Source organism: Ruditapes philippinarum, unplaced genomic scaffold (genome assembly GCF_026571515.1).
Source record: "Ruditapes philippinarum isolate M1 unplaced genomic scaffold, ASM2657151v2 ctg3572_1_1_1_1, whole genome shotgun sequence".
NCBI lineage: Eukaryota > Metazoa > Mollusca > Bivalvia > Venerida > Veneridae > Ruditapes > Ruditapes philippinarum.
In genome coordinates, this window is record NW_026852508.1 from 29,169 (window position 1) to 91,009 (window position 61,841).

The window sequence follows — 61,841 nt, forward strand, 5'->3', positions numbered from 1 at the left end:
CATTTCTGTAAGGACAACGTCTGATAATATAAGTAAGTCTGACCTGAAATTGAAAAATTAATAGCATTAACAATAAAGCAACAACAATGTTCGATACTCCAAATAGTTCCAAATAGTTCATACGAATATCCGAATATGGTTATCCGAAATTATGTGATTGTCAAACTTTGAGAAATATATATAAAAGAATCATAATACGATGAAACAAATACTAATGTAAAATATAAATTCACTTATAAAACGTATAAAAGCTAAAATATATTACTTACATTCTTCAGAAATCATTTTTTAACTGTTACTTTCCTAATTAGCTGGCTGATTTAGATACGATTGTTGTTGTTATCACTGGAGTTAGAACAATTATATTGTCAGGCCCCTTTAGGTCACATGACATAAATTTTTCAACTTGATTGGCTGGCACGAAAGATTAGCCTTAAAGTGTTACATGTGTTGGAGATACGACGAAAATATGCTAACAGCAAAGCTTTTTTTTCCATTGGACATTAGAACAAAATACAGACGCTATATCTACAAAAAGTATGACGCAAATCTTTACATGTTTTGTTTTGGAGATAGAACAAACTAATACTAAAGTAAATGTGCAGTTATCTCATTTTTGGTAAAAATGGAGTTAGGACATTTTTAGAATAAGGCGACGAAATGATAAAATAATGGTTTTAGAGAATTTTAGAAGATGTAACCTGAAGAAAGTAGTGATAAACATAAAATAATTTGTTATAAAGTAGAAAAATATAAACAAAGTAGTATTTTGACTTCCATACAAAGTCATTGTAAACTGCATGTACCCTATAATTGTCCAAAATCAACAGATGAAAAAGATAGTTGGGGCCAATGAGTAATGTTTGGATCCTATAAAAAGTACATTCAAAAATTAAAAAGCTTTTGAAAAAAAAATAAAAGCATTTCTGAGGCAAAATGGGCCTTTTAATGTTGATTACATAAAATAAGCCAACAATTGTTCTAATATAGAAATTTCAAAATCATTTTATCATTGGGCAGTTTCTATATTTCTTCTTCTGAAACGCCAACAAAAAATGATTTATTATTGTACAGCATACATAACAAATGTGTAAGATGAACATTATGAAGTTGACTAGGGCTGATTTCCTTTTACAATTAGCTGATGTTTTAAAAGCAAATCTGCAGTAATTCATAATATGTGCTGATAAAAATGTAAGGATGTGCCTAAGAAGGCTTAGGATGCTATAGTACGAGGGACGGTCAGAAAATTATCGGGACTTTTCATGCTCCTCTCTTTCCATGTGCAGCTTTATACATGTACACACATTTATATTGGTAAAAAATACATTCATTCGCCAATAACGTGGTCAGTCTATTTTCAATGATAGTTGTGTATGCACAGTATTTGCCCTCTGATATATGATAGGTGTTTTGTCTATCATGGACTCTTTGTTAGAGGAACAACCATGTTTCACGGTCACAACCATATGACACCAGTACTGGTTGGTTCCAGGAAGTGGACTCGAAAAGTGATAAATATAAGTTGCAAGAACTTGTTTCGCAATCGAGCTTAAATAAATATGTTTAAAGACGAACAACGCTCTGTAATAAAGTTTCTGGTTTTGCAGAAGGTGAAAAGCCCTGCCACATCTTTCAGAGGCTTAAAAAAAGATTTTCTGATAAATGTGTATTAAGTTCAACCTTTTTCAACCGGGTTTCTCAGTTTCGTGAAGGCAGAATAAGTGTTTGTGACAGGCCTAGGACTGGGCGGCCAGCTGAGGCGGTGACCCCAACAATGGTAGCAAATGTTAAAGCTTTTGTCAACAAAAATCATCGAGTAACTTTGGAGGATGTAGGCAAAAAGTTTAGCATCGGTAAGGCATCGGTACACAAGATTTTACACAAACACCTAAGCATGAGCAAGATAAGTGCCAGATGGGTGTCTAGACAGCTGTCCGCAGATCAAAAGGCAACCAAAGTAACCAATTCAATGAACATTTAAGTTGTTTTAATCCGTGAAGGAGATAAGTTTTTGAACCCCATTATCACTGGAGATGAGATGTGGGTTCATTATTCCGAACCTGAGACTTTGTTTTTTGTTTTTTTATTTTACGCCTTTTTCCAACAGTATTTCAGTCATATAGGCGGGTAGTTTCCTAACCATCGTTCCTGGAGAGTTACACCAGTACTAGACTACCTTCCTCCGCGCTAAACTACCAAAGCATCTCCCGGGATCGAACCCACGCCAGAGAGGTAACTGATTAAAGTTATCGACTCTAACCCCTCGACCACGGAGGCGGCTTGAACCTGAGACAAAAGCTCAGTCAAAGCAGTGGAAATGAGCTGGTTCCCAACCTCCTAAAAGTTTAAGCTGTCTCCTTCGGCTTGGCAAAGTCATGCTTGTTGCCTTTTAGGATTCACGAGGAATGATACTTACTCACTTCATGCCAAAAGGTCAAAACTGTCACCGCCAAGTACTATTCTGAAGTAATTCTGAAAAAATCTCAGAGAAAAAGCTGAAGCAAATGCGTCCCAGGTTAGCACAGAAAATGTCCCCCTTCTTCACGATAATGCCCCCTCCCATATCGCAGCAGCTACAGTGCAGGTTATCAACTCTTACAAATGCAATTGTTGTCTCACCCTCCTTATAGCCCAGACCTCGCCCCCTGTGACTTTTATTTGTTTCCAGAACTGAAAAAATTGCTTGATGACCAAGGCGGCTTTGATATCTGCTGTTACACAGTACCTAAAGCATAGGTCTACGTTCATGGTTCACAGCGGGAATACAAAAGCTCCCACGAAGATGGCAAAAGTGCGTAGACATAGCTGGAGAGTATTTTGAAAAAAGAGCAGAAAAGATTTTTTTTTTAAAATGTTGAATGGTTTTCGAGAAAGAGTCAAAAGTCCGGAATATTTTCTGACTTCCCCTTGTATATGCATGCCTTACATTACTTCTGTGTTATTCTGGACTAATTGTGCCATGAGATAAATTACAGAATGCTTCTTTTTGTTTATAAATGTTTATTTTGGGTACCAATCTAAGTTCAGGATCATGAACTATTATAGTCATGCATGCACTGTTAGTTATAAAAGTAAAATAATGATAATCATAATCATTGTCACTGATACTACTTTGCATTTTAAATACGATGTATTTTTTTAATTAACAATTTTTCTAGTATGATCGTTTATTAGTCTCTCAATTTGTATTTTTGTCAAAAACTCAAAATGTTCTATTAAAATGTGTATATAAACAAACATCCTTCTGCTAACCTAAAATCTGATCTTCATTGCTGCTGTTTACTATGTTACTTGTATTAATTTATACCAATCTGCCCCTTATTAACGTTACACTAAGGATCTGACGCCCGCCCCAGCACTAACAGGAGGTCACCTTGACGGGCACTATCAGGAGGTCACCTTCTCGCAACCCTTTAAACTGCCAATCATAATGGTATGACAGTGAAGCAGTTTCTTATTTTAATCACTTGAAAAACCAATATAGAGTAGGTAATTTTGATTATTTCTAGAACAGACAAGGCGTTGTCTATATAGCCGGCAGGTAAACAGGCAAAACAATTTTGCATAGTTATTTCCATTTATTTTGTTTCAAATTACTTCATTTTTATTTTTGAACAAAAATGAACAATTTGTTTTTTCGCACAAAAATAAACAATTTGTTTTACTTCCATTTAAAGCAAATAGACTGTATAAACAGAGATACTTTGTCTATTATGCCTATCTGTAAAGGACGTTTTGATTGCATGGCTTAAAATAAGCTTTTTCGGGAAATACGAATCAAAATGAAGGTAAAACAAATACAGTGGCAATGAGATCTACATGCAAAAGTTCATCTGATCTTTAACTATAGGTATATGCAGTTACAGTGAATTTGTTTGGATGTCAAAATACTACTTTGTTTACATTTTTCTACTTTTATTAGCTCGACTATGCAATATGGTTGAAATAATATATCAAATTATTTGAGAGGACCACCTTATACATTTTAAAATACTGCTTAAACTGACTTTAGAATAACTTAAAATGTCAAATTATGAAGGGTTATTCACTTCCAAAAGTAATGATCATTGACTTTATAACATGAAATAACAATTATATCATTCATGTTTTTAATATTTTGTCAATAGGCAAACATGTTTTCACTTAGACTTTTTTCGCATTCAGTTTACTATAGTATACACAGTTTCAGCACTGAATACGAAAAAAGTCTAAGTGAAAAAAATACATGAAAATACGCAAAAATGATATCATCTTATTATCAGTACTACTTTTATCAACAGTAATCATTATTAAACATACTTTAAAACTGAAAATGAAATACTGCTTATAATTTTTGTCACTTAGACCATCACATTTTTTATAAAATAATTGCGAAAAAAGTCTAAGTGACTATGTTCACTTAGACCTTTTTCGCATTGACTGTTTTTTCATATTTCACTTAGTCTTTTTTCGTATTTCTTAATATATATAAAAATTAATGTGTTGTGTTTAAGATTTTTTCACAGAAGATGTATATACAGATTTCAAACACATTTATGTAAAAAAAGTGATTTTCTGAAAAAATGTCACTTAGACCTCTTTCGCTTTCACCCCTCGAAATGTAAATGATATTAAATATTTTATGAATATATCGATCGAACGTGTGACTCATCTAGGTCGCGTGATACGTTTTGCCAATGATAAATTGATAATGAATATTCATGATTAAAATATAACAAATCAGTAAAACGTGATCTTTCACCAGAATGTTGAATTATTATCGAATGTTGACAAAATAGCGGCATCCGTCCACCATTTTGAATTGATCGATAAAGAAGATCAGCATAAATTTAAAAAAAACATTTTAATGTCTGTACACTTGTTCCGACTTAAAATGTCTTACCAATGATATTATGAAACCTATGTTAGTAACAAGAAAATAACAAAATTATGTATGTGTATATTTCTATATGTTTTCACATAAAAAAACTTCATTCAATTAATTATCTTATGCATCATCGATTTTATTTTCATGTATATTTTTTAACTTAACGACATGTATTCAAATATTTTTATATATTAAATGGATCACCTTTTTGACCAGTTTGGCCATACCACGTGACCAGTGGCATCAGAAATGATAAGGAGTTGAATTGCGTCACAAACGAACAAAGCAATACGAATTTATATTCCAAGCTAGTTCCTTTATTTCTTTTCAAAATCAATTAAAAACTAATGATACAGTTAAAAGCGAAAATTTGTTTCATTTGTGGTTCAATTTCATAAACACGTTTTTTGTTCCAACATTCGAACCGCAGTTTTGAAGACATACAGGAGTTATATTGCAAATGGTGATTATGATGTAAAATAATTATGATTTTATGTCATTTTATCTCTTAAATCGACCCCTTTAGACATGTTCGTCTTATTCGAAGGTGAAGATAAACTTATAAAAGAGTGATCCCTCGGAAGAGTATAAATCACAATAAATTACATGAAAATTACAGACTCGGTTTCTGTACAAGACTTGTAACGATTAGAACTGAAATTACGCTCACCAGTCTCTGTTCGGAACAAAATTGTTCTATTTGGAGAAAAGCTCGAAATGTTCTGATTTGGTGTGAAGCAGTTTGGAGTATTTTATATTTAACGGGCCCTTGTTTGTAAAAATGCTACATTTCACAATTTCATAAATCCTAATGTATATTCCTTTACCATGCATTATAAAATCATTCTACACGAGGTGAACAAAATAGACAAAGCCCGCCATAGGTTTGCTTTATAAAACAATTATAGCATTTAATATATGGCAATGTTAGTGAGATTTATTTCATCATATGACTTAACGCTTCATACTAGATTTTTAAATAAACCAACAATCCTTAACCTTCTTTAACTATTTAAATTAGTTCTCTGAATAAATACATATTATACATTTTAATGAAAAAGTATATTTTTGCACCTAAATAAGTCTGCAAATAAAGGGAGGCAATTTTCCTAATGTATTTCACAGTGATGCTGTTCTTTTTATATCATCCTTTGTGTGTGTTATCTCCCTTTACAATTTTAGGTGCCCGGAAAGCAAACCGTCGGGTGGTCGCAGTTCAGGGCGGTAAGTTCTGACCTTCCCGTAGGTTTTGACTACCGTTATAAACATTATTTTCTTATTATTTTTTCTTTTTTATACATTAATTTTATTTTAGATATAAATTTTATAGAAAGGAAAAAGAAGTTCCATGAATTATGACAAAAAAAAAATAATGTTTAAAATTAATTTTAATGCTTCTAATAAAAAATTGTAGAAAGAAGCTTGCTTGTTTGAACAAATATCTTTCTCAAATCTTTAACTTAATTGCTCTAAAGTTACTTCGGCATATTTTTGCTTCAGCTTTTAAATGATCATTTTAGAATATGAAACTTCTTTGTAATGTTTGAATAGACATGTTCTATTTCAACATACAGTTTTTTTTTTGTTTGTACTTTTTTCTCCCTAGAACAAATATCCAACTCTTTTTTATATTTGATTATTTTCATGAATTATATTAGGCACACATTTTGTATGTTAGAGATTTTTGTCACAAAGTAGATAGTCAATAACAGTTCTATGTTTGACATACTTAGATAATTATATTCCATTTCTTGAGAGTGTTAAAAAAGAAACTGACGTTATCATTTTCTTTTTCCACACAAGATTTCAAATTTACCCAATAATGCAGAGAGGACCGTGAGATCGTCCTTCAGTAATAATTTTTGTTTTTTAGCCGGATTTAAGTCCCCGTTTGACCTTTAAAATCCTACCACATAAAAAGGTGGAAAATAAATGATACAATTTTTAAATGCATTTTCACTAAGTAGCTCATTTAACATAGTTGAGAATGTGCACTATGAGGGCTATCAGTGTTAGTAGTATGGTCCCTGTATATGTTACCAGTGTAGCATAACAGGCCAAAGTCTGCTCATCTGTGTAGTCTCCAATCATTTTTGTCATGTTTTGTCACATTTCATTTTAACATTGGATATCAAAATCAGTGTCTAACATCATAAATATGCACAACATTAAATATGGCACAACATTTTAATGAACAAATTAAATAAAAAAAAAACAAGTATAGGTTAGAGTGCATATTGGGTGTTCTTCGTAAATAAGAAAGCTAAAAAAGGAGCGGAGCTTGCGAAGCGACTGGTAGCTTTCTTATTTTTTGAAGAACATCCAATATGCACTCTGACAGGCTTTGAGTGCTCTTTTCGTAACTTAGCTCCGCCCACTTGGTGTTTATAATATAAAACGTCCCAGTTTATAAAATCTGTTCTATTAAGATTTGAAACCTGAAAATTTGAAAATCCTCGTTGGTGATTGGTTTAAAAAAATTTGGCGAGCACTAAAAAACTTTTTACTCTGCTATGATAAATGTCTAAATGAGAGTGCAGCATCATAAAAGGGCTAAAATATGATTTATTATCTGATTTTAGAAAAAAATGTAACAAGTATAAAAACAAAAAAAAACCTTAGCACTCTATAGTATGACTTGCTTGCTTTTTGATAGGAACAAATTCTTATTATTGCTCTTGAATTATAGATTTTCACACTTATCAGCATATATAAGTGCACAATTTTGCTTATCTTATATATCAAAAATTATATTATCCCAGCGTTCTTACTTTTTTTGCTTTTGAGACCTTTATACTCAAAGAAAGGGGATCATTTTATTATGATAATAATATCTACCAGTCATGGGTAATTTTCTAACAGTCAAAAGTATTATATTTGCTATTTTTGCCAAGCTTTTGAACATAATAAATTTATATTATATTAGAATTTAGAAATTTGAATGAGAACTTAAGAATGTCTTGTAAGGTTACAAATGTTTTTTTGAAAAAGGTTATTCATCCAACCAATCAGTCAATTCATTTTAATAATTTTTAAACAATTTTCAATTTAGAAACTGAGGTTGCAGTAGTATTTTTTCCTTTAAAAAAATTGTACCCGTCTTATAAGAGGGTGTTAGCAATAAGTGCCATTTTGAGTCAAAATCAGGACCCCCGTCTTATAAGTGGTCCATCTTGTAGACGAGTTAATAAGGTATGTTCTAGGGAAGGTATAGAATAGTTCCTGATAGTTCCTGACTTTTTTACAATATTTACCTCCCTTTATAAATGAAAAGCATCTGATCTGATTGGTCAGAAATAAGCATAGGAATGCACACACTGATCAATGAAAAATCTTGAGGTCGGAGGCACTTCGCAGACAAAGTTTTATAACTTTGAGGCCTGTAATGTTGTCATACAAAGAAGCATGGTTGTGTTCCTTTGTTGGAAGACACCATGACCAACAGGCCAATTCTGCGTTAACCTTTTGTCATTCATTGAACAGCCTAGTTATAATGTTAAATAGGAAACTTAAAATAGTTTTTTTCTTCTTTAAAATAACAAAACAAAATTAATTTTCAAGATGACTGTATATATAAAATGTTATTCATAACATCAATGTTGTTATTATGTACATTTAATTATATTTTGTACCTCATCAAGCAGATATGCAAAATGGCAGTTCTAGTAGAAGGGGTATGACAGATAATTATACTATACAAACATTTTATTATCCCTATCTCTCTACTATATTACCTTCTTCAAACCTCAACAAATGAACATTAAAAGAAAATGACAAATTTCTCTCTTAATTTACATATTTTCTTATTGTTTTCGATTGTTTCTTCTGAATTTTCTTTTCCTTCTGCTGTTTTTACAATCATTTTATTTCATTATTTTTTATTTTATATCTTTTTGTTCAATTAGGTCAAAGAATTTTATTATTTTTAGCTCACCTGTCACAAAGTGACAGGGTGAGCTTTTGTGATCGCTTTTCGTCCGGCGTCCGTCCGTCGTCCGGCCGTAAACTTTTACTTTTAAATGACATCTCCTCATAAACCACTAAAGCCAATTTCATCCAAACTTCACAGGAATGTTCCTTTGGTGGTCACCTTTAAAAATTGTTCAAAGAATTTAATTCCATCTAGAACTCTGGTTGCCATGGCAACTGAAAAAAAAAAACTTTAAATGTCTTCTTTTTAAAAAACCATAGTAGCTAGAGGTTAGATATTTGGCATGAAACATCTTCTAGTGAGAGTCTACCAAGTTTGTTCAAATAAAAGCCCTGGGGTCAAAATTGGCCCCGCCCCCGGGGTCATTGATTTTCCCTATATGCATATAGTAAAAATTTAAAAAAATCTTCTTTTTAAAAACCCAAAGAGCTAGAGCTAAGATATTTAGCATTGAAACATGTTCTAATGAGTGCTCTACCAAGTTTGTTCAAATAAAAGCCTGGGGTCAAAATTGGCCCCATCCCGAAGGGTCATTGATTTTCCCTATATGCATATAGTAAAAACTTAAAAAATCTTCTTTTTAAAGAACTCAAAGAGCTATGGCTAAGATATTGAGCATCAAACATGTTCTAATAAGGTGTCTACCCCAAGTTTGGTTCAAATAAAAGTCCTGGGGTCAAAATTGGCCCGCCCCAGGGGGTCATTGATTTTCCCTATATGCATATAGTAAAACTTAAAAAAATCTTCTTTTAAAGACCAAAAGAGTTAGAGCTAAGATATTAAGCATGGAACATGTTCTAATAAGTGTCTACCAAGTTTGTTTCAAATAAAAGCCCTGGGGTCAAAATTGGCCCCGCCCCGGGGGGTCATTGATTTTTTCCTTATATGCATATAGTAAAAACTTAAAAAATCTTCTTTTAAAAGAACTCAAAGAGCTATGGCTAAGATATTTAGCATCAAACATGTTCTAATAGGTGTCTACCAAGTTTGTTCAAATAAAAGCCCTGGGTCAAAATGGCACCCGCCCGGGGGTCATTGATTTTCCTTATACAGTGTATGTTGTATAGCAAAAAACTTGAAAATTTCTTTGAAAAAACCCCCAAATAGCTAGAGTTTAGATATTAGCATGAAAAAACTCTTCTAGTAAGTGTCTACAAAGTCTGTTCAAATAAAAGCCCCCGGGGGGTCAAAACTGGCCGGGCCCCAGGGGTGTCATTGTTTTTAACTATATGTGTATTAGTAAAACTTTAAAAAAAAATCTTCTTTTAAAAAGCCCAATGAGCTAGAGCTTAGATGTTTAGCATGAAACATCTTCTTATGGGTGTCTACCAAGTTTGTGCAAATAAAAAGCCCTTGGGTTAAATTGTCCCTGCAACTTTTGGGAGGGGGGAGGGTGGGGGTTGGGGGCCTATATACAGGTGAGCGACCTCAGGGCCATCATGGCCCTTGTTTTCTTATGCATTTTTTTTCTTTAAGAAGGGCAGCTTACTTTAAACCTCAGGCTTTTTTTTTTAAAAAAAATCTTACATGATTGTAATATTAATGTATTATAGTAAACCAAAATCAAAATATAAATAGTTTTTATATTTATTTTAAAGAAATTTGTAGTAAATAAATTTTGAAACTAGATTCCCAGGAACACATATTTGTCACTTTCTGTAAAGCTTTGATTTTACCTGCAATTTCATACCGCTTTCAAAAAACCCCAGCAAACTTTACTTGAAAAATGTTATCTTTATTTTCTCCCTTTCCTATATGTAACTGCTGTTTTAAATAGACCCTTAAAGTGTCTATTTATATACAACAGCATTGCCTTATGAATTTTGCCATTTTCCGACAGAACTTGTATTATTTTTGTAATATCTGTGTTGTACATTTGTGTTACATTTTCTGTGTTAACCTATTTTTTTTGTTGCTGAAGGGTTAAATTATAAATCTTGAGTAGCAATTATAGGGGTATTTATTATATATTTAGATGTTTGGTGTATTTTTTCTGTATTTTACTAAGCAGATTTCTATACTCTATAAACATTTCTGTGTTTAAAAAAACAAACTATTTTTTTTGCATAATGCACTGTGCTGGCTATTTTAATTTGATAAATTAACTTTACAATTTTGGATGTTTAGCATCAATCATATTTAACAATGTAAGTTAGGAGGGAATACATCGTTAGCTTATTTAAGTAAAGTAAGTAAGTAAGTAACGACTTTATTTAATGAGGCTAGCACATTCGTTTTCCCATCTTCCATGTGGGCCTAGCATATACATACATGTAACATAACAACATTATAATTACAATGTGACATAAATTATATACAGTCAAACATTTACAAAACATCATTTAAGAAATAAAACTGTTAAATTTTTTTTACCCACTTTGTGGCATTTTCAAAAACTTCAATATTGAAAAATACAAGCAACCTCAATATTGAAAATACAAGCAAAGTAAAAAAAAAAAAAAAAAAAAAAAATACAACTAATATTAAAAAACAACAACAGTTAGTCATCTTGGTATCATATTTAGAAAGCTATGTACACAATAAAAATGGAAAAATTGACATATATAATTTAAATGGAAAATTGCCAATGAATATAGTTGGCTTGAAATTTTTTTTCAAAGTTTCAGAATTTCTAACATGTATTGGAGACATGTCATTCCATATTGTAGGCCCAGATAATTAAGTGTTTTCCTAAAACACTCTGTTTTTGGTGTTAGGTACAATTAGTTTTTCATTTTGGACAGATCTCAAATTAAAGTTGTGTCTGTCATTTACTGTTTGAAATTTATTTTTCATATACTTAGAAAGGATGGTTCATTTATTGACTTATACATTAGAATTGCCCTTTTTGTATCTGATTCTTTGGTCAAAGACATCCAATTTAGTTCTTTAAATAGTTCATTTAATGGGCATCAAAAAATTTTTGTCCAAATTTATTCTAGCAGCTCTTTTTTGAAATTTGATTATTTGTGAGAGTATATACTGCTGCAGTTTCCCCAAATAATGCAGCAGTAGTCCAAATGTGGCAGTATATATGCATTGAAGAAAAGTTTTCTAGCATGAAGATCAAGATATTGTTTAATTCTAAGAAAGCAAATAGAGCTGTGAATTGCATTTTTTAATAATTTTTTGAATGTGTGTTTTCCATTTTAGATTTTTGTCAACATAGACTCCTAGTACTTTTTCAATGTCTGTAAATTCTATTTCTTGATTGTAAAGGTTAAGAGAATGTGTTGAAGAATGCTCAGATTTTGAATGCTTTATTGAGGAAATTCATAGCTTTAGTTTTTTGTGCATTTAGTATCATTGAATTTTGTACACACCATGTGCTTAATACTATCAGATCTGATTGAAGATTTTCTTCTACTTCCTTATAGTATTTCCAGTTGAAGTTAGAGAAGTGTCATCTGCAAACATATTCAGTATTTGACTTTTTTATATGAAGATGTATGTCATTTATGTAAATTAAGAATAGTAAGGGGCCCTAGGACTGAGCCCTTGGGTACTCCAGAGACAACTTCAGCAGATTTTCTGACAAAACACCAGACACATTTTACTTTTTGTGACCTGTCTGACAGATATGATGTATCCAAGAAATAGTGTGTGAGAAAGATGATAGAAGGTAGTTTTTTTCAATAAGAATTTTGTGATAAACTAAATCAAAGGCCTTAGATAAGTCCAGAAAAAACAGTTCCAACAATTTTGCCATCATTAAGCGCATTTATCCAATTATCAATTAAAATTTGTAAGTGCTGTTTTCACATGAATGGTATGCCCTGAAGCCTGATTGAGCTGTGTAGAGGAAATTGTTTTGTTTCTAAAAATAGCTTCAAGTTGTCAGAAACATGTTTTTCAAAATATTTTTGAGATAAGTGGGAGAACTGAAATTGGTCTATAGTTGTTTTTTGTCAGATTTGAGGCCTTTCTTGTAGATTGGTGTTACCTTTGATTGTTTTAACTGTGTAGGAAATTTTCCAGTTTTAATACTTAAGTTTATTATGGTACAAAGGGGTTTGTCTATGACACTTGCTGCCGTTTTTAGAAATTTTTGCATAATGCCATCTTAGCCTGTTGCTTTCGTAATATCGAGACTGTTCAGTTTTTGTTTCACATAACTTAGTTCAACATAGGGGATTTCAAATTTATTTGGTTGATTTGTGCTTTCAGATTTAAAAGATTCTTGAAGAGCAATTTTCATTTTATGTGATAACTCAGTTATATTTTCAGGCTTTTTTAAATACATTTGCAAAAAAGGTGTTAAATGTTTCTGCTGTTAACTTTTGATCAGTTATTGGCAAACCATTTTCATCATTTATATAGGATGTCTGTTGACCATCTGTGTTTTTCCTGATAGACTTTTTCAAGTTTTTCCAAATTTTTTAGGATTTTTCTTATTTGAATTTTATCTCATGGTTAAAAAAATCTGTTTTTGCTATATGGATGAGTTTTTTCACTTGTGTCTTCCAGTACTTGAAGTCATCAACATTATTTTTTCTTTTTTGCATAGTCCCCTACTATGTATTGCATTAGCTTATATCTTCATTGAACCAATCAGCTTTGATTTTTATGTTTAACTCTTTTTGTTTGTAAGGAGCATGAATGTTAAGAGTTTCTAAAACTAATGTTTAAAAGTGTCTAAAGCATCATCTGGATCATTAAACATATCAATAAGGGACCATGGTTGTTTTGACAGATCATTTAGGAATGTATCAGCATAAAGTTCTTTAAGTACCTGTATTTGATATATATCATGCGTTGGGACCCTTTTTAAAATTTTTATTTGTTCGTCTAGTAAAAATTATTGGAAAATGATCACTAATTGAAAGTACAGGTACTGCAGTGTATGAGATTATTTTGTGTTTTTTACTATAGATATGGTCAATAATAGTTGATGATGCTGGTGTAACTCTAGTAGGTTGTTTAATAAGTTGAGAAAGATTAAAGTATTGATTATATTGTTCCATGTTGAATTATTTGAGCCTGAAGCACCAAAATTGTAGTTAAGATCTCCAAAAAGAATTACTTCTTTGTCTTCAGTAAATATTTTATCAAGCACACCTCCTCAATTTTATGATTCCACGAAGTTAATGATGAAGGTGGCCTGTAAATGTATCCTTACAATAAAGGCTTTTGCTTGTCAAGTTTCATTTCAAGCCATATTGACTCAATTTATTGGATGTTGGTATTTCTACCTGTCCTGCTCATACCTGTAATAATACACAAATTGGGCACCTGAGATTTTTCTTGACACTACTAAGGCTGCTATGACAATTACAATGTCAGTATGGCTTAAAACTCAATAAAAAAATAACTGCACAATTCGAGGGCTGAACGGAAAACTGTCGTAAGTCATATTTACACAATTTTACAGGAGAAGCAAAAAATTATTGTATTACTACCTGATAAACGTTTTGTTAGTTTTAAAGTCACAAATAGGCATTTAATCTTCTTATTTTACTAAATTAATACCTGATATCTAGAAAAAATGTATATATATAATAATATTGATGAACTTTTGACTTACGACAGTTTTACGTCTGAAATAAATGAAAACCCATACTGATGTTAATGGAAAAGTGTCGTAACTCATGAGATAGGTACAGTTTTCCATTTTTTTTACTGCTCAACAATTGATGGTGACACCTTTTTATGATTTAATGTGACAAAAACTTAATGTATTCATTTTATTCAATACACATTTGAAAATTGGGCATTATTAAATTAAGAAAAAGAATAATGGGGACAAAGATTAGTGTGAGTTTAGCAAATATAATTTTATTTTCTTCATATATTTGATTCCCATCTTAGGTCTATAAAATGTTGTTGTTGTATTGTATGTATGGTTTTAATGAATTCTAACAATCTTATTACACTTAAACATATTCTTAGAATAATCATACCAACTGTACTTTGTCATAATAAACACATGTTAAAGAGGCAGATATTGCACAAATGTTTTAAATTTTGGTATTAATATGGAAAACAGATCTTAAGATTTGACGATACCATTTTGAAAGAAAAAGTTCTTTAAAACCTTTCTTTAACTGTCACTTGCACTGCTGCCTTGAATTTGTCACTGCTTGATAGCAAAACATTAAGGTCCCTGCAAAAATGTTCTCATCAAGAAAGGCTTATAATTCAGTAGAAATCCATGCTAGAGTTATGGGTCTTGCCAATTGAAAGAAGACATGAGAAGGTTCAAACAAAAACTTCAGTTATTGTGAATAGAGAACCTGCACTTAAAACCTCAACCTAAAAGGTCCTCATTTCACAGAGGGGAACAGTAATGTTCAGTTACCATCCATACTAGAGCCAAGGTTTTGGACCAGGGCTTCCACTAAGTTCCAAAATTTGGAAGTCAGACACTACAAAATCTCTTATATTGGAAGTCACATTATATAGGTAAAGAAGGAAGAGTATTAGATTTTGGAAGTCACAAGCCAAAATCAGGCAGTAAATAACTCCCAAACTTTCATTAATGGAAGCCCTGTTTTGGACTGTGAGTGACCTACAATAATAATCCTGAACAAATTTCCATGAAGATTGAAATGAATACATTTTGTGCTTGAACACACACAAACTTAAACAGAAACATTGTAAGTTCACAAAGGGGTATCATTCATTCAAAATCCATGCTTTAGTTATTTGTCCAGGGCATTGACCTACTACAATTATTCTGATGACACATTTTCAATATCTGGAAAAAAAGAAATCCCTTGGAAACATTAAAACCAGCAAAATACTTGAACACTGCAGACTCGGTTTGATTGAGTCTTTACATGGGAGATATTGAAAAAGTGCAACAGTCCTCATGCCCCCTAGCACCGGCTTGAACAGTACTCAATTTTAAGCAATTAAAAGTGCCTGAAGCAATGATCTTGAGGGACCAGAAAAATATTACTATAACAACACTTAAGTGAGCACAGGGCAAATTTTTATTTCTGCCAAACGGCACTTGACACCTGCTGTTGTGATATATAAATATCTGGAGAAAAGGTAATCCCTCAGAAGCATTAAAAACCAGGAAAATTACTTTAAAATTGCAGACTTTTGATTGAGTCTTAACATGAGGGATTGTGAAAACATGCAACATCCCTCAAGCCCCCTATTACCGGCTTGAGTGGTAGTCAATTTTCAACACTTAAAAGTGTCAGAGTCATTATGATCCCGAAGGACCAGAAAAATATAACAACACTGAAGTGAGGAACAGGGCAACTTTTTATGGCTGCAAAATGGCACTGGACACCAGTACTGCTATTGTTATGTTTCAAGTTTCAAATGAATACCTTCAACGATATTGATCATACACAAAAAACTCAAACCATGTTTTTCTTTCATATAATTCAGTCAAAGTCAACGCTTTAGTTACGAGCCTTGCACATTGACCTCCTTCAGTGATCGAGGATGTGTACAGTTTCACTAGGAAGGCAGTAATTTGCCTCCTTATAATTATATCTTTATATTTTCTTTCATATGCCCAAAAACAACAATATCCTTATTTATGTGAAACAATAGAGCTAAAACTATAGGTATTTGACTTTGTAGTTTTACGTTTTGTCATAATTTATTTTGTAAATTAAAGAGACTGATGTTATAAGGCTTTTACCATGTGAGTGTGTCATATCTTTTGACAGTTTTGTTTTTATTTAAAAAAAATATCATGGTCATCATTTGGTCATACTGCAGTCATCCATTTTTAAATAGCTTTCTAAATCATGAATATTGATAAATGTGCAATAACAGTGCATGCTCACATATACCTTAAAATGCGTGTTTTATTCCCCTTTAATGTATTGCTGTGTCACAGTTTTTATGTTAGAATATGGTTTAATGCCACTGTAGTAAATAGCTTCTCAAAAATATGTACAAGGAAACCAACTTCTTGAAAAGCAACTTCATGTTGGCATAAGAAATATTGAAAAAGCAACTTTTAAAGGAGAGTTTCATAAATTTATATGATAGTCATAACATTTTGTAGGATATAGATTTAAATTAATCTTTAACATATTAATTTTTGTCATCCTTAATTTGATTATTTTGAGTATGACCCTTTCCTAGGAACTTGCTAGTTACCATCTGAATTGATTTCAAATATTTTAAGGCATAATCAAAGCTTGGAGACAAAGATCCTATTTTTGTTTTGGCAACAACAGCAACTTATCTCCTAAGCCCTCTTTTCAAATGTATAAAAGGTTTTATTCCAAACTTAATTTGTACCATAGTTTAGACTTACGCAGTAACAATTATATGTTTTACTGTGGTAAATGATTCAAAATTAAACTTTATAAAATGATACATCCCTGCCAGCTAAATCTTGAAATGAATAATTCCATTGTTATGTTATATCTTACAAAGGTTCCTAGCTGTTATTAAATGTAAATTTGAAAAATATTTATTTGGTTTTTAATGTGTTTGAATATAGTTAAAACATTGAACATATTTTTATGGAAGCTGCTGTCTGTTTTTGATATACCTGTTTTTGATATACAAGTACTTAATTCTTGAAAAACTTAATAGTTCAATTATCATGTTGATCATGTCACAGTTTGTATCAACAATGAAAACATCAAACCTGTCATACCAAGTAAGTAAAAAAACATATTTCTCTAGTATTTTTGAAATAGAACAAAGATTTTAATTGAAATAGTCATGTACATCCTCGAATACATGTTAAACAACCATGGCTATCAGACAATGATTGAAATATTGTATATAAATACAATTTAGATGATGCTTTTTTCATGTTAAGCAATTTCTCATAGTAAACCTGCATTTTAAATGCACAAGATAAAGACATGGTCTGAGTTACAACAGTTTTCCATTACAATTTTACAGTATGTATATTAAACTTCATTATGGAAAACTGTATGTAACTCAAGTTACGACAGTTTTCCATTCAGTGAAATATTACTGTAGAGTTACGACACTTTTGCAACAATCATGTAAAAGTGACTTATAATGAGAATATGTTGCTAATATTTTTTGTACAGATGTATTGGGGGTAATGATTGTCAAAAATGAAAAAAAGTGATTTTTGACAAAAATGTGACTTACAACACTTTTCCGTTCAGCCCTCGAATTTAGGCTTGTGATATCTGACTTGAGTATGATCCACGGTAATCCAGGCTATTTTAACTGTATACCAGTATTAAATGTAGTATATACAGAATGTGTACCGTGGGTCAGATTATGGACATTAGAACTGAACTTCCCTAGAGTATATACAGAATGTGTACCGTGGGTCAGATTATGGACATTAGAACTGAACTTCCCTAGAGTATATACAGAATGTGTACCGTGGGTCAAGTTATGGACATTAGAACTGAACTTCCCTAGAGTATCATAATGGACAGTTGCAAATTCAAAGCAGGAGGAGTCTATTACATAAATAAAGGGAGGGAAGGGTTAAAATTGTTCAAATTTGCATTTATAATTTATCTCTGTTTATCATTGACAGTTTAAATTGGATATTATTTATTAATTTTTAGTCAAATTAAAGAAGTCAGCAATGGTTCATAAAATATTTTCGTTCAATTGTTTTTAATTAATTAACTTTTTTTGTACATCTTTTTGCAGTTATTCGTTTTAAATCAAAATGTGACTGAAAGTGAAAAATATAAAGTGTATTTACACATAATTTATTTGTAAAATTAAGATATTCATTATAAGAACTTTATAATAATTATAATTTATAGAATGTATAATGTACAATAAATATTTATTATTTTGAAATATTTCTTATAAAAAACATAATTTTACAACTTTTACAATTTATATGCAAAACTGATCTTTATACAAAATTTATCTTATCTTTTATTATCAAATTATTCCAGGACATATTTGTCTTTTATCAATGCATAAACAAACTTCAAAATTTAATTATTTCTTGTTAATCAGCAATTATAATTTTTCTATTTAGTAAGCGATATTACCACATGTACCAAAGAGAGATGTTATTTGTGAATATACATGTATATTATCTATATGAATGATATAAAGTCATGTAGCCTTTTTCCTGTCAATACTCAATAGCTCTTTCAATCAATATAAAATATTTTACAATTGTAACAATTAAACAATGATATGATTATTTAAACAATAAATTTCTCGTTAATGCTTATAAAAGATATATCTTTCATATTAAAGCATTTATTTTAATTAAATATTTCAAAAATATTTCAAATATTAAATATTTTAAATATTGTCATAATTATTGTCACTTTTTTAATTGGTAATAATTAGTCAGTAGTTACTATAAGGAATAAATATTAAGATTATTATTGTTATTGGAATATTAAAGTTAAAATGTAAAGAAAATGGGGGAAAAAGTTTCGTTAAAATTAAATACAGTATTTTACACAGGTCAAGTTTGTTACTATGGAAACATATAATATCGTATTATTTTGTCACTTTCTAGCTTCCCTGGCCGCAGATGCTAAAGGTAAAGGCAATAAGGCAAAAGGTAAAGAAAAGGGTGGAAAACCAACACAAGAAACTGAGGTAAGTTGATGTCAGTTGTGACTATGTTATCAACTTAGTGCAATAACTGGTTGACTTCTTTTAAAATTAGAGGGAACCTGTTACTGCACTAAAGTGACAGTATGTCATTCTTTTCTATACATCACATACATTTAAGCATCCATTTTTAGGTTAACGAAGAGCTGTTTTCCTCACTTTGGTGTTTGGGGAGGTGTAGGATTCGCCATCCCACTTCGGTTACGTTTTTGCATGTGAATTAATATCTTAAAAAGTACTGAAGGGAATAGGTTGAAACTTCACACACTTGCTCTCTATCAAGATGATTATCTTACTTGATGTGCACAGGTCCCACAACTCTGAGTTACCTTTATACAAAGTTATGTCCCTTTACTTTCTGTCAAGCACTGAGAATAGTCTAGCACCACTGTCTAACAGACACCTCTTGTTATTACATACATGTAATTAGGTACCCTATGATGCCTTGGTTGGGAATACAATATTTAACAACAAGCAGTAGATATTTGTATACTATATTAAACATTGCTTGTTCATGAACATCTTTTTTAATTTTCGTACAAATTTTGGCAAACATCGAGTTGAGAAATGAAAGTTGAACATAATTTGTATTTTAACAGAACAGTCTTATTATTATAACTGTTTATATTTCAGCCAGCAGACAGTCCTGACTTTATAAACCCACTGTTAGAAGGTGCTGATTATATAGATGGTCAACTGTGGGTGGCTGGTAACAGGGTTCTCATTAACCTCAATCTCTCACGTATGTATTCAACTTTATTTCATATTAATGCATAATTGTAACATCATTAAATAATGGTAATGGCTGATTAAGCACACTTTGATTTGTAAATACACATTACTGACTGCATACTTTTGTTTTAAACAAATCACTCAATTATAAACATATGTTAGTCTTATTCTGATTCCACAAATATTGTCTTTCTGTGCCTTAAATGTCTGAAATTTTCTTTTAGACACCAAAAGGCTTTTTTGACAATAGACGCAACAAATAAATAACCGTTTTATAAGTTATTGAATGATTGATTGATTTTGAATGATTGATTGATTGATTTTGATAAAACATGGAGCCCGCACTGTTAAAAATAATATAAATAGTTAAAATAAACTATTATTTCCATTGTGTACCTAAATTAGATACAGTATTTAGTGACATAGGCAGACATAGCATATCAGAATAAAACAATAGATCACAGAAATTGAATATGTAAAATATTACAGGAAATGAGATAGGTGAGACAGGCCTTGAGACTCTACTGAAGGCCATGCAGTATCAGACAACATTGTGTATGGAAAATAAAAGTAGCGGAACAGGGCTTATGAGATTATTAGTCGGGGTAAGTAACATGAGCTTGTATACATTTATTGATTCATTTTATTTTCTGGGGCGTCTGTGGCCGAAGTGTTTAGGTCGTTGACTTCAAACCACTTGCCCCTCACCGCTGTGGGTTCGAATCCTGACAGGGACTTTGGATTCTTTCATGTGAGGAAGCTATCCAGCTAGCTTACGAAACGTTAGTGGTTCTACTCAGGTCCCCGATTGTGCCTGAAATAATTCACAGAGGGGCACCGGAGATCTTCCTCCACCAGTAAAGCTGGAATATCACCAAATGACCTATATTGTGTCGGGTAGACGTGAAACCCAATCTAACAAACAAACAAATTTTATTTAATTGTGGATTACAGTTTTAAGTTTTAGTAAACTAATTGTTAAATTATTTTTTTTTTGCAGAAGAACAAGGTTCGATCTAGCCATGAGTTGCTACAGAAGATAACAGATATCATGTTACCTAAAGATCCTTTCTATAAACCTCCACCACAGACCCCGGATGTGACTGAGGCTTAAATACAAATACAGATTTACATAATGTCACTTTTTACTTTAATATAGTTACAACTCTTTAATTGAATGATTTGGAAAAAAAATCTTTGACTGGATTTCTAGGAAAGAATATTTCATTTGGTTCCTTGGAAAATTTCTTTAATTGGATTCCTTTGAAACATTCTTTAATTGGAATTCTTGGAAAAATTCTTTAGTTAGATTCCTTGGAAACAATCTTTTATTAGATTCCTTGGAAAAAAACTTTAATAAGATTCCTTGGAAAAATTCTTTAATTGGATTCCTTAAAAAAATTCTTTTACAGGATTCTTTGGGAAAATTATTTTATTGGATTCCATGGAAAAATTCTTTAATTGGATTCCTTGGAAAAATATTTTGACTGGATTCCGTAGAAAAAATTTTTGATTGAATTCCATAGAAAAATCTTTGAATAAATTCTCTGTTGTCATAATTCTTTGAAAATTTTGAAAGTTTTTTATAATGAAGATTTGGAATAAAAGAGAGTGTATGAACTGGAAAATGTAAATAGTTATCTGCTGATACCGTTAAACGTGATTGTTAATGTGATAACAAAAAATTTGTTATTAGATATATGAAACAGTGCAGAATTTTGTCATAATTTGTTCTATGTTGAATTTAAGGTCAACATTAAAACATATAATTAATAGTATTACTTATTTTAAACATATATATGTTAAACAAAGTTATTATAAAATGTGCTAAATGTAAAAGCCTATAGCTATAACTTGGTTTTTAAATTATTCTAGTTTAGTCAACATTAACACATATAATATAAAGCCTAACATTGTTGAAATGTGTGAAATTTGAATGGAAAAGCATATATCTTATAAAGGTTACTTTCTGTTAAATGGTAGATAATAATTCTAGGATAATAAGGTATGAAACTTATTGAAAAAATATTGTCTTTTATCTATTAAACTTTTTAAGCATTCTCATTAACATTTAGATAAAAGTATTCTATTTTCTTTTTTTTATTTCAAACGTCCATATACGAGGGTTGTCCAAAAAATTCGTGCACTGCAGTTATTGTCGTGTGAGTTATTGATAGAAAAACATTAATCATATATCACTTGAAGGGGAAATATATCTTTAATAAGAAAACAAAAGAAATTAACATGTAACCGGCATGCCCTGAAAACGAATCATCATACAGTTACCTTGGTAACGTCATACCGGCCCACAACAAAAAATTGGGTTAGTTCATTACTTTGATGCATTACGGTATTCTTTAAACACTACATATTAACGTTAAAATTCGGGGAAAAGTGTGTGTACATATTCCTAACGTCACTAGAAAATATGGAGTCATTTGCCCTATTGTAACAGTCGTAAAAAAACATTTGTGTGTGGTCGTCTATACTGTAATTACGTGAAAATGTCGGTCGCTAAATGTCTGGAAATACGTACGATCATTAAATTTGATGCAAATTTTGGTAAAACACCAACAAATACCTACAAAGAACTTAAAAGGGCAAGCGGGACAAGTTCAGTGTCACGAAAACTGGTTTTTTAAATGGCACAAACGCTCTGTGGAAGAGAAAGAGGGTCTGTAGACGATGACAACCGGTCAGACAGACGTCCGTCCGTAATGCCGGCGCATGTGACGACGGATATCCAATATATTCCTGTACTGGTGGAATATGCTACATGTACGTTGCATAAAAACAATAAAAAATACTAAATACTTTGTATCAATCATTCCTCTATTGACAGTCAAACAAATTATAACATAAAAAGCAAATACCACTTTACAAGCAACAAACAATTAATACAATTACAGTAATAAATTAACCCATTTTTTTGTTGTGCGCCGGTATTACGTTACTAAGGTTACTTAATGGCAATTCTTTTACACGACACGCCGGTTACTCGTTTTTTTCTTTTGTTTTTCTTATTTGAGACAGATTTCTCTTTCAAGTGATATATAATTTGTTTGTTTTTATTAATAACTCTCACGACAATAACTGCAGTGCACGAATTTTTTGGACAACCCTCGTATACTGTGATAATGTTTTGTATTGTTATTTATATGTACATGTTTGGTTATTTTATTTAATAAATGTTATTGAATATATTTTTTATTTCAATAACATATATATTACTTAACAGTTTGAAAGTTTAGAGCCATAAATGCATATATATGTGTTACATATTATGTTATGACACATAATGTTATGTATGTCAATATGCAAATAACATTTGTGATGAATAAAGAAATCTCCTTTAAAACATCTTGCTCTGAATCTCACCTCTGTTTCATGAATGTTTGACTGGATTCCTTAGAATAGTTCTTTGATTTAAATCCCATAAAAAATTTCTTTGAATTCCATGGAATAATTCTTCGATTGAATCACATAGAAAAAATCTTTGATTGAATTTCCTGGAAAAAAATGTCTCTGTTATGAGGGTGCAATTATGTTGTTCAAGTAAGCTTTGAATTTCTATTACAATCTAGTCCTAACTGATGTTTAAACTTACCTATAGTGCATATAGAAATGAAATTGACAATATTCCTATAAACCACACGTTTATGAACGACTATTTGCCAACATGAAGTGATTTACAGAATCTAGGATGATGTCAAGATTCTTTTATTCACTAAGAACAAATCTGGACAATTAGAAAATTCTACATTATCTAGGGCTCTTGTTTTACTACCAAACTCTTGGAATAGTTGAGCACGCTGTCACACCAACACTTGTTGTTAATTTTGATCCTGATCTTCAAATCTTGGGCCAGGTAATGCACTAAAAAATTTGTATATATATATGAATCAACAGCTGGGTCAGAGAAGTGAAGTCTTGTCTTAAATTTTATTGGTTTTATTACTACATTTTCATTTTACATGAACTTAATTGTGGTACAAATTCATGCATGATTTTGGAAAGAATATATATTAAGAAAACAAATCACACGTAATTATCAAGCTTATCTTTAATAGAACTACTTATATGTGTACATTTGATATGTATGTAAAAAATAACATTCCCATGAAGCAACATGGCCTGAGAGGTTAATAACATAAAAGCTAATGATGCAGCCAGCCTCTGCAATATCCGGTCTTGAAAATTAGTTCTGTCAAACGTTAGGAAATAACTGAATTCGTCTTTTGATTTATCTTATTAAGATTGACTCTGTAGTTCGAATTTTGTAACTTTCCACCAATGGATGAAGACCATAACCACTTAACGTGAGCGACACGTAATTTGATTTTTTTGAGAAAGGAAAAAACAATCATGTATATAAGATTGACTTTGTAGTTCGATTTTTGCAACATTTTACCAATGGATGAAGACCACAACCACTTCACATGAGCGGCACGTAAAGTTATTTTTTGAGAAAAAAACGCAATCATGTATATATGGAGACTCCAAAAGTGTCAAAATACTGATATTGCAGTTTAAATTAGGTCTTATTGTCACACTTGTATTTTGCAATCATTTTATATCAATTATTTAATATCAATATTAATACGTATTTAGACATATTGTGCTAGTTAATCCTGATAGTTTTTGTTGACGAACCTGTTTTGAAGAGATACATTACAATTCTACTATTTTGCATATTTCAAATATAGAATGTAAATAGTTCTCTATAACTCCACTAGGCTAGTTCTGATTACATGAGTTTTGATATTTTGTGTCAAATTCAACTTGAACACACCAGCAATGTTCAGGGTTCATATTTCCAAAAGGACCAAAATATATACAAGAAAACACCCAGGGTTAAAATTATCACTAAACCTATATTAAGGCCTATTTTGGCGTATTTGTTTTGTTCAAGGCACGCAACTTTCTCCATGTGTAACCGCAGTTGCCGTTCCTTTTCTTCGTCAACTTCGTTTGTGATTCCGCAAACATAATTCAGCGCCTTTCCCGCGCAATGCATCTCTGCAAAGCAAGAATTAAACTATTAATAATGCTATTAAAAGGATAAGAAATCCAATAGTAAATCGTTATATACATTGAAAGACTGACTGTTTCTGTTTAATAAAAAGCTTGCTCCTCAAATAAAATAAAAGAGATATTTTCAGAAGTAAGAAACTCGAAAAGTGCTAGTTAATGATTGATACCGGCAGGATTTAAACTGAAATTCAAGTTCTAATTTTAATTTGTCTGCATCTAGAAATTTAGATATAATATAGGTGTCGAACCGTTATCTTCTTCTGGTTCATCAAGTTTCGGGTCCCTGTAGTGATGTTTTTCCTCCACGGAGAACACGTGCATATTGTTATCACCTGTTGCTGCAAGATTTGTGAAACCATTCTCCTTATCTTGACCTGGTTTGTCAGGTTCTGTCTCTTCTATGTACGGAGCAGATTTCCTCGTCCAAAATGTCGTACGTGTCAACTTGACAAAGAAAAGAAAAGAGGAAAAACAACGTTTTTCGTAATAGTATTAATTTTAAAGATATGCTATGCTCGAGTTTGATATTTGAAAATATTGATAATTGCTACACAGTCTGTTTGTAAATATAAGATAAACATGTTTTTACTTCATACAAAGCAGATATATCATAGGCTTTAAATCCTACACAATATAATAAATGGACAAACTATGAATATATAATGTCATTTAAAAACGGGCAGATTTTTTTTTAAAGAAAGTCCCGGCTTTATTTGACCAACAGTAAGGAACATAGATTCCCATCCATAGTTTGTACATGCACGCTATTTTATTCAAATAAGGCATATTCAGTAAGAATTTTATAGATTTCAATAAGTTTCTGCAATAAAAATATTTCACATAATATATCTTTAAAGGTTGTAGATTTGTAAGTTCATGAAAAAAAAAAACATTTAGACATACTTTACGTTAATATTTAACAAACACCAATGAGTTGGAAAGAATTTTGATCAGATTAATGCATTTTTATGATACCGGTACTTGATTGAAATCAAAACGTTATTATAGAAAAGAATAGTATGAAAACGTAGAATAGCTATATGTACTTTTGAATCGTTTCAACCTGCCATATAAAACGTACCATGTCCTAAGGTTGAAAATAATGAGATATGATTATTTATAAAAAAAGTTTCCTACAGTTTCATGTGATTTATACAATTCTTATGTAAAACATTTGTTGTTTTCTGTGTACTTTCTCTATATTACGGACACGTTAACTGTGACATATAAAGCTATTTAAATGTATGGAGTCTTTAAGACGACTTAAACATTAGCAAACAAATTCATTTGCATTTTTTAGACAAGAAACTGTTTATGAATTTAACATAAACTTTTTGCATATATAAAGATGAAAATGAACTAAAACATAACGTTTTACTCAAGATATATTAAACAGGTAAATTGTAATTAATATTAGTAAGAAATTAGTCTCAGCTAGGTTTAAAAAGATACTGATCTATATTGATGTTATGACAAAGCAATAAGATTGACAATTCGAGCAAAACAACAGACATTACAAAGCAATTAACCCACATTGTTTATCAATGTCCACAGAATTAAGACGTTTGTAATGTGATTTATAGTATGTTTTTATGAGGTTTGCCACATCCTGAACGCAGTTAATTCTGCTAATGAAGCAAATCTGTACTTGTTTGTTTGTCAAATAAATTAACTCACTAAGGTTTTGTCATTAAAGCAAACTATTTTTTATGTGTAATTTACCGGCGTCTTTTGCGGGTTTTTAAAGATTATCATAAGAATGTTAAGGCTAACCAGAGATATCACTGTCAAAGTTTAAGGATGATTTGCTGTTATGTAATTTATTGATGGATTGTCACTATGGTTTCTTGATCAACATATTAACATCAAATTTATTTCTAAAAAGTAAATACAGTGAAATGATGTTCACATTAATAGGCTTTGCTGACAATCTTCATTTGAGTTGAAAACGACCCGGCGCTGAATCTACTTTGTAATAATATGTTGACAATCTCCATTTAAGCTGAAAACAACCGCGCTGAACCTAGATATTTTACAACAGTAAAATGGTGACAAGCTAAAAATTTACGTTAAAAACGATCCAGTGTTGAACCTACTTACGTATTTCTCATGAGGTCTGCCGGTAAAATAACTGATCACAATAGCTGTCACACCAGTCAACAGTGTGATAAATAGCGAGAAATACATGTAATGAAAGTTCTTCAAGATGGCGGGACGATTGTCATCTTTACCACAGCCTCCACTACTGTAGTAGACAAATGCCAAGATCATCCGTATAACACCAGTCAGAAAAGCCAACATCAACGCCCAGAATGCTCCCTGTAAAATTTAAAACACCAGTCAGAAAAGCCAACATCAACGCCCAGAATGCTCCCTGTAAAATTTAGAACAAACTATACTCAGAAAAGCCAACATCAACGCCCAGAATGCTCCCTGTAAAATTAGAACAAACTATACTCAGAAAAGCCAACATCAACGCCCAGAATGCTCCCTGTAAAATTAGAACAAACTATACTCAGAAAAGCCAACATCAACGCCCAGAATGCTCCCTGTAAAATTAGAACAAACTATACTTTACAGTCTTTTACATAGATTGATCCCCATAAACTCATGGTCAATTAATAAAAAGCCAAATAATGGATCTAAAATGACATTTACACACATAGTTCCAGTTGTCCCGGACATAAACACAAGAAGTGAATGTTTGAAAATTGCACAAGCTTTAAAGGCCAATTGTGCCTCAGCAATGTAATCATTTCAATTTGTCAAAAACTTTCTATTTTTGGTATCTCGTTACAGTTTTCAAAAAATACTCATTTGGCACATAGATGAGCTAAGTTTTACTTCTTTTGCTCTGTTGACAATGGGGTATAATCATAGTGAATAAGCATTTTGGATGGAAGTCAAAATACTACTTTGTTTACATTTTGCTACGCTTCACGACACATTACTGCACATTCAGCGCAACTTTCTTCTTTAGTTAAATCCATTATATAAACGTATGTTTGACATTCTCAAATAGATTACTGAGGTATAATGTGCCTTTAATAAAACATACTGGATTAAGATTTACATTTTCATAAGGGTAAAAAAGTCATGAGTGAAATATAGTGATTTCTATTGCCTTGAATAATTAATACAATCATTTAAATAAGCATATAACCTGTTCATTGACCATCGGTACTAGTACTGCCAGCAGAAATATGGCTGCAAAAGGTGGAGCCAAATAATTTGTAATTTCTTGTATATAAATGAAAACTTGACCCCCTTGTGTCTCCTTTAGCACTGGTACCCACGCTATTGACACGCCCACCATGATGAGTATGAAAAGTCTGAAATAAAAATGAAGTCTGTAAAACCTTATCTATATCTCATAAAACAAAACGTTCCATATGGTCTGATTGGAAAAGGAGTTTTTTTTTTATATTTTAACAAATATCAATCCCAGAAAGCATAGGGTACACACACCGGGCACGAAAAAATCACACGTGACGCGGAACGTATTTCAAAAAATGGAAAATAGGAATCCCTAAAGAAAGTGCAACACGGCAAAATTGAAAATGTTGCAGGTTCGGTTTGATTGAGCCTGTTCATGGACGGTACTGTCAAGTGCGAAGTACAGTCCGAGCCCCTTAGCACCGGCTTAAGCAGAATTCAACATTAAAACATGAAAATTGAAATTATGAATTTAGAAACAGTCGCAGATTTGTTCATCACATTTCTTTCCTTAAAATACTTCCCCGACAAGGATAGTTTTATATAATGATAAAATGTAGAAGTAGTTGTTATTTAAATCATACCTGCCTACAAGCATTTGTTCTCTTTGAGAACAGTTCTTTCTAATTTTAGTATAAATATCAACAGTGAACAGGGTACTGGCGCTGTTAAAGATCGAGTCAAGGTCACTCATAAGAGCCGCTATCATCACCGCCATCATAAGACCACGTAAACCTGAATATAAGATCACGTAAACCTGAATATAAGACCACGTAAACCTGAATATAAGATCAGGTAAACCTGAATATAAGATCACGTAAACCTGAATATAAGACCACGTAAACCTGAATATAAGATCACGTAAACCTGAATATAAGATCACGTAAACCTGAATATAAGACCACGTAAACCTGAATATAAGACCACGTAAACCTGAATATAAGATCACGTAAACCTAAATACCATTCCACGTAAATCTGAATATAAGATCACGTAAACCTGAATATACATGTTCGTATGCAATCAGGACTTTTTTTATTGCATTCAACTCATCGGAAATAAAATTGAGATATATATGGTAAGGGTATTTTCTTCCTTAAACATGAAGCTAAAAGATGTGTCAATAAAGGAAAATAAATAAAAAAATTAAGTTAACTTTGACAAATATTGCAATATCTTAACGATTGACTACGGGATATAGTAAATTCTTATATTTACAATTTAGTTGGAAAATTGTACGGACATATCTTAGTACTACTTATCTTTAAAGTAAAATGTATTTAAACGATTCGGTATTTTACAAATAATCTATGATTTTTGTCGTTTAAAATCGCAAATTAGCTTCATTTAGTTTTAGTCGTTCAGTAGTATTTTTTCTTTGAAATTCAAAATTGCCATTTGTACACACCCAAACATATTATTTTGACAAAAAGAATATTGGGAAAATATATTGGCATTTAAGATTACGCAGAAAAGGGATAAAAGAAACATGTACAAAGTGCAAATTCTGAAAGTCTGAACCACATCTTGTTTCTGTAACCCACCTTCTGGCATGATACCGAGGACAAGTCTCGGATAAGCTATACTGCTACATCCAGCCTCGCTTTGACATACATAGTTACATATTTGTGGGTCAACACATGCAACCTCGTCTGTAATAACAGAAAAAATATGAATTACATGTATAACATAAAAATAAAGTGCAGTTCAGCCATTTTTCTAATAACATATTTTTTAAGTTTTCCTTCACAATTTTCGAAAAGATAAGAAGTGACCCTTTTCACATTAACCTTTATATTATGCTTCTGAGATTCAGAAAGACCATGAAAGCACTAATTAATATGCATATTACTAAGTCTGTTCTGATAAAAATCAGCTCCTTATTTACGCTACATGCAAGAAATAACTTTAGTAGATATGAACTTTAGTCTGATTGATCATTAAGTATTACAAAAGGCACGCAATAAAATATCACGTATAATAAAGTATATGAAAGCCACGGTACACAATTGTGACAGTGTAAAGCCAAGGGCTTTTTGTGCACATGGGGTGACTGTCCAGATAATTGTTCTTAATGATCTTGCATCCTTGAGTCCTGCTAAAATCAGGATTATGCTAATATATATTTGAAAGAGAGCCAGTTAATACAAACAAAAATCATCATATAAGATTTGCATGTGTTGCACCGATTAAATATTGTTGGCCAACACCCAACCCCATTGGCATGGCCCCGATGGTATACAGGTAACATTTAATTACCAGCGTAGAGAACTCTGCTGATCATTCCAGGCATCACCATCATAAATAATGGTAAAACTTTTATAAAACCGGCCATCAGTGTGGCTCCTTGAGCATGTGACAAACTCTTGGCCGCTAGGAGGCGCTGCACAATCACCTGACAAGAGAATGAATAAATAGCAATGGAGAAAAAATAGAGATCAGCCCCTTTATAGAAACGCGTGGCCAGTTTCAACAAAGTTATATATATATATATATATACAAAAAATGAAAACAAGTGCCGGAAAAAAGTCACATATAAATAAAACAAAAAACACAGTCCATGAGTTAACTTATTTAATTATTTGCCAACCGGTTTCTCTTATGATCATCAGGGCAAAAATTATATCTGTATGAAGAATATCTCTGCAATGAGATAGGATTGAATTAAAACCATTGTAATGTATTGTAAAGATATTATTGTTCTACCGATTACCCTGTACCCAACAAAAAAATGCAAGAGAAAGTTCTTTTTGCTCATAATCTTGATGTTTAAATCTTTACATTACAAACGGCTTCTCCAAGCACTATCTTTTATCTAAATGGTAACTGATTTGTCAAACGAATAAGATTTCTGCACAATATATTTTATTTTACAGATTATTTGTAATGAATGTCAAATTGGCAGAATAAACTTAAGTGAATGATAGGTGTAATTATAGACTTATACTAATACTAGTATTACGAGATGGTCCAAGAAATTAAGCTTACGTTAGAATACCTGATCGGCACACCAGTACCAAATAGACCCCGGCGTCTGTCCTAGCAGAAACCCTAACCACGGCATATAGTCATCGTCTGCTTCACGTAACATCCGGAACGAGTTCGGGTCTGTCTCGTGACACGTGGTGTTTGGCATTCTATACGTCATCTTGGTAGTTGCATTCGGGTATTTTCGGGCAAGGCCGTCATAACCACCGATCTTTGAGAAACCTTAAATTTACGATTTTAACAAATGATTATGTCTTTTTTCTATATCGCTTTCTTTAAAAACATTTTTTCTTGCATCTACCTAATCTAAATACATATTAATGTTATACATTGATTTGAAGGATAATCATTTTAGTGCTTTTGTCATTGCGCATCTTCGTGCACGGACTTGTGTACAAAAAAAACAAGAAATTCAAATTATATATTGTTCATTTGAATAAAGAATTAAGAATTGTCAGCATAGGCAATTAAAATCAAACATCAACATCAAACAAAGTTAAACACCCCTGAACATACACATGTAAACACATAACACATGATATAAACAATGATATACAATAGATACTTACTCATTGCCATCAAAGTTAGACCGCCACCAACCATCAGTATGGCCTGCATGGTGTCTGTATATATCACAGCGGTCAAACCACATGTAACATGAAAATATAAATGTGATAAATTATATGGTGATTTTTCAGTAAAAGTTAGACACAATAATTAATTTCATAAATAAATATATCTTTTCTTCATATATCAAAGTGCTACCAGATGAAAAGTTATGTCGATGAAAAATAAGATGATGAACGATAAACTTTTTAATTAATGGACAGATTAGATGGCTTAAATGCTAACTCATTCTTGTAGACATGTCAAAAGCCGGTAGATTACTTTAGCTAAGTTTTGTGTATAAAAATGTCAGATTTTATCCTCGTTTAGTCAGTATGATAAAGGGGAGTAATCGTTTATCGACTGAATACTTTATTTATCGGAATAGCATATATATTGTTTGATAGAGTTAATGTCTATAATGCACATCTAAAGCAACATTAAAGTGATATCGCAGCACACGGACTGCCTGTGCGGAAAATAACGGGAAAGGGATAGCGAAAAGACCATACATTTACCGGAAGTCATGGCGGAAACAAACAGCACATGGTCGAAAAATACAAACTAAAAACATGTTAGGAACGTACCTGTCATGGTCATTATTCCTGTAACAGTGACTAGGATAAATATACATAAATATAAATCCCATTTTGGGCAAATTTTGGGCTTATAAACAATCCCCCGTGAAAAAGTTTCCCCCTAAAATGGGAAAAAAAATAATCCCGGGTTTAAAAAATTTACGTAAATATAATTTTTTATACTTTTATTGGTATGAATGAATTAAAAATTAAAAATTATAAAAATAAAGAAAACAAATTGCATTTTCAAAAAAAAGTCGTTTTTTAAAATTGGGATAAAGAGTTTTATAATGAAAATTTAAAATTTCCCAAAAACTCTACCCCCCACCCATTTTCCCCCCCTTTTTGCCACGCGGGCCCCAAACTCTCCCACCAGTTTTTCCGGGCCCACGGGCAAAATTACTTGATACATAAGCATATAAAGTAAACGTATGGCAAGATATAACTGGTTTTATTTGCTCAAAACGTCTGATTTAAATATAACTTAAGTTAATCAGAGGGATGACAATCTAAACATTATCTTGCTGGCTTCATTTTTACATTATATATACAGCTCAATCAAGTAACTTCCTTCTCAAGTTTTATGAATAAACGTTTGTAAAAAACTGCCAATTCAACTCGTTTGATGTTTATTAAAGTAATTCACCATGTTTACCAATGACGGTGAACAACTAGTCATTGTTCAACACAAAATAAACACATATAGACATATTAGATGTCTTGCGCAGGTTTCACAGCTGTGTACTATTCTTACAGAATTCGGTAATGCACTCAACAATAAATATTAAACACCTCATAATATATAGCTTTACAGCGGAAAAGAAATGGCTAATTGTACTTCAAATACTTACAGAACATTTTGTGAATATATATAAAATTAGAGACAGTAATGCAAAGTAAACCCGCAGTCTTTCACCACCAAACCGCTTTGTGAGGTATTCAGGCATCGTGTACGTCTGAAATTCAGATTATATAATTAACTTTTTTATTGTCTAATTACGAATTTGACAATAATAATATAATTATAACTTATGAAATATCTGCAAAACGAACACTCATTTTTATCGGTCAGTGATGGTATATGTTTATAAAGATGAACTTTTTACATATTACATCTGTCAATTTGTCGACCAACCAGGTGAGGTGCTATGTTTACTTTACATGATTGTTTATGTAAATCTAGCTTGCCATGAATATTAATGAGGTTCAGGTATTCTTACTATCTTAAGTGACACATACATACATATAAAAAAACTAAAATAGTCAAGATAAAATTCAAATTTTCATTATCATGATTAAATCTAGGTTTAATGATGATGGAACGTTGATGTCAAAGGCGATGGAACACTCGAGCGGAGAAAGTTCAAACCATTAAATATTCAAACATTGAATGTAAACCTATATATACAAACATAATGTTCTTCTTGTTCTCTAATATTATTCAAAGATAAACAAGTTGAAAAAAAGGTCACCTGTATATATCAACAAAGCTTATCATCGAATTAAAGTATTCGTCGGCACAAAAACAAAACAACAAATTTAAAAAAAACTTACCCCACATGCGATGTACACGGGGATAAATATCCAGCCGAGTAGCTGTAAGAGTAGGGTTGCCTGAAAATAAATAACACGTTTCATTTAAATAACATGTCATTACATTATAATTGTTATCATATTTGATAATCATTTGAATTCTGGCACCATTATAACATGGCGCAAATTAGACGCATTACCTTCTTTCAATAAAATATACATAAACAAAATTCTGCTTAAGCTAAATACAGGTCGAACCCGAGATACCTTCGATTGAAAGGTAAAATAAACTATTGTAATGAAATTATAGGCTATAATAAATTGGAATTTTTCATTTATTATGTTCAATAGCGCATTAAAATAGTGTTCTATGCTTATGTCCTTATATTTTGTACGTGCCCTCCTTGTTCAATAATATACTTCAGAATTAGGTGTTATTATCACAAAGATGTTAATTTGCAAGACTTCATGGTTGTTAATTGATCAGTTATGTCATCAGCAAACATATACACTTTAATGCTAGTCGAGCTCCCCATTTCGGCGGTTTGGTATTCCATGGATTTCTATTTTGAAAATATATTCTATACATAAGTATCAATTTCTCTCAAACATTGTACTGATTACTTACATTAAATTCCCATGCTCCAACACCAATACCCTGTGCAGCACCCGAGCCGGAAAGACCTATAAAATGTTCAGTTCCGATGTTACTGACAAACAGTGAAGCACCAATCTGAAATAAGCCAAAACTAATAGAATCTATAATAAATAAATCAGAGGTTCATTCTCCTGTAAATATGGTTTACTTGAGATATATATCATAATATGTGTACTAAGCATGGTTTACTTGTGATATATATCATAATATGTGTCCTTAGCGTGGGTTTACTTGTGATATATATCATACTATGTGTCCTAAGCATGGTTTACTTGTGATATATATCATAATATGTGTCCTAAACATGGTTTACTTGTGATATATATCTTAATATGTGTCCTAAACATGATTTACTTGTGATATGTATCATAATATATGCCTATGCATGGTTTAGTTGTGATTAAAATTATATTTGTTCAAACCATGGTTTACTTGTAAAATTTATCATATGTGTGTCAAAAGCATGGTTAAATTGTTATATGTAACATAATATGTGACATATACATGGTTTACTTGTGATATACATTATATGTTATTTTGGTTTTGGAGTGATATATGTGGATATCTTACCTGTTAAGATTTGATATCACCCGAGCCGTTAGGCGAGGGTGATATTTTATCTTGGCAGGTAATATATCCACATATATCACTCCAAAATCAAAATAATAATTTTATTACCCTTCCCCTGCCGAGTTTAGACGATTTTTTTAAAAACTCATTGCTGTTTCAAATGAAACGTCGAAATAAGATTCCCTTTAGGGTACCTCTTCGTCACAACATGACGTCACATAAATACATGACGTATTTTCCCGTACCTAAAGAATGTAAACAAGAGAAAAGGAATAGTCTATTGAACGCACCTTTTTGTAATTAATATCATGCTTTCACAAGGTCATACTTACAGGTAAAAAGAACATAGATCTTCCTGCGAGAAAGAAGCCACCAACTGTGCTTCTATTAGACCTGCACATTGCCTGAAATAAAATGATGTTATAATAATATGACACTTTACATTGTCTTGAATGAATTTTTCCTTGTCTCTTTGTTTTGTTTGTTAAATTTCTTGTGTTGACTGACTGTCGTAGAACTATACATAGGTTGTGCTATAGAAATAAAAGGGGAGGTAATAACTTATAATGAGAAGGTTCATTTGTTATAAAAAGAATGAATAAAAAGGTTTCTTTGTGGAAAGGCTTTCTATGTTGTTTTACTATTCTCAAATGGACTACTGGTAAACGGAACTAAAAGAACAAATAATGTAACATGCGGAAAGCTGTGTGGGAATGCGTGTCGTCTGCAATATCAGTCATTATTATAATTACAATATTAAACTTAAACATGGAAAAACGCCCATTATCACAAATATTCAACCTTGAAATGAAAAGCAACGAAAACGCGCCCCAATCCGTATCCCCTACTTTCTAATTATCTCAACTTTCATTATGGTCGGTTTAAATTTACTTTCACCCGAAGCTCAACTTTATCTCCTTTCTCTATGTAAATTAAAATATCATTTCTTTATTCAAATCACGTTCAACATAAACCTTTGTAATATTTGTATTTATGTAAGTATGACAAAACTATTGTCTCCATGCAGTTTTTGCACTTTATATGCAGACATGTTATCCCCCCCCCCCCCCTCATTGTTATGCCACCTTAATTTGTTTCAATTAATGTCATTTAATAAGGAAATACTATAACAAAATTAAACAGACGGCAATTTTAAATCGGGAAGGCAAAACTTTGATCCGAAAACCCCTAAAACTAGATCACTTATTAAAAATGGCACTATATAGAAAGTATTTTTTTTTTGTATTACACAAAAACTTTTAACATTCAAATTGTTTCTTTCTTTTATAAGAAAGCTTTACCATAAAACATCTAAAATTGTTACAATTTGTATTTTTTTACAACTTACCACAACTCCTATGGCAATGATAATAACAAAGTATCCGGCCACCACGCCCAGATCTGCCCCGGTCAGGGAAACATTATCTGTGTGAGGGTACTCCGCCTTAAACAAGGCAAGCCTTTCTTCTGATGTAGCCATTGACTCTGTGCAAAATATTCCAGATTTCAGTCACCTTAAAAAAAACAAATGAAACTAGCTTACTCAATTTGTCTTGAATTATATTGAAATAAATTATATTCATATAACATGAACGCCTATTATTCTACTTATTCTAAGCTCCGTTTTGAATAACTAACTCATTTTGACACAGGTTTTAAACAACATCAGCTTAGTGCTGGTATACAAATAATGCCGCTTTTTATGTTTTCTGAAGATGCTGCAATAATGTATTACATCAAACGAACGGTGGTTAAAATACACGCACTCTACATTTCGATGAGGTTAATAACACCACTTTATTATATACTTATACATGAAATATTGATGAAATAAAAAGTTATTTTCGATATTCCGTATTTTCACAGTAAAAAAATATTTTCACTGTTGTGAAACATATTTTTCCGTGTTTTCACTGGTGTCTTGTCGGACTTCTTTCTTCCAAATTCAGCCAATATGTAAAATTGAAGTGATGAAATGTCAAAAAGAGAAACATTTATATATAAAAACAGACAATTCAAGTGTTTTCTCTAAATGCAGATTTTTTTGTCATCTTGTGGTATGAAATATTTATTTTCATAGCACTCAATGAAAATAAATCCTGTATTTATTGCAAAACTTGAATATCCTTTGAGTCTATAAACCATACACAGAAGTGGTAAAAGTTGAGCTTTCGATGGCTAAATTATTAAAACATATTTTACATAAGAATATAATATATTAAAAGAATATGAACTCATTTATTTATTTATTAAGTATTAATTAATTTATTTATTTGAATACATTAGAATAGAATATGATTAAATGAATATGAAATAATTTATTTATTTATTAAGTTATTAAATAATTAATTTATTTATTTATCTTTGAGATTTGTCGAACAAGAATTTGAGAAACAGAATTACTAGATTTATTATAATCAAATACAAAATCAAACTAACCTTGAAAAAAATAGAAGTACTCTTATCGGTGCATAAATTATATAATTCATCTATAAACGTAAAAAAAAATATCTAGATACACGTATTCATTTCATTAAGGAAGACGCGTTTAAGTCATTCATATTTATTGAAGCATGAACTGTCGAGTTTACTAAGTTAAAATATCCACCTATAGCGTGTGTATCAAATCATGTTATAAATTAGTTAACGTTTTGTAGGCTCATGATTGAAATAAATAAAAGCGGCTTTCATAACAATTGAACTCTGACCCGGCTGAAACCGGAAGTGATAAACTTTTGCAACCAGTACAGGAGCCAGCCCGGCAGGGACATCGGTCCAGTCTAACCGGGCTCGATACTGTTGGTAGGTTATGATATACACGTATATTTTGGTATTGAGATCCCTTAAACTGAACTGTTAAAAATTCAAACTGGGTAACTTTAAAACGTTAAGAGTTAATCAAGTTCGAAACTTTGACACACATTTTCTCATAAAAAGTTTTGGATAGAGCCCGATCCCAAAGACAGACGCTCATTGTTGTATAAGGAAACTTTGCAAATCGCTGACGGGAGACAGGCAGGCCTTCACCGTTTAAATAATGCATGAAGGTCCATCATGTACGCCTCACTCAAACATCATGAAAGTGTGACAGTGTCAATGTGATTGTAAACAAACAAAACAAATTATTTGTTTGAATGTATGTATAATATGCATGCTTGTGACAGTAAGTACGTTAAAAGAAAATAATATAATATATGTATTTTATGATGTTTATTAACCGTAACTTGACTTTAAACATAATTTAAACAAATTGCATTTAAACATACATACGTTTATTCTCCGAAATCCTCAATATTTATTTATGTTGACAGCCAAATATCTGTCACTAAAAATTTACATCCCGTTCAGAAAAAGGTACAAACACCAAACACTGCAATTTTGTTATACAGGTAATTCTTCATAGCAATCAAAGTACAGCTAGCTGTAGTGTTTAATATAGTTCACGGTTTACATACATTTGCATATCATTAATCTATTAAGTTGGTTTACCACGTGAAAAAATAATTATTTGTAAATATTGTCTTGTCTTCTATGTTTAATTTCTCACAACTGTCAATATATTAAATGTTATTTTATACCATTTTAAGTATAAAGTTAAACATTAAATTTCGCGAGTGTATATTTTGTAAACAAAGCATGCTCTATTTGACAAGAAGATTTGTTTACAAGTTCATAAAAAGAAGGTCAATGTATTTTGGACAAAGACCGGTAATGAAAAGACCTGGCGGTATGTAAAAATGTTGTTGAATCTACACCCCGCTAATTTGTGAAATGGACTTGAAGTACTTTATATGTGGAATGTCCAATGAACGCATCTGTGGATGTTTCTAAATTCATTTTTGTATCATCCCACGTTAAATGTGTGATATTCTGCTTTAACCGGTGCTAGGGAGCATGAGCGGCAGCATGTACTTTTCTGTACTGTCCACGAACATGTTAAATTTCAAACTAGTCTTCGATATTTACATTTTCTCGTTTTAAGCGTTTGAGGGAGAAATTCCTTTTTTCTCTATCATAAAATATTAGGGTGTGCCGGAGCAGTGTACAGTGCTTTTATCTGACCTTACAATTGGCCTGTCAATGTACTGCATGGTTACAATTATCACTATTATCATTAAAAAATATTTCAGTCTTATTTGTGGAACGAGATTTATACACTAGAACCATCGGTCAGTAAACTTTATGACCGCCTGTTTAACAAGTTCCAGTTTAATGATCAAAATTTGAACCACGAATGTTCGACACTGTAACTTGAGAATATCCATATGATTCTTCTTTACCGTGCACTGTATTTATTATTTAATCAGAAGCAAATCAACTGTGTTAGTAAAAAGCTTGTTAAATTATAAAAAAAATGATGTCATGTTTAGTTAATGTTATTAATCTGGAACAGAACAGAAAGTTATTCGTCTGTCTCGAACATTTATAGTTCATAGTTACATACAAAAACATGTCCTTATACATGGGCTAATGGGACACTCATACGTAAAACCAGGGTCTTTCTATTTGAAAGACCTTGGCAAAATATAGATTCAAATATTATTACATTGGACTCGAATCAAATTTCTTCTTTCTTTCCTTTAAATTAAAAAAAATATCCGTATAATAAACATTTACTATTGTATGAATTTAAGTGCATTTTAAATGGCTTTGTGCGCTCTTTCGACAATTGCATGCGCTTTTATAATTATACATGTAATTTGTAACGGTTTTCGAATGTATGACTTGTATATTTAAGCAATTGGGTGAATTTGTTTTTACGTGTCTGTGTATAAGTAATAGAAAGAGCATATCTGATTTTTATAAGGGGCGTGTTTTGGTGTTTTTTCTCCTTTGTATCATAGGCAAAAATGAAAACACTTTCCTTGTAGTCACAATATGAAACCCAAGAAAAAAAGTAATCAGTCTACGAACATCTGTATATGACTTTTCTATCGTTATCTCTTTCCCTTTTGTCACAATAAGTAAACCGCAGAAAAATGTTGCCAATTAACGAGCGTGCTTTATTTGTATCATAGTTTGGGGACCTTTCTGTTGTGGAGTGCAGGTTTTAGTTACCCGCACTCCAGTTTCCACACTGTCTGTCGCGATATTTAATAGAAATCTGATTTGAACACCGGGACATACCCCCCCCCCTGTATTATGCAGATTGACGAGGGTGTGTTGATATTCTTTTTTCTTTAATTTGTATGTCACAAAATGAACCCCCTGAAACCTACCGGTTTAATGTCCGCGCATGCGTCAATTTTTTTTTTCTTTGTTTTTTTTTATCTTGTCGTCTGTTATCGTGTTACATTGTATTGTACATGTATCGTAACGTACGCTTTTTGGCGGAAATTCAATGATACGTCTTTGAACTGTTTATTGTGTGTCTAGTCGTATTGTATAGAAGATTTATATTTACTTTTGATATCTCCTTCCTTCCTTTTTCCCGCTACTTAAATTAGTCTTTATTCTCATTCCCACACAAGTGTAGCTATATATATTTCAGTTAAATGGAACTCGATATGTTTACAAAATTTTAATTAGAAATTTAACTTATCATTAAGTAATTTTCATTATAAATTGAGACGCTGTGGTAAGATTCTTTTCGTTTTATTCATTTACTTGAAATAATAACTATTTGTATCGCTTAATTTATGTACTGTTGAATTCTATGCATTTAAATGAATTTCTATTATAATTGTGTTTAATTTCATTCTTTATGCTTTATTTCTTTCATTAACTTTGACGAACCTATTCCAAAAGTAGTATATATGTATGTTATCAGAACTTATGTATCCCTAAATTGTCACTGTAGCATTCATACAATACCTTAAAAATGCGTTTTCTTTTTAAATAAAACAAACCATTAATTTACTATATTTCGTTATTTTATTATAATAAGTTCTCAATTAAGCAGCAGTGCTTGGTTTTTGTCTGTTTTATCTTATCTTTATTCTAGACGGAAGAGTACAATTCACCTTGAATGTATCTTTACATTTAACGTCCAGTGAAAGGTATGAAATGTGGACTTACTTCCATGTAGCTTAAAATATGTTCACGACAAAACCAACATTATGCGTTTGCGACCAGCATGGATCCAGACCATCCTGCGCATCCGCGCAGTCTGATCAGGATCCATGTTGTTCGCTATCAGTTTTCTTGTAATAGGGTTTGTAAGCGAACAGCATGGATCCTGATCATACTGCGCGGATGCGCAGGCTGGTCTAGATCCATGCTGGTCGCAAACGCATAACGTTGGTTTTGTCGTGACGCGGTTCATATATCTTTCTATCACACAGAACACTTTCTTTTGTTGACCTATGAAACCTGAATAGAACATAATCCTCACCATATATCTGTATAAGTAAATTACATATTTCGAAAATCAATTGACATAATTATCCTAAAGTCATTCCTGCTCACAAACATATACATATTCTTTTGTTCTAATCTTTAAGCACTTGTCACGCTTCACTTCTTGTTTATATACGTACTGAATATACGTTGAATAAATAAATGTATATCAATGTATTTATCATATAAAATTATATTAATGAAATATGCTAATAAAATTTATTATTGTAAACACCTCTGATACTGAAAATGATAAAAGCTTATAATGTTACTAAATGCAATATCTCATTTCAGCGAATAAAAAACAGCATAGCCAACGATAGGATAACCATTACGTTAACTTTGTGTTTTTCTGTATCGGTTATCTCCCCTGTACAGATGAATGTACGTATTACAGAAAATTTGATATTTAATATTAATATAATATGTCATTTCTTTGAACGCTGAATATATATAATTTGTAAGGTTGATAAGCCTTTGATGTTTGTACTTTACATAATTATTATTTAACCGGTTTTGAATCTTGTCAGTAACAAATTTGCTAAAACTGGTTTCCGTTCTTGTGTCATTTGACATGTTTTCGTTCGGTGCCTTCTGAATAAACTGCGAGCGTGGCTGGTTGTGCCGGGGGCATTTGTATATGAATGTCGCCTTGTCATGCTTTTCCGTTCCTTCTTGGTTTTTGAAAGGGGTATTGTTTTTTTAAAGAATATATAGAAAGAAATACTTTATCGTTCCCCGTAAAAATTCTTTCACGGTGCAATAAATGCAAGCACCAAGTAGATAGGGCGGAATCTGGCGCTTAAAACAAAAACAATACCATATCACGGGGGAGAATCACGCCGTTCGTTACCCAAACAAACAAGATGGCGGAAGCAGTCAAAAATTAGGTTTTTTCCATTTTTTCTCTGGGTAACGAACGGCGTGATTCTCGCCCTTGCATATTTAGACTGAATCTGTCGCAAAGGAAATATGATATGATTTTGGCAACATGGCTCTGTTGGAGAATTTTCCACAGTTTAATAGCGATCGTTTTTTTGGTGAAGTCATGTACGTACACGTGGTAGATGAAAAAGTAAATGATAAATATTTAATCATAACCCTTAAAAATAACTTTTCCCTAAACACAGATTTAACATTTGAGGCGTTAAAAAAGCAAAGCAAAAGTGTTAAATTATTGCACTGCTGAGTTACGACAAAGTCTGCTTATTATAAGGCGATTAGAATATGATCCTTGACATGACTATCCGGTTCTATTCTCAGGCGATGCAAGTCGCTTTCGTTAGTCCGGCTCATGCAATCCTTAGAACCTCCTGCTCTGGTCTGTACAGAACTTTCAGTTTCTGCCTAATGTGAAGGCACCTAGTACCGGTAAACTCCATGACACTCTGCCCAGGAATGACGTGGTGGCTGAACTATGTTCTGTAAGATCTAAATTAAATGTGGCTTACTGCCGTGATCCGGGATAAAAACCACCATCGCCACCACCACCACCATGGTCCTTGACCTTTAATGCGAAACTGCCAATAACGTACATTCATTATCAGCATAATATTATATCAGTTCTTACATTTCAAGCATTTATTTTATCTATTTTAGTTCTGGAAGTATATAATTAGAGGATATGTATAATTTGACCTCCAATTTTGATATCAATTTTAAAGCTGCACGTTGTTTGGCTACATTTATTTATTTTTTTATTTATGAATTAATTTGTTCGTAAAGCATATGAAATATCTCAATTCTGACTCACGTTCCTACTCAATGAGAAGAGATAAATGGAAAACGTAAAGTGCTATATATTATTTTTTCCCTTGCATGATCATGACCTTGATATATAGCTATATATATGGGTTAGTACGTATTCAAAAATAAAATTGGTCGCACGGCCGAACCGCGCCTGACCTATATAATTTTGTTAATTTATACGTACTAATAAACATTAACCTATATTAAGTCGCGCGGCCGCGCCGCACCTTACCAATTTATTAGTACGTATATTTACAAAATTAAATTGGTCTTTACAAAATTAAATTCAATTTTGTAAATACGTACTAATAAACTTATCATAACCTATACTTCGCAAGTGTGTTGAGGGATGTTGCACTTATTCATTATCTCTCATGTACAGGCTCAATCAAACCGAGTCTGCAATTCTTATGTAATTTTGTTGTGATTAATGCTTCCGAGGGATCACTTTGTTTTCAGAATTTTGTTTATTGATATGTTGATGACGTCATTTCATGACGTCAAACTTTTACGAAGACATAAACGTGTGAAGTTTTGACGTCATAAATGACATTAAACGATCAGAAGCGCTCTGACAATCATTGCGGTAAGCCGTTGTTTTTATTTCTCGGAAGTTTACCAATCTCTTTTTCCCACTTTATTCATTTTATATGCATGTTCTGTACAGTAATCTATGCAAATGTTTCTTTTTCTTTTCGTAAGTTACACAAATGGTCCTGTGATACGAACAGAGAATGTCCGTCTCCCGCTCACACTTGTAATACACCATTTGTACAAACACAAATTATTGGCCTTAATCAGTCAGTCATGCTTATGTAAAGAATACATTATGGAGAAATGATTGAGGTAAAACAACTTTAAAAAGATTATTATATTCAATAGTTAAGAATTATTTGTAAAAGTTTGCCTCGGATTTGTTGTTTGCTAAGATATTAAACTTTTATTATATGTTAATGCGTATAGTAGCCAATTTTCAGTACTTATAAAACTTATATCCAACTGATCGGAATAGATTAGCAATGCTAAAAATAGAAATAATCAGATATAAGATATGTTATAAGCATGATGATATTTTTCATTCCGGATCCTTGCAGTAACCACATCGTTTCCGGGCAGATTGTCAAGCAGTTTTCCAATACAAATTGTCTTCATATTCCAAGGAACTTACTAAATACTACTGTACATGCAACAACAGAGGTACAGTGCGGATGACCGTAGAAATAATTTCATGATCAAGCACAACGAAAACAACGGAAAAGAGTCAACTCGGCCCTATACCAACTCGGCACGGGTCAACTCGGCACGGGTCAACTCGGCCCACTTTACAAAAATATATAGGCCTATAACGTATTTACTTTGCTTGGCACGTTGTTAAGGTAAATGAATAATAAGAAATATCTTCTTATTATTATATAATTATACATTGTACCTCTGCTGAAATAAAGTATATTTAGAAAAAAAAAGTTATTTATTTGTCTTGCAGATTCGATAAAATTAATATAGACACAGGCACGATTATCGAACCTGGGAAGAAAAAATATAAACAGATTGATAAAATAACTTCATATTTTTTCTTCCTAGGTCCGATACTTGTGCCTGTGAATATATATATAATAAAAATGTGTTTCCTTAGATCTATGCATTTTGTTTGTAAAGTAATTTTCCAAAAAATATGAAACAAAAACGTGTTTACTTAATAGCATAAGCTTCTAATTAATTGCAGGTGGTCACTAATCAAATTTGAATGAATGAGTCAATCATAATTATCACGTAATTAATCGGTATCTTTAACATACACATTGATTGATAATAATATCCCGTGACAATAGGAGTCCTTTGATGTCCTTTACCCATTTTAAAAAGTGGGCCGAGTTGACCCGTGCCGAGTTGGAATAGGGCCGAGCTGACTCGGGGGCCGAGTATGTTTTAGGGCCGAGTTGACCCGGATTCAAAACAACTTGCACCGTCCGGGAATCGAACCAGGGTCGCCCGGTTCACAGTCAAACGCTTTACCTATTGAGCTGACCGATCGGCGTGTCATTAGCATGTACAATACAGTAGTTAGTAAGTGTGTAACATTTTAAATCAATGGTACCAGTTGCATTTAAGATATGTAAAATTGCTATCCTATTCTCAAAGTGCTTAAACGGAAATAAGAAGGGCACAATTATGTTATATGCCAAGATCTTGTATTTTGTTTACAGAAATGACAATAGTACAAAACCAATAGCCAAACATTACCTTTTCAATGTGCTGAACAGGAAAATAGGACTTGTAACATTTAAGGCACACAACTGTCATTTGGACATAAATATATGGAAAATAGGTGTAAACAATGGAATAATAAATACAAATAACATTGTGTCAACACTGATTTATTTATTTATTATAGATAATATCTTAAAAAATCATTATGCAAACAAACAAAATCATATATTTTTATACATAATAATAATAATATTAATAATAATAATGATAATAAGAATAACAATAATAAATAATAAAAATAATAATAAAAATACAGTAAATCTTGGATATATTATGTCCAGGAAAAATTAATCTTTTCTTTACTCCAGCAACAATAGTTCAATAATTAATTTCCAACCCGAGTCAACGACTCAAGAGGAAAGTACTTTCGCCCAGAAGACAGTACACTTGTTAACTGTTTTTGTACAGATCAATTGTTCTTACTGAGTTCCATTAGGTTCTGGCAACTAGGTTTGAGCGCAGTTTAAGGTGTAAACCTTTAAGTTAGTTTTCTTGTTGCATGGTAAATCAAAGCACAGAAGGCGCTAAATTGGTTTGGGTCCTGGGACATAAGATGTCCCAGTTGGGTCTCAGAATGTCAGAAAGGTAAAGGTTGTGAAATTATAAAACAATTTAATTTTGTATAGTGCCAACAATGCTTTCCAGTGTTTTAATTGTAGTAGATTGGCTATAAAACTAATTGCAACACTGATATTCAATCCAATGTTTATTTGACTTAAACAATTTGAAAAAAAAGAGTTGCCTTAACTGGAATTTGAACTCCAGACCTCTCGCGTGAATTTATATGTTAAAGGCCTGAACAATATTAGAAATCTTCGACCATTCGGGAATTATTTTGCTTGAAAATTAATGCGCCTGTCATGTGACCATATTTACGCAGTGATTTTCCCTGAATTTTTCGGCCTTAGTGTTACATATAAAGGGAAGTAACCGCTTCAAAAAAGCGGACTACTTTCGGCAAATGCAATTAACAGCATTAGACTCTGAAATTTCGCTACCATTATTTGTTTGGTCTGACGACCCAAACAAATAAAAAACGACTAGCTATGAATAAAGAAGCATATATAGTGATGCTTCTTTATAGTTTGTTTATTAGTGTCAATAAGGCTGTTTGAAAACCTTAAAATAGAATGACCATTCAGTTCCCATCACAGCTGAACATGTTTTTCAGTCTTTTCTTCAAAACCGTGTACCTTGTCTTAACAATTTCAGTGCATATCATAATTATATGTTTCAGGGAAAAACATCATATAAGTAACTACAATTTTCAAATGGTCATTATAGCAGCAATTCACCTATCATTTACATGAACTTTAATGGTAAAATCTGTTACAGTAAATAATATAGACAAATGCAAATCCTGAAGTAAATCATGCACACAAATATAAAAATCTTTTTCATGCAGTAAAACTTATAGTAAACACACATATAAATATAATAGATAGTCACATAAACAAATACAAAACTGATATTATAAAAAGTTTTACAGTAAAAAGTGTTTGTTTGATTGTTTGGGTTTTACGGCACGCCAATTTAGTATATGTCCAGTCTTACTCGTAGAGGAAGACATCAGGTGCCCTTCTGTTAATTGTATCAGGCACAAATAGGCACCTGAGTAAGCTAGCTTGATAGCTTCCTCATATAATGTAGAAAAAACTTATCTAATAGTAAGCTTTGTACACAAATACGAATCTTATAGAAAATCGAGCACACAAAAAACAATCTTCTGTAAATCATAAACACAATACAAATCTTACACAATGTAGAAGATAATATGTAGTTACACAAATACATAACTTAAAGAAAATCAAGCAATCAAATACACATCTTTTATAAATCATGCACAGAATACGAATCTTATACAATGCGATAAACAATATGTACACAAATACAAATCTTGTTGAAAATTATGTACACAAATACAAATCTTACATTTATCTATGTACACAAATACAAATCTTAAAAAAAGCAAGCAAACAAATACATATCTTCTATAAATCATGCACACAATACAAATCTTATACAATGTAGTAAATAATATGTACACAAATAGAAATCTTGTTGAAAATTATGTACACAAATACAAATATAACATTTATCTCTGTACACAAATACAAATCTTAAATAAAAGCAAGCAAACAAATACACATCTTCTAAAAATCATGTACACAATACAAATCTTATACAATGGGCTAAATAATTTGTACAAAAATAGAAATCTTGTTGAAAATTATGCACACAAATACAAATCTTACATTATCTATGTACACAAATACAAATCTTAAAAAAGCAAGCAAACAAATACACATCTTCTATAAATCATGTACACAATACAAATCTTATACAATGGGCTAAATAATATGTACACAAATAGAAATCTTGTTGAAAATTATGCACACAAATACAAATCTAACATTTATCTATGTACATAAATACAAATCTTGCATTTAACTATGCCTACAAATATAAATCTTGTAATAAATCTTATACACTATTAGAGCTAAAACATATCATTGACATGACATGGTGACAGTACGTTTCTAAGGAATTAGTTTTCAAAAATTCATTTGTCAATTCCATTTTTGTTTTCATATGATTTATGCATAAGACTAGATCCATGCTAATAATTTCGTTTAGGGCCACCTTAAGATTTTTTTGTGAGACTTTTTGTTAAAATCAACTTTTGTTGTTGAAGATGCGATGTTGTTTAAAAGTTTAAAAAGCAGCAACAAATTAAAGTGCCAACAACAAATAAAAGTGCCAAACAACAAATAAAAGTGCCAACAATAAAAAAACTCCTCTGTTGCGATAAAAATGTGGTTTCATGTGTCATAGTGGAAAGTTTTAGCGCTTGTCTATGTACACGTTTTCAGTTATTCAAATGTTATAATAATATTTATTTTCAAATTTGCTTGCACAACCATTCTAAGTTCAAGGACCTTTAAGTATTCAATGTCAACACAAGCAATTTAATACACAGTTCAAGGCCCTAAAAGTATTAAGTGTTAATCTACCTTTTGCAAATTGCATATTAGTAGCAGAGATAATGATTTTCCAAGTTAAAGGAGTGCCACCGTCAAATACACCGGACCATGACCAAATCAGAACTTGGCTTGTATTTCCTAGTAAAATACCAGCACATGCAATGTCAACCTCAGACATACATTCTACAAAAGTTAGAGCATTAACAGAAAATTTCTTTTTTTTTCTTAGTTCAAAAATGATAACTCATCGGACCAAATTTAAAAATTTAACGGGACTTGTATTTTCTTGTTTGATACCTGAACATACGAATTCAACATTAAACATACATTACTGAAAAGGTATTTTTTTCCAACTTTCAAGAGGGACAACTCTGACCAAAATAATCAAACTTATAATGACCAAATACAAACTTGACCGGCTTATGCCTGTGATTATCTTTAAGTCAAATTTGAGTCGAATGTGACCAACTGTTTGGGAGATAATGAACAGAAATTGACTTCTTCTTTTTTACCCCAAAAGTTCAAAGGGCATAACTCTGTCAAAAACTATCGAACCATGACCAAATGCGAAATTGACCCGAGTATACCTATGACATATCAATATGTTAAATTTTGGGTTCAATGTGTACAACTGTTTGGTAGAAAATAAACATTTTAATAAAAATTGAAATACCTTATTTTTTCAAAGTAAAAGGGGCATATCTCTGCAAAAATCAACACGGCATGACCAAATTCAAACTTCACCTGAGCATTCTCTTAACGTATCCGTATGGAAAGTTTCATTCGAATTTGTAAAAATGTTGGGAAGATAATGAAGGGAAAGTAAAACATCTTATTTTTACAAAGTTCAAGACAGATAACTCTGTCAAAAATCATCAAACTATGACCTATTTCGAACTTGACCTGAGTATTTCTATGACCTATCCATATGGCAAATTTAAGTTAAGTATGAACAACCATTAGAGAGATAATGAATTTTTTTTTTCAAATTCAACGGGGCATATTACTCTGCTAAAAATCATTTAACCATAATAAACAGGGTAACACTATATGCCCAGCCATTTTGTGGCGGGGCATAGAAATCTATTTACAGCAACTCATAAACATGAGCCACTTTCGGACAGGGACAACGCTCGACCTTTTAAATGTTTCTAAAAGCAAACAAATAAATGGCTTGAACTAATCTTGTGTCTTAAAGAAATATATATATATGTATATAATTCAATCATTCAATCATTTGACAGTCAAGGTTACCTAAAGGTCAAGGTCATATGTAAATTAATCAGCTTACTAATCTATAGATCCGTGGATTAATTACAAAGTAACAGATAATTATAGCGATAATCAGTTAGCCTTCAAAGTCAATGTCATTAAAGAACAAAGGTCAATTTGAGTTTAAAATACATGAAGGCCTGAACTAATCTTGAGTCTTAAAGAAATATATATATGTATATAATTCAATCATTCAATCATATGACGGTCAAGGTTACCTAAAGGTCAAGGTTATATGTAAATGAATCAGCTTAATAATCTATAGATCCGTGGATTAATTACAAAGTAACAGATAATTATAGCGATAATCAGTTAGCCTTCAAAGTCAATGTCATTAAAGAGCCAAGGTCAATTTGAGTTTAAAATACATGAAGGCCTTAATTATCCTAAAGAATATTCTGTTATACTATGAATTCAATCCCTTCAATAGTAACAAAGTTGCTGCCAGTTACAGCAAAAACTAATTAATTTGACCTTCAAAGTCAAGGTCATTCATGAGTGATGGTCAAAGTATGTTTGGTTAACTTAAAGGGCTATCTTAAAAGATTATTATGTTCAAGTGTGAAGTTATAGCCACTAGCTTTTAGCAAGAAAGAATTTAAATTTTGATATTTGACATTGAAGGTCAAGGTCATTAATGAACGAAGGTCAAGGTTAGTCAAGCCTACTAAAAGGTCTTGTATCAAGGGTTGTAGTGGCCAAGTATGAAGACAGTACACTAAGAACTTGAAAAGTTATTATCAAGGTACAAGTTTGAGGACGGCAACGCCAACATAACTGTAACAATACCTCTTTTTATAAAAAAAGTTGAGTTAAAACATATTAGAAAACAATACGTTTGTAACTATGAATAGAAACACAGCTTTATAAGCTGTTGTATAATACTATTCACAAATCTATATTAAAAACTTCAACACCTGAATGAAAATAAATCTTACTTCAATTTGTCTAACAAAATTTATATACATGTATATAAGTTATTTGTAATTATAACACTGATTTTTTTTTCCATTAACAACTGATAAGCATTAACTATGATTTCAAAGGTAACACAAAAATATAATTTATCACATTTAAGAGGACATTTATGTACTACATTTTTTAAGTGACAGTGACAAAATTTTTTCATTGTCAATTTGAGCTGAAATGACCGTATATTTTTAAAATAAAAATCACTCTCTTTTTACAATCTAACTTAAAATTATTTTTTGTACAAATATTGACTAGCAGTTCTATTTTACATAAATGTATATTTACATATTATACATACATATAAAAAATGCACAAACTATACAGTAAAAATTCTATACAAATATATATGTATACATTATATATTCACTAAATAAATTTTCCTGAGAGTTAATATAACGCAATATTGCACGAGTAGGCTATTTTCATGCCTTGAATTGTCTGAGTTGTATATCCATTTTTTAAACAATACAATGACTGCAACTTTCTGGTAATAACTAAGTGTCAGGTACTCATTTAGTTTAACTATTAACTAATCATCTCATGATTAGCTGGAGTCCTAAGTTTGGAAGAGTAATGTTAATATCAACTGTTACATATTTTATAAATACCAGTATCTTCCAACAGTTGCTGGACGTCATTACACTAGGTGACTTAAGTATTTGTATACATGCAAAATTTCTCCATTTATATTTTTCATGAATCCGATGTGACACATTATGTTAGTTTAGGACCCATTTTGTAGTCTATGATGTTATTTATATCATAATAACAGGAAATTCCACATGAATGTCAGTTCTTGGATTAATTGAAGCCTCTTGTGAATCTGCCCATTTCTTGGAAGAAGGAATACACATAATGCTGAAAATACAAAACAAAGTTTTAAAATAACAATCTTACAATAACCAATGTCAGAAGCATTTTGAATTGACATACTTATTATCAGGTCTCTCACATATATTTAGAAAATTGTAAGACATTATAATGCTCTAAAACATGTTTATATTCTGTGAATTTGGTAAAGATTTCGTAGCTTATTTTTGTGCAAATGTTTACTGTAATGTCACATTGAAAGAACAGAGTTTATTTTTTTCAATTCCATGTACACATGTTTATAAAATAAGAATCCCTAAAGAAAGCTCAAAACGGCATAATGAAAAATGTTACAGGCTCAGTTTGATAGAGCCTGTTCATCGACGGTACTGTTAAGTGCAAACTACTGTCCACGCCCCCTAGTAGCAGCTTAAGCAGAATTCAACATTTAACATGAACTGGTACAATTTTGAATTTGTGATATCACATTTTTCATCATTCAGAAAACAGCAAATTCTAGGGAGAATTGTGACAGGTTTTGAAAAGTCAAATTTTATATTAGCCATATTATATGAAAAACAAGAGCCACCGCCAGGCGGGGGCACCGCTCGACTTTTTACTTTCTCTAAAAGCAAACAAAGAAATGTTTGAACAAAATCTTAACGTTTCCTTTTTGTATTTTCTGATCGCAAGATCAGATAAATACATAGCTAACATCCACAGTCTGACACAAAATTTCCTAACAGTCCTAACAACGCAAAGTAGTTCTCACTCAAAACTGCTTAAAAACCACCAATTTAAAAGAAAGAATAATTTTTAATGTAGGCATTTAACGAATTACAGTGCATTAAAAGTTTAGATTAGTCAATAGAAATATGAGGTTACAATCACAAATTTCGCGGATGAATATCTTTATACTCAATGAAAAATGTTCGGCTATTTCCGTAAAGCTTCGGATTATCATGAATATCATTTTAATCAATGAAAATGCTATTTTTAGCTATGCCGATTACCGAATACTCCAGAGCGTAGTCCACAAATAAATCTGACTGTCGAGTAGTGGAATATATACATGTCGGACTGTTTTGGCGAGAAGATTTCCGATAACTTATTTTCATCAGTGTTAAACAACACGTTTACCGTGAACAAAATACCTCGAAATTAATAAGGATTACAAACACGAAATAGAAATTCTCAATTTACAATTACATAATGTATTCGTTTTTATTCAAGGTTCACATGTATAACTTCGCCGTGGTGCAGAGGTAAGCAGTCTCGTTGAGGGTGTGAGAGGCCTATGGTTCAAATCCTAGTCGAGGCAATTCTATTTTTTTTTCATGCAAAATTCCATATGTAAATCTCAAACTGTTATAGAAGAAAATCAAAACGCTGTCGCTGTAAGATGAATTACAGTATATAAAAAAAACTTATACAGGAAAGTACATACAGATAGTCAGTATGATTTAGATTGCAAAGATCAGAAAACACCATAGAGCTGCAGCCCTTTGATTATAAAAATTAATCATTCTGTCTTGTCAAATTAGGTTTGTCTATATATTTTCTATATATAAGCATACTTATTATATATATATAAATAGAAAACACACAATTCTATAAATAGAAAATTCTATAAATAAGACACACGTGGTGGAGCAACTTGGGGAAGTCACGTGTCGGATTCACGTGGTGAAGTCACGTGGTGGAGTCACGTAGGTGGTGTCACGTGGTGGAGTCACGTGGTGGAGTCAAGTGGTGGAGTTACGTGGTGGAGTCACGTGGTGGAGTTACGTGGTTGTGTCACATGGTGGAGTCACATGGTGGAGTTACGTGGTAGAGTCACCTGGTGGTGTCACGTGGTAGAGTCACATGGTGGAGTCACGTGTTAAAGTCACGTGGTGGAGTCACTTGGAGAAGTCACCTGTCGGATTCACGTGGTGAAGTCACGTGGTGGAGTCTTGTGGTGGAGTCACGTGGTGGTGTCACGTGGTGGAGTCACCTGGTGGTGTCACGTGGTAGAGTCACGTGGTAGAGTCTTTGGATTATGCTGCTTATTTTCCACATTAATTTACTTAAAGTTTCATCAAATCGATAAGCAATGATCTTATTTTAATCCAAACATTTCAAAGTTCATTCAAATGTAAGATAACTGGAAGACAACTAACGCAATGCATCTTTTCATTGTGAAACGCAAAAAGTAAGAAACTCCATAATTGTCAGGTATATTTCTAATTTTTCTCATAATTTGTTTCAATTATTATACATTTATACTCTTAGAAATTTTATTACTTTATAATAAAACCAAAAGAAAGTATGAACTATCAGCTTTAAACATCTAGTGTAACATTCCCTCCCCCCACCCCCTACTCCCCCCCCCAAAAAAAATGTAACATCCACCCCCTGATACAATTCATTTCTGGATTTATCTGACAAGAAATATACATAAGAAAGTCCTATAATTTTAAATGTTTTTAAAAAAATTTGTTTGCATATTTGATTTAAGTATGTTTGATGTCCTATAGCCTTGTCTTTTTTACTACAACATGTTTCTAACATGTTTGAAGATTTAATTTGCGGGGGGAAAATGCTGACAATTTGAAAGCAAATATTTTTATAATCTTAAGATGAATTTTCTGAAAAAGTTTTGTGACAGACTTTTCAGAAAAATACATACTATATTAATAAAATAAAGAGAAACAATACCCAATTTTTATTATAAATTTTAAGATATTCAGACTTTTTTAAGTTTTAGTATATACTCTTTTGTAACATCCGTCCCCTACCAACACTGCATAAGATTTAATAATTTTGAAAAAAAAATATTTAAAAACTTATCCTTTCATCCCAAAAATATTGTTACAGACATTCCTAAGGTTCTTAAAAAGAGGCAAATATTTCCTTGTATGTTTAACTTTATTTGTTGACTAAGATGCTAAACACAATTGGCCCATTTACTGTGCAGCAGGCAATATGTCAATGGACTTTGAAATATTTAAGGGTGGTACACAAACTTGGTGAAAATTATAAGTAGAAAAAGGGAGCATTATTCTGTCAAAAATACTTGATAGAGCTACCTCCTCTTATTTACAGGTTTGGGCAGAATGTGAAACACATGTGCAAACTTTAGCATAAGTGGTCTATGCCGACGCAGGACCCCAAGCTATGGTACTAGGATAACTCTACTTCTTCAAATAATCATGCTACGAGTTGCCCCAAAGGTAAACAAGTTGGTTCACAGGAATGAGCTGACCAAGGCTGATTTTGCATGACATGCTTTATAGTAAGGCTAATAATGCTTCCTGGCCCAGGAGCATCAATATATATGCCACATATTACTGTTCTAAAGTACATGTAAAGAAATAATCAACACTTACTTGGGTAAAATACATCTAAAATTAATCCACATTTGTTATCCAAGTAAGACAATCCTTAGTTTCCATTCACATCACATTGTTATGAACAGCAAAGTATTGATTAAATCTCAGACTCGAAATAAAAATAATGATGTCTATTTTACCTGTCACTTGTCTCATAATCTATTTATAAATTGTTTCTCCCAAGTACATGTAAGGTTACTCAGTACTTGTTGTTGTTTTTTTAAACTCAAACGCATACTCTCCAGACTCCGTGGTGTCATCATAGGTGACCACAAAATTGTCTGATTGTTTTATAAATGTTTTAAAGTTTTCAAATTCTGTTTCTGGTTTTATATCACAATCTTGCATATATATACTGTCAGCTGTATGTGGTAGTTTGTTTATAAAAGTAATTGAGATCATAGAACACTGAACAAGACATTGTTATATCATACAAAGTCAACACCATTCAATATTAATCATTACTGGTGAACAGTGTTAATGATCTTTTTTCACCTAGATTTTGATGTCACCACAACCTAACTTCTTTCACATGATATCAACAATGATAATGTTTTTGTAACATTTTTTCTATGTCACTGGAAGGATTCTTAGAATACCACACTGAAAATGGTTTGTAGTTTACTGGCTGCTTGTAGTTGATGAGATAAGATGACATAACAACCAGGTTTATATAATTCACCTACAACAATTCCTCTAACAACGATACATCCATTGTTTAATTTGTGAACACAGGTATCCCCGGCTCAATTTTAAACGTCTTAGTTGTGAATGTTGAGACAGGTCAAGGTTGAATCCCCTACAATGAATTATCATGATCACTACAGTGAAATTGAACAATGTTATTTTTCTTTCATATGATTTTTTACTAGTGAGGAAATTTAACAATGTCTCCATTACCTCGTGAGTCATTTTTTGAAACAGCCTATATATAAACACTCAGATGTTGTATTTTACCAGTCGTCCATTTATCTCTGAAGACAGCTGGCAACGTTCTTCTACAAATCATGATTTTCCCAATGTATTTGATCTCACAGTTAAACATTTTAAAGGCTTCAATCAATAACAAGCTCATTAGTCTTCCTCTTCTAACATTTCACCTTGATAGTATAATTTCTCTATATGTGGAAGTCAGAGACTGTTAACAACACTGATAATTTCTTGTAGACTACCAAATACCTTTATTTTCTATCATTATTGATTTTATATTTTCTTTATTTTGTTGATACAAATATGTAATTGTTTGAAGTAGTTGTCTTGTTGGCAGTTTTCATTAATTAAGAAAATCTTGTAAACACAATTTGAGGTCTTTGTTTTCCTGGCTTTCTTTTGGCACAACAAAAATGTACATGTCTTGTATTTCTTGTAATGGATCAGTGTACCTGTAATCATTACCTGTCAAAAGTTCTGTATTTGTTTGTTTTTCATCATTGTTTATCACAGGCATCAAAATCACTTTGATATTGTAGACATTAATTTAGGGTTCATACCACTTATAAAGACAAACACTTTTGACATGTCTAGAATATTTTGTAAACATTTGCACTCTTCAAAGATGATTTTTGGGACTTTCACTTGTTATTTTGAAAACCTTATGAATATTGCTGGAAAAGTATTCCTGCACGTTTTATGTGAAAATGAGATTTTAGAACTTTCATTTTATTAATGTTTTCACTTTACTTTTCTGATAATATCCTGATTAGACAGCTTGATTTTCAAATCTTCTTGGGTTAAATATTTTTCTGCCAATATTTTCATCAAAAACTAATATGTGCTCTTTTTTCTATGGAACAATGTATTAAAAGCTAGTTTCCCAATGGTCACCAGAAAATGTAGTAACGGGACAGAAATTGTTGATGTTTTTCTAAAAACATTTCGGGAACATTACTAGGGAATGTTTCACATGATGAATGAAACTTTCCATTGTATTTTTTCTGGTTCTAGATAAAAGGAGCTGAATAATGCCCTGTATATAATTCTACATGCAGAATTTCCTATTTGGAATTTTTGCAATCCATAAGCATCATAAGATAGAGTAACAGGAAGAGGGGTGGGATTCCATTATCTTCAAGGTCATTTGGTCACTGATTTCTTCTTCAAATGTACACACTTCATTTATCAGTTCATCATCTTCAGTGTTGCCTATCAAAATTTTCATTGTGTTCAGCTTAAACTGCCAAGCATTATCTTCATTTAGTTTAACAAGCTCTACTGTTTTGTCCATTTGACTTGTTTTTAAGTTTGAGTCTCCAAGCTTCCATGCCCGGGTCGTTGTTAAGATTATACACTTTTCACGTGCATATCGATGTGGAATACTTTTAGGAATTCTTGTACACTCGTTTTCAGGATGAACCCATTCATCTAGTCCATCTAATATAACAATACATTTTTCATCACGTAGAATGTCATTTAAAAGAGTTTTAGGTATTTCAGATTTACAAGGAAGATTATTTATGACTTGTTGTTTGATCATTTCGTCAACATCACAGACTTCAGCTGAATCTCTCAATAGCACTAGAAATAAAAACTCGAAGCCAGATAAAGCCTCTAATTCTTCTTTTTTAAAATAGTTATAATTATCATCCTTTTTATGAGCTTGACACCATGTTATAGCGAGATATTTTGAAAATGCTGTTTTCCCAAATCCAGCAACAGCTGATAAATATATTTCACGTGGAACTTTCCTACCAGATGTAAACAGGTCCTCTAACGACTTGACTCTATTTGTTTCTTTCCTACCACCTGGAAGATTCGTCTGTATGTCAATTTCTGGCATAATGTAGAACCCAGCAAGAGGGGTATGGGGATCATCTGTGAGTGGGGAAAGAGGAACTGTACTGCGATTGGTGTTGTACCATGTAATAAGTTCATCCTTTAGTTCTGAAATAGAAATAATTGACATAAATTATTATAACTAATAGCACGGATTTATATTTAATTTACAAATCCGTGCTAATAGAAGTCTAACCTAAACATCCATGAAAATACAAGAAAAAACACTCGGCAAGCAGGCAACCAAACAAATTTGTCATATTTACTTAAAATTAAAAAGAGAATAAAAACGAAGTCATTTAGAGATAAAATTTAAAAAGAAAACTTTTTCTGATAATTCCCTAAAAAAAACTTTGAAATAGACAAACAAATCACGCTACAAATCGTATTCGTCTGTTATTTGTTCATAGCAGACGAACACAGCATAGATATGATTTTTACAAAATATTCATACAAAATGTCTTAAAAATACTTTCAAGTTGACTGAGAATCTCATTTGCTGATGTTTCTATCTTTTAAATCTTTTACTAATTAAAATTATTTTGGTAGCTTTGCTCTTTACTTTATCTGCATGTACCCAAGAAACTTTTTATCGCACTGGATAAACTGTAATTAACATTTTAAACTATAAATAGAAACGGCTGACGTGTAAGAACTGTCATTTTCTACCATCTATGGTGGATGATGTATGCCATGTCGTATGAACATGTTTTCAGGGCAAAATTGCGAAAACGTGAACATATCATTTTCGCGTGACGGGGGGAAAAATGCAACTTTGATGTGTGTTTTCGCCTGGCGACCTTTCGCCCCGCCAAATGAAAGCACGATCGACACATTGTCACATTCTATAGATCTGTCTTCAAAATCGACAATTTGTCGTATCTTTGCATGTCTGGGCGAAAACCCGCCGCGCGAAAACGCGACATTTCATAACTATCACGTTTTCACCTTTTCGTTTATCTGTCATATCTTTGCATGGCGGGGCGCCATACGAAAACACGATAAAATAACCTAGATATAGTAACGAGAATGTTCATGTTAAATGGTAGGCCCAACTGGACTATAAAAGCCAGCAGATGGCGCTAGGGCAGGTTTCTTATTAATTTTATGCATGCTTCACTTCAGGGACCCTTTTTCAAAGATTTAAGATTAATTACCAAATGCATTAAAACAACACTTGGCATGTTTGTAGGCATAGATATTTTTGATAAAGATTGACCAAAATTATTCAAAATATAACTTTGTTAAGTATATTTCTGGAAAAAAATACTGGCTTTGAAATTTGAATTTCCCTGGGAGGAGCCATGTGATCATTACAGGTCATGAACCTTCAGTAGTAAACAGAAGCACGTGGCAGTGTTTATTTCAGGGAGAGAGATTTGTAGCAGACGATGTATATTTCAGGGAGGGAGATTTTCAGCAGACGACACATTGGAATGCTGAATAAAACAATAACTTTTACTCACTCGCTTTATCAAATCCAACAAATTTACAATAATCCATTAATCTATGGTTTTTTTTTAAATTTCAAAGTACTGATTTAACTTGTATTTGAATGGTTTAAACTTCATGAAAACAGTAAAAGTAACTTCCAGGTATGTTTCATTTACACTATATTTTGTAGTCAAAAATTACATTTCACAAATGTTAATGGATATGCATAAAATTTTTATACAATAACAGTTTAAAAATATTTTAAATTCCTGTCAAGAACATTTTTAGCAGGTTGTTCCTAAAAGAAATGCCCCATGTAAGGCACATCTTTTGATTTTGATATAATTGTCTGACTTGATGAAGGAAACATACAGCATTCCAGTGAAAAAAAAGAAAAACAACTGACTTCAAAAATAATATCTGGACAAGATGACTTGATAATGTTTGAGTTATATAAAACATCCATTAAACCTCTCCTATGTAAAATCAGCTGTTTTTGTTTACATTCTCTCTGCAGGTTAACACTGAATGCTATTTATAGTTCGGGGTTTATAACATCACTGATTAGTCACACCCACAAATACTCGCTGCCGCGGCAGCGAATGTTGCCCCTTTATGAGTTTAAGCATGTGTTTAAACACATTTATGTCCAATTGCTGTGAGTTTATAACAGTTTTTTTTTGCACAAAAACTCTGCAAAGTTCATATACAAACCCTCAAAATAAATTTGGTTTAAAGTTAATACATATGTATCTCATTTGTTTGAAATTATTTTAATTATTATATTCTCTAACAAAAAAAAAACTAGGATTTAGATATAGGTGTTTGAAAATGATAATATGCTTATGTTCGGTTTCTTTGTGTTTCCTTTTTTACTTATTTGTTTGCTGATTTGACATAACATATCCTAGCGGAAAATATTCTTTAAAGGTTATAACTACCCCGAAATAGTAACTATTCTCCGGGAACGCTAAAACATAACTATACGGTATAGTAACATCACAATAATGTTCACAATTTTACTTTGTTATGGATGATTTATGTTTCAGAGATAAACAGTCAATGAGACTGTGAACATTAATAAATTAACTGTTGACAGTTTGCTATAGAAATAACTACAAATGTACATTCAAAATACAACAGCAACAATTATTTAGAAAATGTTAGAAAATGAGTTACATTTGAAAAAAAAATATATAATTAAATTATTCTAATTCTCTTTTTTTGTGCAAACAATTAGTTACTAACTGTCAAAATATAAAAAATATATAATAACACACAAGTGCCGAATACACCCGACACATGCTTGTCAGAAAACATGCTTATTAGTTACAATTTTTGCACAAAGGGTATATGATTTTTTTCAGCTATCTGGAACTTTGTGAATCGATGACAATCTACCGAAAACTCATGACATCAAATGAGACAAATGAGAGGAGAAGCAATTATAACAATACATACAGAGCATGATTAAGAAAACAATCATGGAAAGTATGAAAATTAACAGGAACTGTGCATTTTATAGTTCTTAAGTTCTGTCATGGACTAAATTCAAAGTGTAAAAATGAACAAAGGGCAATAACTCTAAAACTTATAAAAGGGGAGTGTTGCAGTTCTTCTGTATCGCACGCTTAATTACTATATACAAATAAGGAACATCAATGAACCTCCCCCCCTTCCGGCTGGACCAATTTTGACCCCAGGGCTATTGTCTAAACAAACTTGGTAGACACTCACTAGAAGATAATTCATGCTTAATATCTAAACTCTAGGCATTTCGGTTTTTTAACAGAAGCTTTTTTAAGTTTTTACTATATACATAAAAGGAAAATCAATGATCCCAGGGGCGGGGCCAATTTTAACCCCAGGGCCCTTTTTTTGAAAAAAAAATGGTAGACACCCATTAGAAGATGTTTCATGCTAAATATCCTAGCTCAAGCTCTAAAGGTTTTTTTTTAAAAATACGTTTTTACTATATACATCAAGGGAAAAACAATGACCCCTCTGGGGCGGGCCAATATTGACCCCAAGGCTTTTATTTGAACAAACTTGGTAGACACCCACTAGAAGATGTTTCATGCTTAATAGCTAAGCTCTAGCTATTTTGGATTTTTAAAAGAAGATTTTTTAAGTTTTCACTACATACATATAAGGAAAATCAATGACCCCCCCCCCCTCCCCCGGCTGGGCCAATTTTGACCCCAGGGCATTCATTTGAACAAACCTGGTAGAGAATGACTAGTTCCTGTTTCATGTCAAATATTAAAGCTCTAGCTCTTACTTACTGTTATCTAAAAGAAGATATTTTAACTTTTTCTTTCGGTTGCCATAGCATAGTTCTGCTTGGAATTAAAATACATATTTTCAAAAATCTATGAAAACAAGCTTGCATTCATCTGGAGGCATGTTGCTTTAAATAACTATTTCAATACAAGAAACCTATTTCAAAAGAGACTTCAGTTGCAAGATAATCACTTCTTATATATCTTCCGATTTTTGTCTAATATAGCTTAATTGATACATACAGACACACAGAGACAGTCATTAAAAGAGAAAAATAAAAACGTTACTTTTCTTAAGAGAACTTAATCATATCTGCTATGTTAAAACAATAATAAGGAGCTGATACTTAAACA

The 61,841-nt window shown here is 31.8% G+C and overlaps 2 protein-coding genes across 3 annotated transcripts; one reads left to right on the forward strand and one right to left on the reverse strand.

The window, feature by feature from the left end:
• The first annotated feature begins 8,515 nt into the window (after positions 1 to 8,515).
• Positions 8,516 to 22,162, forward strand: LOC132715197 (leucine-rich repeat-containing protein 71-like). Of its 2 annotated transcripts, XM_060698196.1 has the most exons (5): positions 8,516 to 8,544; positions 19,219 to 19,301; positions 19,950 to 20,058; positions 20,538 to 20,653; positions 21,049 to 22,162. In XM_060698196.1, the coding sequence occupies exons 1-5, from the start codon at positions 8,517 to 8,519 to the stop codon at positions 21,160 to 21,162; spliced, it is 450 nt and encodes a 149-aa protein (XP_060554179.1). In that variant the 5' UTR covers position 8,516; the 3' UTR covers positions 21,163 to 22,162. The 2 variants fall into 2 exon arrangements, with proteins under 2 accessions (XP_060554179.1, XP_060554171.1); XM_060698188.1 differs by lacking the exon at positions 8,516 to 8,544 and having other exon boundaries at positions 18,534 to 19,301.
• A 1,945-nt stretch (positions 22,163 to 24,107) lies between these two features.
• On the reverse strand, positions 24,108 to 38,693 carry LOC132715178 (sodium/myo-inositol cotransporter-like). The gene is made up of 16 exons (XM_060698166.1): positions 38,502 to 38,693; positions 36,580 to 36,745; positions 35,564 to 35,635; positions 34,632 to 34,736; positions 34,025 to 34,084; positions 33,322 to 33,426; positions 32,480 to 32,591; positions 31,856 to 31,936; positions 31,297 to 31,508; positions 30,558 to 30,693; positions 29,843 to 29,950; positions 28,883 to 29,033; positions 28,246 to 28,414; positions 27,183 to 27,401; positions 25,331 to 25,526; positions 24,108 to 25,067 (listed from the first exon to the last, which is right to left on the reverse strand). Exons 2-16 carry the CDS (start codon positions 36,709 to 36,711, stop codon positions 24,850 to 24,852), a joined length of 2,076 nt encoding a protein of 691 aa, XP_060554149.1. The 5' UTR covers positions 36,712 to 36,745; positions 38,502 to 38,693; the 3' UTR covers positions 24,108 to 24,849.
• Positions 38,694 to 61,841: the final 23,148 nt, after the last annotated feature.

Bases quoted from the DNA above. Each gene is read 5' to 3' on its own strand.
- LOC132715197 (XM_060698188.1), top strand. From the start codon at position 19,179: ATGGAAACATATAATATCGTATTATTTTGTCACTTTCTAGCTTCCCTG. The intron at 19,302-19,949 runs GTAAGTTGATGT...TTTATATTTCAG, and splicing joins AACCAACACAAGAAACTGAG to CCAGCAGACAGTCCTGACTT. The intron at 20,059-20,537 runs GTATGTATTCAA...AAAATATTACAG, and splicing joins CATTAACCTCAATCTCTCAC to GAAATGAGATAGGTGAGACA.
- LOC132715178 (XM_060698166.1), bottom strand. From the start codon at position 36,711: ATGGCTACATCAGAAGAAAGGCTTGCCTTGTTTAAGGCGGAGTACCCT. The intron at 31,937-32,479 runs GTACGTTCCTAA...TTCATGTTACAT, and splicing joins AGGAATAATGACCATGACAG to GTGGTTTGACCGCTGTGATA. The intron at 25,527-27,182 runs GTAAGTAGGTTC...TTCTTTGTCAAG, and splicing joins GCAGACCTCATGAGAAATAC to TTGACACGTACGACATTTTG.